We start from the raw sequence: 71,747 nt of genomic DNA, 5'->3' as shown, positions 1-71,747 counted from the left end.
AATATTTTTATAATATATAAAAAAATTTATTTTGATTAGTACAAAAGTGCTTAGAGCACTTTTTAAAAAAGCCAAACGCTCTCAAATTTGAATTTGAAGGTGCTCCTCGTTTTGTTCAATTTGAAAGCAAGTCCCTTGACTGTTTTTTTCGTTAGCTCTTTAGCTTTTTATAGTTATGCTCCTTAGTCCTGACCATTAGATATGATCAACACCGTTAAAAATTAGTCAAACATGTTTGACGAAGCTCTGCTCTTTCCTTCTCCGTCGTTCTACCGACCCCCTTCCAACCGCCACATGGAAACCTTCCCTTCCTAATACTCGTATCATTTTGCCATAAAATGTTTAGCTTTGTTTAGAAATCTAATTCAAAAATTATAAGGATACTTAAATTATTTTTTTATTTTATAAAATATAATTTAGATTTGTTTAATTATTTACTATAATTTTAATCTCTTTCTCATCTCCCTTTTTTTTAATTATTTCTCATCCTTTTTTATTATTCATTTTCTCCCACATACCCACTCTATAAGTAAGAGTGCTTCAAAAAATGAAATTGTATTTTTTTTTTTACATATTGGTTGTGTCTAACTCATTTTAAACAATTTTTTGAGTTGCGTGTTTGATACTTGTATTTTAATTAGGAGGGAGTGGAATCTAACATTCTTATTCTTTTTTTTTAGGTGCATTCATCATTCTCATTTCATTTCTCAGATACATTTATTGTGGTAATCTTATTTTTCTGGTACACTTAACATATTAATATCATAATTCTTTTGGGTACATCCACCACTTTAAAAAATTTGGATGTTAGAAGTACCCAAATATAAGATAAAAATTGTGAATGCAACATAAATAAGATTATTGTGATTGACGCACATGAAAAATAAGATTCTGTACTGGATGTACCTTTATCCTCGATAGAGCTTTATCTTGTAAAATGTTAAAATCCAAATAACTGAATTGTGTGCTTTAAAAAAACTATTAAAATTAGTTAAATATAATAAATATATAAGAAATGGCCTTTTTTCTCAAATATAGCGTCGTTTATGGGTGGGTGGGTGAGAGTGGAAAAAAAATAAAAAATGTATAAAAAAAGATATTGAGAGAGTATATTAATTACGAATAAAATAAGTAAAAATATATTTAATGATCAGACAAATTCAAAAATTTCCATCTTATTATAGTAAGGATGGAGAGAGGCAATGATATAACATATAATTAATATGAGTAAAAATAAAAAAAGTGATTAAAATTTTAAATACCGTCGAACCGTATTTTACAAAGAGAAGTGAGTAACTTCAAAAACTGTATTTACTATTTTGTATATAGCAACAGGAGCTTCCATTTGTCAAGGATCAAGAACTTTCTATGTAAACTCAAGCTCTGTCCTCCTTGTCAGAAACACAACTATTAAAATCACGAATTTAAAATATCAATTAAATGTAATTAAAACATAATAAATATATAAACCATATGTACTCCTCCGGTCCTAATTATAAGACCCAATTGACTTATTTGAAGAGATTAAGGAAGTAAGTTAAGTTGGTTATTTATAATAAATAAGTGTTGTCATTTCTAAAATATCCTTGCTAATTAGGTATATTGACTAAAACTATCATTATTAGAATGATTATCTTGGAAAAAACTGCATAAATATAAGAGAAAAAATAGATTGGGTCTTATAATTAGGACCAAATAAAAAGTCAAATTGGGTCTTATAATAAGGACCGGAGGAGTACCTTTTTATAATTATACTCTTATTTATAAGTCGGATACATAAAAAATAGTGAGCAAAAATCTATTAAAAAATAATAAGTAGTCTTAGTTTACAATTTTAGATGAAAAATATTTGTTTCTGATATTTGACATGTAAAAAGGCAAATTGTTTCTTATTTTAAAATTTACATAGACGGGGGGTGAGAATTTAGTTTTTAGTGGCCCAGTAGTGGGTCAGCCCAGTAAGGGTGCATTAGGGTTAGGTGGAATATATCAATATAAAAGGAGGATATGGGGAGGGAAAGATAAGGAGGACACGGCTGATGTTGAGGGGAAAAGCCACGGTCATGGGCGGCTGGGAAAGAGATGAGCCCGAGAATATCTCTTCTTCACGGCTTCTTTTTCCTATGCCTCCCATGCCCTTGATTTTCCCTTTTCTCTCCTCTCCATATCGTTCTTCCTCTGCTGCAGGTATACACACACACGCACACATATTACAGAAATACTACTGCATCTTTCTTAGTTTTCAGTTGTTTGATCTGATCTCTCTTTTTCTGCCTCTATATTTTTGCTAGTGAGTTAGGGATCTCTTATTTTCCCCCACTCCGATCACTTCATGAGCTTTTTATTAGATCTCAGCGTTTGTTCTTATCACCTTTTAATCCCTTTTGCCTCGGCCATGGAGAATTAATTTTTACATACAGGTTTTGTTTTGTGGAAAGTAAAGCGGTTTTTTTAATTAAAAAAAAAAAGTTATGATGAAGCATCTAGTCCTTTGTAATCTAATCTTTTTTCACCACCATTTATAACCAAATCAACCAGTGAACTTGGATTAATTTTTCTTAAACTCCATGAATACAAGGGTAACCTAATATTTGCTCCTGCATAGTTCTTCTCAAGTGGGTGATACTCGATTTGCTGACAAACCCAACGTTAAAATGGTTAATACTTCCTCGCGCATGATATAAGAAGTAACAAGAAGTTGATTAGAAGAAAATTTTACTCTAAATTATAAGAAATTAAAAGACTCACAGGGTAATTAATGATTATTTTTGAATGAGAGTTTTAGATGTGAGAGAAATGTAAAGAACTTTTCATTCACATTACTTACTAATAGTAAATTAAGTTTTATCAATTTTAAACCAATTTAACTACTCAATGGAAAACCATTAAGGTACGTTTACTTTCTTTAATTTTTATTTAAGTACCTGTGCATTTTTTTAATTAAATTTATAAGAGTTAAATGATTTAATTGAGAAAAAAACATATATCAAATTAAAAACTGAGAGAAAGTAAAAATAGACTAGGGGAAGAAAAGAGGAGGGGAAAATCAATAATCTGATTCTAATTTGATTTGGAGAATAAAACCTAAAACTATTTATAAAAATGATTAAAATAAAATAGAAGTAATAATATTAATTTTAATAATAAAAAATGTTAAAGTAGTAATAAATTCAAATAAATGATAAACTCAAATGTTATTTCATTTGTAAGAAAACTTAATTAATCAATCATTATTTCTTATCCTGTATTTCATTAATAACATTTCTTTATTGGTAAGAAAACTGAACTTATAAGGCTATTATGGACCGGAAGGACTATTGCGGAAGGTTATGCTAAATGCATGAAAAATCCCACCTGCTCAAACCAAACCTGTTGGATTCACGAATTTTGAGTCGGTGGAAAATAAGTAACAGCGAATTTCCTAAAATTTATAATTGAAAAGTTAACATGGAAAATTTTTAATTTGAATCTCATTTATTGAAATTTATAGCATACGTATTATTATTTTTGATTATAAATATAAAAACTAATTAACTAATTTAAATAGATTAAAAAATAAATTAAATTAGTTATTTATAGTAAATAAATATTATCTTTTTTAAAATATTTTTACTGATCAGGTTTATTAGTTAGAATTATAATTATTAAAAGGACTATATTAAAAAAAATAAATATAAAAAATAAAATAAATTAAGATTTTATATTTATAATTAAAATAAAATCTAAATAAAATTTTATATTAAGAATCACAAATATTATTTCTTACGGTAACAAAACGGGTTTGAACCATATTTGATTGTTTAAAATGAAAAATAGAGACATACGTCATTCATGACGAAAAAGTACAAGCACGGGGGAAATTCGAATCAATACATCCCATCTGTAAGGAAAATTAGCTGACTTCAGTTGGTAACAGTTAATGAAGAGAAAAAAAAATTAAAAATTAATTTTGCAAAAGTAGATTGAAACGAAGGAGGATTACGTAAGATTCTTTTTTTAAAAAGTAATTATTAAAGTATGAATAACAATTTAAACAGTATATAATGACAAATTTACAGGACATGATAATTTTTAATACTTGTTTTATAATTTTTTTTCCCTAGAATCTCTTTGTAATTCTCTCATGAAACAAACCATTATTGGCTCAAGAGAAATCTTTTTTATAGAGAACCATACTTTTTCATAATTTTACTTAATATTTTTGTTTTAGGATCCCATAAATCTTAACTCTAATAACAGTTTAATAGGTTTTAATAATATTAAATTTATAAAAAATAAAAAAAATAGAGACACAACAACAACTCACACACTACGGGATGAAAACGTTTCATAAATTATAATCTTATTAGGGAGGTTATAGTTTTCATTAAATTATTAAATTATAAGGACAAACGTTTTAAATCAAAAATAACTTAAAAGATCAAAACTTATTATTTAAAATTTGAAAGATTTGTCGTGGTTACGTGTAAAGTAATAAGTATTCCTGGTGAACACCACCCGCAGCATCGTGGATCTTGGGGCGATGTTAGTGGGTTTACTTTTGCTTTGTTTGATAAAGGGAATCCCCACTAGTGGGTGAAGCCAGCGAGAAGCGTGAATTAGGGTTAGGTGGGAATATAAAGAGGGGAATATGGGGAGTGAAACGTGGAGATGACGCGGCCGTTGTTGGAACGGGGAAAGTCACAGGCGTGGGTGGCTGGGAAAGAGATCATCAGAGAATCTCTCTCCTTCGCAGCTTCTCTTTCCTATGCCTCCCATGCCCCTGCCTTTCCCTTTCCCCTTCCCTCTTCTTCTTCTTCGTCAGGTGTGTATGTTACAGAAGCCTATCGCATCTTAATTACTTAGTTTTGAGTCGTTTGATCTCACTTTTTCTGCCATGAACCTCTATTTCGGAATCTTCTATTCTTGTTTATGAGTTAGGGATCTGTTGCTTTCTCCGATTTGTTAGATCTGAATGTTTGTTCGCTGGCGGCTCCTTCTCCTGTCACTGCGAATCGTCTGGTCCTTTATAAATATGAACCATATTTGTTGGGCGAAGCGTAATACTTGCTCCTGCAAAAATTTTCCCGACTGGATCATACTCAATCTGCTTTGAAACGGAAAGACCCAATGTTAAATTGTTAATATTGCCGAAGGTTTTGCTATGAACGGGAAGACTCAATTTGTTCATACTCTGCGTGAATGACGTGTTAAGCTAGTAAACAACATTAACGAGGTGAACTGTAATTCACCAAAAAAAAGAAGATAAAATATAATTTTATCTATGATTTTCTCCTTCTTGGTTTAATTTCTCAGATGTGCGAAAGTAAAAAGATTGTGGAAGTGACAAATAAGATCAGGAATACAACTGCATCTGCATCTTTACTTAGCCTTGAAAAAATAATGTGATTTTAGGAATGAGCAAGCTAATTTGTAATATGAACAATATATACGTTTATCTCCTCGCGATAGAACACGATTAAATTTATCTTGATTAAAAAATATATAATTTCGTGGCAAAAGGTGCAAGCAGGGGAGAACTGCAAATCAAGTCGACATTATCCCTTTCCACCTCTCTACTGTGAGGAGGGTGATCTAAACAATGGGATCGAGAAATCTGATCATGAGCCCTAACCGGAAAATGAGCTTATCCATTTTCCTCTCTCTACACAGGAAATTAAGGTTACCAACAGGACTCCCTTTGTCCGAATGAAGGAAGGAAAGCTTTTGTGGTGCTTGGACCTGTATGTAAGGAGGGTGAATCCGTGTGAATGCCAAGACGTTTAAAGTGAGGGGAAATAATCTGGTGTTTTCATTGTGTTTGTACAATTTCGTAAACCAACGCCATCCAGCATGGTGAACGACAATCAAGATCTATCTAGAACTTATAATGGATCTGACGATCTATTTTTTGCCAACGCAAAACTAGCTTCTTTTTTTGGCACAAGAGAGGGCCTTGCCCAAGAAAGATATTGTTTGGGATTCAATCCCCGCATGAACGCAAAACTGAATGAATCATTGGTCCAAGTAGCAATTAATCATTGGCCCATATCAAGGCTGTCCAACTAGCTTCACGAATTCGTTAAAGATTATTGTGAAAGACAAGGCCCAGAAAGCAAGGGCCCAAAAAGCTGTTCGTAGTGTTGGCATTTCGTGTTATGAGTGGAAAAATAAATGAAAATCGCTAGAAGGAGGGCTTGAACCTCCGACCTTGTGGTTAACAGCCACACGCTCTAACCAACTGAGCTATTCCAGCTTGTTGTCGTGGAGCGCTTCTTTGCCATAAGTGGTTTATCCATTTACCCCATGAAACATGCTATGCGTAGCTGTCTCATATCAGTTTTTTTTTCCCCCCAAGAAAAATTATATTGGAGGAATACATGTGATGTGGCTTAATACTATTATTAAAAAAAGAAAATCAATAATAAAGTTATACCCTTTTTCCCCCCAGTTAGTTGCATAATATTAAAGTCTCTTCTCGAATTATAATATGTTGTCTAGATCGCTGCCCTATCATCCTTTGGTTAGATATTGAAGTTCCATTACTGTGTCGGGCTACTTGTTAATATCGGAAATAAAAAAGAAATCCAAAAAGAAAAACATATAAGAAGAGACTTTTTTTCGGTCGAAAATAAAAAGAGAATAAATGTGCTATGCCACTAACCTTTGATCTGGATGATGCTGAATTGAGATATTCCACTCGCAACAAGTGCCTGACTTTTGTTATGCCACGAAGAACCACGAAGGTGAATTAAGAAATCTTTATTTACTTGGTAATTGCTACTTCCGGTTTTTAATATAATATCTAATTAATTAATTTAAAAAAAAAGTTACAAAATTACTTAGTTATAGCTTATGTAATATGATCTCTTCAAAATACTTATATGTATTATTAAATTATATATCAGATTATGAGTTGGACAAATTAGTTTAGAAAAAAATAATAAATATAATATTTTAAGATAATTTATTTAAATTTTTTTAATCTTTTCCAATTAATCAATTGAGTCTTATACCAACGATTGAAGGTAGCAAAATATAATTAACTAACTTTTCAGTTATGTGTAATTAGCCTTGATGCAGAGGAGACAAGTATGAAGTGCTTATATTATTAAGGGCTGAATTTTTATTTTTTTTTTTGACAGAGCTGGTTGATAGTGTATTTGTTATCACAGGAGAGTCAAAATATGGTTGTACGGTGTCATCAATGTTACAAGGAACACACCTGTGATGTGGATGATGAAGCAGATCAACCACCACAGGCAGCGCCGCAAGCAGCGGCGGACGACCTGTGATCGCGCTTCGACGCGGCGGCTTTGGCAGCGCGGTCGTCATTGGAGGCGCCATCTGAACAGAAGAAGATGACAGCAGAGAGAAGTGAGAGCGTAAATAAAGCAGCCCACAACACAAGAATTACTGCTCCGACTTCATCGCCGCCGTAGCTAACAGCACTTTCATGCTCTGTTAATTTCTTCAGATATTTCCATTCCTCCCCATCTAAGCAACAAAGTCCTTGCTTTTTCTTCCTCTTCCATCAGAAACACATCTTAAAGTAAAAGATCTGCTACGTACAATGTATTTTCTGGCCTCTTGTCCTCTTCGGGCCAAATTATTTGCTAGACATGTAAAAGTACTGTTTTTTTATGTTTATTTTTAAATTAAATCTTGATGGAATTATCGTTATTATTATTAATTAAAAAACATAAGACCATTATTTATGTGCAGTAATAGTTAAACATTATTTACTGGATCTAACTTGACTGAATGTTATCATGGGCCGAGCAAAATTTTCTGGCTACCATGGATACCTTTCTTCTATGATAATTTTCATGGAGCCTTATGCATGTGGCAATGCATTACAAATGAATTTATGTGAAGTATTAGAGCCATATTTTTTCTTGGTTATTAGAGGTTTAGGTTATATATGTATATATTTATCTAGATTTTAGCTAAAGTATAGGTATTCTCCTATTAGAGGTAATCTAATTCAAGGCACTTTAGGGCACTTAATATGGGTATCTTTTTCAGTGGGAATTTGAATCTTGATTCTCCACGTTATGAGAGGTTAGTTCTTTCTACTAGACCCAACCCCTGTTATTGATTTAGGCTTTGTTTGGTTCAACAGAAGAGAGGGGAGGGGAGGTTAATTAAAGGAAGGGGAGGGGAGGGGAAGGGAGGTCATGGTTTTGTTTGGTTGGAGGGAAGGAGAGGGAAGGGGAGATTTCTTGTTTGGTTCATAAAAAGAGGAGAGGGAAGGAAATTATAAATTGACAAATATGCCCTTATCTCTATATTTAGGCTGATATTTTTATTACAATATTTATGTCAAAATTATTATTTCTTAATTTATCAATTTCAAAAAAAAACCAATTACCTCATTTACATGTGATAAAAAAATGATACAACTAAAAAAAATTAGAAAATATGATAAAAAATTTAATATTCTATCTCATTAATTTTATAAATATATGTATTAATATATATATATGATATGTATATATCATATAATTATAACACGCACATTATGATATGTATATATTAATATATATGCATGTTATCTGAGATTATAATACACACATGTTATGATATGTATATATTAATACATATGATATGTATATATTATAATATTATAATCATCAAATATTATTAGTGGCTAAAAAGAGAAAGATGTGAAAAAAAGATTTTTAAAGATGGACAAATTTGGAATATTAAAAAGTTAGTATGGGTAGTTTGGTCAATATTAAACATAATATTTCTCTCCCCTCCAAAAAACCTCAAATTTAGAGGGGAGCATGGGGAGGAGAGGGGAGCACTAAAAGTCAAATTTCTTCCCTCTCCTCCCCTCTATTTTTCCCAACCAAACACACTTATCTTCTCTCCTTCCCTCCCCTCAAAAACCCTCCAACCAAAACCAAACAGAGTCTTAGATTTTAGGGAATATAGATGTGTACATATAGTGGGTGGGAAAAGAGGTCCAAATCTTATCCTTATTAAATGGAGTGATCCAAATAAAGAAGTGGCCCAAATATGTTCCCCGCATTGCTTCCTACATTTATTTCAATTAATTTGTTTTGCCTCCCCTCTTTTCTTCCCTTCTTTTTCATAAATCTTTTTTTTTTGTTGGAAATTTTTCATAAATCTTTTAATTTTTAGTATTAATTAATAATGAATAATATCACATGAACAACCAACAACCATTAGTCCTAGCAACAGGGATTTTGACTAGGGCTAAGCAAATTAAAACTGAAACAAAAAACTAAATAAAACTGAATTCAATTCTGTTTTTTTTCCCGGTTCAATTAATTTAATTCTTATCGAAAATTGAACTGAAAACCAAATGCTCACCTCTAAATTTTTGGGCCATTAACCATAAAGTCTTAAGTTCGAATCCATGTAAATGCAAAAAAAGCCTTTGAGAGAGCTATGTTATAAGAATAGTTCAGAGCTTAAAACAAAAACACATTGAAAGAAATGAAAAAATTTCAAATTTTGTAATTAAGAAATATTTACGAACCTTGATTACTCCCATTTTGCTTTAATACTTCACACAAACACATGCAAAGATTCAATCAATTACAACAATTTCAAAGCCTTGTTTGAAATTTACAGAGCTAATAATACAGGAACACGAAGCACACATACTTGATCGAAGTGAAGTAATGGGGAAATTAACAAATAAAATGAAATTTTCAATACAATTATATATGTCATTATATTAATTTATTTATACTTCTTTTCTTTGACAGGTCCTCTTGGAATCTTGTTGAGAACTGTAGAGTCCAGTGTGCTCATCAATCTTCTCAAGTCTTGGTTGCCTTTGCTTGCCAGATAATCCACCTCATACTCATATCTCTCGTACATCACAGGTAAGCTCACCATGCACAGCAACACTTCATTCCCCAAATCAAACAATACCAGAATAATAATCAGTAATTAATTAATTAATTAATTAATTAATGGGATTGAATGAGAATTTTATTTCTTTTTTAAAAAAATGATGCATAGATTATCAGTTTCAGCAGATCTTACAGAAGTACATCAGATTCAGAGTGGTGAAATAATTCCCAATGGCTGACATGATCCATAGACCCGCGATCGTCTGAACAAAAAAATTAGCACTCAAAATTAAACTTGATGTTAATTGATTACCAGTTATTTCTTTGGTCCCAAAATAATTAAGGATCAATCAAATTAAAGTATATATGAACGAAGATAGTTATGAATTGCATTTTAATTAATTTATGATTATATGTACCGCAAAGAAGAGGGAGAGATCTCTGCCAATGGAGATCTCATAGAATTTCCTCAAGAACCAATTGACTCTTGCACAGAAGTGTCTGACTGTGGATTCTGAGATTTGAAGATCATGAACACCAGGAGGACCCCTGCCAACAAAAAGAACATCAAAGATGTACAATTTGCCAAAAAGATTATTATTTTTATATTAATAACCATATGATAATAGATAATACTACAGCTATGTCAGATTTAAGTATTATCGGGTTTTATCTATAAAATAAAATCTATGACTTTAGTCAAAAAGGTATCAAGTTTCTTTCATTCGACCCAACATGAAATTAAAGAGCTGCGTACCAAGTGATGAGTCCGGCGGCGTTGTACCAGAGGAAGAGGATGAGCATGGCGGCGAGGAGGAGGTGACAGAGAAGGGTAACAAAGGGATATTCCAGTCCCTCAAAGAGGAACCAAATGAAAGTGAAAGCTCCCACAATTGCCCCTGTCTTCTTCTTGTCCTTCCATAGCATTATATCTGCCACTGCAGATTCATATTCATGCATGTCTTCTTCATTATTCTGCATCTTTCCAATATTACGTGTCTCTAATTCTTCATATGTGTAAGCAAAATTCTTTTGCAATTGAACATATTATTCATACGAAGGAACTAAAATATCTTATATTTCTTGTTGTGTACGGTTGCTTCAAATGTATTTTGTGAAATGTCACGTTATATAAAATAATAATAATAGATTATTTGGTAATTATAGTGTGAATTAAATATCATGTACACGAGGTTTGGAGTTTTAAATAATTAACATGAAGAAATTAAGACCGATGCAATTAATGAAAACATGCTTCCAACGCTACAAAAATTCAATATTTCCTTCTCACACGCTAAATTTTCCCAAAGTTTATAAACATGCAAATTGATTAATTAAAAAATGTTAAAAAAAAGACAACAAAAAAGAGAGGCATATATATGTGTGTGTGTGTGTAAAGCTAGAAAGTGTCTTACAGCTTCCGCCACCAAGGGCGGCGTGCAGTGATCTGTCATAACCAAAAAACCTGCGCGGTTTAGAAGATTCATAAGAAGAAGAAGAACGGCCTCGCATGGTGAGATATGTGTGTGTATATATATATCCAAACTTGTATTAGATTGGCTCTCCGTTGTCTATGATGATCGATGATAATTCTCAGTGGTTCATTTGATATATAAATAGTTACAAGTCTGAGAGAGGAGGATTGAAATAATGTATATATTGTAGGGTTTGTTCTAAACTTGGGGACAAAGATATTAATATAATTCAATATCACAGAGATATTCTCATGCAGGAAAGGGATGCCTTTTGCATGCCCTTCAAGCTTTTTAGTTCCCTCCTTCTCAAACACCTTTCACCTACTTATCCTTTGTTTTCTTCTTCTTCTTGTTGGTGAAAAAGAAAGGTTCTTCTTCTTCTTCTTCTTCTTATTTTATTCTGTTCAAAAGCTATTCGTATGAACGATGAAATGGTTATAATTTATATATAATATTATTCTGACTAAATTGCACATGATTCCTATATATTTTCCTGTCAAAATTGACATTCACTCTCCTTAAAGTTTTAAATTTTCGTGTACATGGCTAAACAATTGTATGTGATTTGAAGTTTTCCGAGATACATTTTCGATGGATTAAACCCAGTTCGGTCAGGCCCAAAATAAGCTTTTTAAATTTTGGGACTCAATTTCTTGTTGGGGCTAAGTCTATGCTAACATGAATAGAAATTTTAATAAAAGTATATTTTTACCTTTTTGAATTATATATATAATTATAATTTGGTTATTTAATTTTATAAAGAATCTTTTCAATGTTTTAACCATTAGTCTCAAATAATAATTTTTTGTGACAATCATTGCCACTTTTAGGGATGTTTAACTTGTTTTGTCTCGGTCTCAATTAGTTCGAGATGAGACGGGATGAGACAAAAAAAAAATTGAGACAGGATGACTATGGATCAGGATAGGACAGTAACCAGGACTGGACAGGACGCGGGACAAGGTCATCCCGTATAGTCCTGTACATGAGTGTTTTTTAAAAAAAAATTATTTATTAATAATAATTATTATTTTTATGGTAATGTTCAGCTCTTGAGTTACAATATTATCTCAATAAAATCTCTTTTCTTAATAAAATAATTCATAAAACTATTATATAGTGTTTCTTTTATGGTATTTTCTTTTACAATATTATTTTTACATCTTTTTAATACTATATAAGCTTTTTACATGAGATTTTCTTATAATATTTTTATCTTTAGAAGCCCAATAAAAAATATTATAACATAGAAAAATTCATGAAAAAATTATAGTGTTTTTTTTTTTTTAAAAGGGGAGCAGGATGGGACACAGGACGAAAATCCCATGCTGTCTTTGTTCTTTGGGACAAGACCGGGACAAGCCTGTCTCAATCCCATCCCGTGAACAGCCCTAGTCCTTTTACAAAATTAAATTTAATACGTTAATATTTGTAAATATTTTGTCATTATTTAAAATTTTAATATCATATCTTTTTTTATGCAATTAATGGTGTTTGGATGGTAGGACTAAAAAGAAAATTTATAAAATTAAAAGATGGAAATAAAATTTTGCTTGAAGTTAAAGATTCAAAGATACTATTTTACCTTTGACCGGAAAAAAAACCTTTTACCTAAGATTTCAAATCTTGAAATCTTGAATAATAATGATAAATTAGTTTTGTTGATGATGACATCATTACACACAATTATCACTTAGGACAATTTTTTACCTCAATATCACCTATTAGTGCAATTCAAACTTCCAAATTCCATGCATTATCATAATTATATATAGAATCGAACGTTGTTACTCATGGTCCCCTCTACATTGTGCAATTAATTATTTTTTCATGTAGTTAATGATAATTATATGATACTGCATCATTTCGTAGATAAGAGAAGAACCATTATCCAATAATTTTATTTTAAAGTGACTTCTTTTATTTGTTATGCGTATGTATTATATTTATATGTATCAATCTCAATCATATCGAAGAGGAAACATGTAGCAAATTGCAGTTTAGACCCACTTTAAAAATGGAGGATCTACCTTAAATTGATATGGCCATAATGTGTAGTATATTTAATAAGAGGGGCCAAATACATTATTAAAATAGTTTACTTTATTTAAATGACAAATTGATATGGCCCTAATGTGTAATATATTTAATAAGAAGGGCCAAATACATTATTAAAATAGTTTACTTTATTTAAATAACAAATTGATTCCTTTAATTTACTTTTTTTCCAGAGAGCGCAAGTTGTGAATAGTTGGATTCTTCCTAAATGCTATTACCTTTTCTTCCAAATTCAAAATGGCAGAATCTTATGTTTTCGTTGAATAAAAAGAAAATAATTATCATAAAAATGATGTAAAAATAAAATATTATAATTTACTTAGACACATTATGCTTAACACATACATTACATTCTTTTACACTTTTAGTCATTAAAATAGAGCTACAAATTACGAAAACATAAATTAAAAAATTAACTGAACTACATAACTGTGGAATATGAATAGATAAAAAATTTATTTTATACATTTTAAATTTTCAAAAAACAATGATATATAATGGATAAAGTTTTAGTGAGAATGAGAATAACGTTCCAAAAGATTGAATTAACATTATTAAGTCCTGACAAAATTTTTTGAAATCTGAGTTATTAATAATAATCCAAACAATTGCAAATTCAGAAGTTTTAATTGGAGAAAGTTTTTCCATTAAAATTTTTATTACCAAGAAAGGCCTAATAAATTCTTGTATGCAGATAATGCCGATATTCTGCAAATTTTATAGGAATAATTAATATGCAAGTCCTTGTAGTTTCAACTGGTTTTTAATCAGGTCCTTATAATTTTTTTTCTTTTTATCAGGTCCTTATACTTTCACATATTTTTAATCAGGTCCTTATAATATTTTTTCTTTTTATCAGGTCCTTATTGTTTTACTTTGTTTTGTAATTAGGTCCTTGTAGTTTTTATTCTTTATTTTATAAATAATAAAATTTTAAAAATAATAAATTATTGTAACAATCTTATGTTAATATTCTTTTAAATTTTTAGTCAAACAAATATATTATTTATTTTCAATTCTAATTTTTATAATTATAAGATTCAAATTACAATAATAAATTTTTCTAAAATTAAAATATAATTATAAATAATTTATATTTAAGTACAATTATTATTCTGATTATTTATTAATTACTAAATGATTATATTAATTATTTTGTCTAATTATGTAATTATTAATTTAAAAATGAAATTAATTTTTAAAAATAAAGTTAATAAATAATTTTTTAAAAACTTCAAAGGACCTAATTAAAAAATAAATGAAACTATAAGAACCTAATAAAAAGAAAAAAAATAAAAGGACCTAATTAAAAACACACAAAAGTAAAAGGACCTGATAAAAAGAAAAAAAATTATAAGGACCCAATTAAAAATCAAATGAAATTATAAGGACCCGGAGATTAATTATCTCAATTTTATACATACTATGTTTAGAAATTAGATTTGAGTTACTCTCACCAATAAAATTTTGAATAGGAAACTTTACTCCAAGTTTAGTTTCAAAAGTAACTCTTAATTTTGACTAAATACATATTTACAACTTTTTAAAAAAATAAAAATAAAAATCAAACTATCATTATTTCGCTCCTTTTTGACCTGATCAATTCACTGTTTTGAGACTTAATTCTTCCTAAGTTTGTGAAATCATTTTAATGAGTTAGGGCAAAACAGTAAGCATAATGATTGGGAGGGCTCATGAATTTTGACCAAAGGTAAAACAAGTCTTTTTCACATTTCGCATCGCCGAAAGTCGCTAATTAAGCGTGACATTCTACAGCAACTTTGATTAGCCCTTTTTTTCCCACTTGCAAGATTCAAGATTGTGACTTGAGAGTTAATAATTATAGCATTACCTTCCAAATTTTATCTTATTGGCCAAAAAAAATTATCTTAGTTCATTCCATTCAAGGACCACATTAGTGATGATGATAATTCTAAATTTATTGACAAATAGATTTTAAGACTTTGACATTTTATATATAAAAATACTTATGTGTTTCTGATGATCTCTGTTTCATTGGTGGACTCCAGTTGAGGTTAATCATTTTCCAACATATAGGAAATAATATTGGTTTTGATTAATAAATTGGTATATTAGTGAAATGATGGAGGCAAAGCAATGCGTCCCCACTCTAATAAAAGCAGACCAAATAGCCAATTAAGGCAACAAAGTGCTCCGCAAAACCATGTTATGAGCCATCCATGCCTCCCTCTTTTTCAGCCTGTTGGGTTAATGTAGTCTTGGGAAGAGGACTAATGATAAAATTTTCAAAAAAAAAAAGGAATTACAAATTCGGAAATCTAAATTACGCATATTCCTACTTGCAACACTCTGAATTGATATTTACAACTTATTTTTCTGAATAATTTTTTTCGGTAATCTAAGTGCTATTAATTTGATCTTTTGGGACTTAGGGAATGTTTGAATAAAAACCAAACCATGGTTTCAGAAGTACTTTTACGGTTTACGAAGTAAATATATGGAGGAATTTGCTTCGTACTTTTACGGAAAAGTGCTTCTAAAATCATGGTTTGGAGGTTGCCAAACACCCGCTTAAAATGTCATTCTCCTCACAGTTATAATATCAAGGCAGACACTAGAAACCTTGACATGAATAAGCTAGGGATTTCTATTTGTTCGTCTTTTTGTCTATCTAGAGATCTCTTGTTAGTAGAGTACCTACTGACAAAGAATAAGTTATTCACAAGCATGCCGGGCTACAGCAACATTCACAAAGTAATTTCCATGTTGCTGCAAGCCCCATTGTCCTCCCACTGTCTATAAATAGTGAAGAAACCCACCACACCTTTCAGCAACCAACACATTTCCATTCACCACAGATCCATCTGAGTCTCACATTCATTCAACTCTGACACTCACTTTTCTTATTATTCTCAGAAAATAATGAAGATCCCATATGTGACACTCTGGGTGATGCTTGTTCTGCTTTCTGCAGAAACAGAGGTTTCACTGGCAGTGACCTGCAATGCCCTTCAGCTCAGTGCATGTGCGAGTGCCATCACTTCCTCAACCCCTCCCACGTCTCTGTGCTGCACCAAACTCAGAGAACAGAGGCCATGTCTTTGTGGGTACATGAAGGACCCTAACCTCCAGAAGCTCGTCAACTCTCCTAATGCCAGAAAAGTTGCTGATGCTTGTTCCTCTCCATTCCCCACTTGTCGATGAAACCTTCCTTTTTCTTCGTTCCTTAGCTTATTCTCTTTCAACACTCCACAGTACATCTTGAAAAGAGCTATTAATTAGATTGTTCAGAGTATGATCCTACACAGTTTCTGGGTTCTGTTTTGATTGAAGTCTGGCCGGTCGTATTGTGTTTTGTCTGTCTTTTTTGCGTCGATACTAGATGTTCTGAGGTGTTATAAGTACGGTGTAGTATCTCATACACTTCAAATGTTCGTTAAAATGTCAGGTAAATCAGTTGTAGATGAGCCTCCTATCTCGTATTTGCTGCTCATATCTTATTCTGAGAGAAAGGAGCACTTTGTTACAACTATGATGTAGTATCTTAAAATGTTCGTTCAAGTGTCAAGTTTCTTCAACAGTCTATCTTACAGTGATAGTTTGCAGCTTATGTTTATTTTGATTTTTGAGAGAAAGGAGCACTTTTTTTTAAAAAAAATAAAAGGATCAATTATATGAAAAAAAGAGAATTATACAACTAAAGTCGACATTAAAGGAATTGGGCAAAAAGAAACGAGTAAAACATCATTTGTGTAAAAAGAGTAACTAAAAAAAGACTGAAATAGTATGTTAACGTCCTATGTCAGGATGCCATTGGAACTAGAAGCACTTAATTGCATTTGCTTTGGGAAGAAATGGAAGAATTTTTTAAGAATCCTATTAAATCCTTTTTTTTTTGTTGAAAGATGGTCAGAATTTCATCTTGATTTGAATCTTATTGAGAGGCCTACTATATAATTAGAGATTGTTTGAGAAAAAGCCTTATACCTTTACATTAATACCACGTTTAATTTAAGAAAAATAAAATTTTTTTGGACTAAAATATCCCTTTGAGATGACATAATTGCTCATCAATTAATACTAACTGAAGCAATTGGTGGTAAGACCATTTCATTGACATTGTATTGTTCTTCGGTCATTTTAGTTAGAGCTGTCAAAATAGACTGAGCTTATCTGTTTAAGCCCTTTTAAGTAAAGAGTCGGGCTTATATTTTAGGAGGTTCAAGAAAAAATTTGACTTAAAAGGGCTAGTCCTTAAGTCCTATAAGACACAGAAATAAAAAGGCCAGCTCGTGAGAGCCGAGGGTTAGTCCTTTTAAACTCATATTTTTTTTTTATCATTAAGATATTTATACAATTATGGATTAGTTTTTTATGGATAAGTCTGAATTAAAAAATTATTTAGAAAACCCAATACTTAATCTATATAATTGGAAACAATTAGATGTCTTGAACTGGTAGAAGGATAATTAAAATCAATTTCCAATTCTTTCAAAGATTGCAGTTGATATTCTTAACATTTCAATCATTACAGTGGGTAGTGAATTTTCCTTTACCATCAGTTCACATGTCTTAACAAAGTATAGAAATTCTCTTATTTTAACAAAAGTTTAGGCTCTCATTTGTATTCATAACTACTACATAATTTTACTTTAGATAATGTGATGAAAACAAAAAATCTGATATTTTGTTCACTAAAGAAAAGCCCACCTCTTGTGAAGAACAATCAAATATTGTTGATCTTGATGATTGTGACGAAGATGAAGATAATAATCATATTGATATTGTTAATCTTTAGTTGCTCAGTTTTTATATTTTTGCTTTCCCTATTTTATTTGTTTTTTTTTTAAGTTTGGATAATAATTCATTAGTATTTGATGTTTGTCTCTGCACATCATTCGTTTATTTTACTGATTATAATTTGAGCAAAAATTTTCAGAATTTTTATTGTTTTATTTTTTATTTCAAAATAATTAAAAAGAGTTTAATTTTAAAAAATAACATAAAAATGCCAGCTTTTTTAGACCCTAAACCTACACATCTGAGAATCGAACTTTAATAATATGATAATTGTAAAGAAAAGGTCCGCGCCTTAGCCCTTCAAGACCTAGCCCTTCAGGGCCTTGCAGCTCTAGTTTTAGTGTCTTGGTTGCAAGCAAAAATGCAAAACGTATAATTATACAAAATATTGTTAATAAAGGGGGCATATAAAATAAATTCTTTTAAAAAACTTATTAGGATTTAGCAATAAAAACTACTACCATAAAGAAATGGAGAAACAGCAGATAAACATGTTCAAGGTTTTGATATTTCCCCTCTTATTATCGTAGATTAATTTATTCAAAAAATTAAAATATTAAACAGAAAGTAATCTAGTATGCTTTCTGTTGATGTAACTTTAGCTTTCAAGATGTTATTGATAAGAGTAGATTCAAAATTTCAAAAGTACGAAAGTTGCATGAAAGGGTTTGGATTAGTTTTTTAGAAATGATTTTACGGAATTTAAAATATAAGATATTTTTTTGACTTACGTAAAAACACTTTTTTAAGATACTTTAAAGGGATCCCAAACAACAATTTTATCCTACTAACAACAATTTTATTAGTATCAAAACTACTCAAAAACAAGTTCTACAGGTAATTCAACATATTTGGGGCAATTCAGCCAGATCTAACAAGCTTTTTCTGTCAAAATTCCCCCACAAATTAAAGCTAGACCCTAAAAAGAGTTGATCAGGAAATAAGGGGAAAGAACATCCCCTTCTCTTAACTTCATAAAGATAGTTCCAAAAGACCCAGAAACAATGGATATGGAGGACTACATATATATATATATATATATAATCCAGCAGCACTTGTAAAGCTTCTCAAACTCTGCACATGCACAACCATTAACACACCCCAGAGGAACCTTAATACAGATGCCTGTCTAAAGCTTCACTGCTTCACTGCTTTTATTACCAAAGCAGGAAATCATAAACGACAGAGTCTAGCATTTTCTTTTTACGCTTTTTTCTTCCTGTCATTTTAGTGAGAAACTCCAAATTTCATTTGAATCTAGCATTTGAAAATGGGGCAAGCTAGGACTGCCACTTGACAACAAAAGTAAGATCCAAGTTCACAGCATCACCGGCAGAAAAACAGAAAATCGGGGTGATTGACCTGAAGCGCTCTTAACTGATCATGAGCAGCCTGCAAGAGAGCACTAGCTAATTGGCAATCATATCCACCGTTTGGAGTCCACATAGATGCTTTGAACTTGTATGAAGCAAGACCAAACACAGGTAAAGACATTTTGGGGATGCCATCCATCCCACTGGGACATGTCATTATGGGGGCCTGCACACTTTGTGAACCTGAAAAATGTTTGTTCAACCTCATAAATGCAACTGAATGGGGGGGGGAAAAGGAACAATTTGTTTGTCATAGATACTAATAAAGCTGTTCATTCATTAACCTCCAACAATCTACAGCAATCACACAATAATTCACCTCCGTAAATGATTATGATGAACTCAGAAGTGCACGAGATCAAAGAGAGGAACATTGACCCAGACAAAGCACATCTATACGGAAGTTTAGGACAGCGGCATATCTCAAATAATGGAATATCTTGAAAGAAGTCCAATTTTAGAACAACTGACAGTAATATAATGTCTTTTCCACGAAAAATCTAATTTAAAGAATCGCCATAATCGTAAAGAGAAGATGATCTACAGGTGTATGCAATGATACCTTAAAAAATTGAACAGTTGAGTGAAAACAGCAAATGTCAGGTTCTCCAAGGTTTCAACAGAGGACGTGAAGTTCAAACATTAAAGATAGAATAAAGGTATGCAAACATCTGTAGAGAGGATAAGATAGACACCATACGCTAATATCAAGTCAAATTCCTAAGAATTATCTCAACCAAAGGGTGATATCATTCTAGGTTTATTCATAAGATGTTGCATTATTTTACGGGTATTATTTAAACATTGCATTTGATGCATCTGTAAATTAATATATGAAATTTCATCATGCTAAGGATAATTCAACAATCTAATTAAACGCAACATTATACTTCTCAGATTTCATTACAGAGCACAACTTCAGTGCACGAGAAATGAAGTGAGAATTACATCCTACCTTCCACAGGTGTATGAAGAGAATGAAACGTCAAAAAGCAAGCATCAAGATCCTTCAGTGTTGGTCCAGTCGGTATTCTGTAAATAGGATACCTACAAGTAGAATAGGAAATTGAGTTGCTTGTACATCTGTAAACTTCTCAACGAAGCACAATGGTAAAGAAATAGTACCATGCTACAGAAATCCAACTAGAAGATAGTATATCACAACTTCTAAGCCTCGAAAGCTCAGGGAAACGAAAAGCAAGATCTGATATCTTGTCGGCCAAAGGTTCACGGCTATAAGGAGGGTTCCGTTCAAGATACTCAAAAATTAAGTGGCCTTGAGAATTGATAGCCTCACCATCATCACTAGAAAAGCCATCCTGAGGGTTATTTTGGTGGTCTCTCAAGGATAATCTGTCCATCTGATGAGATACCTCATCTGAAGAATGTTGAAGATTTCTCTGGTCCCTCAAGTATTTCAATCCTCTTTCAGGTTCACCATCACTGCTACCGTCACTACTTGAGTCCCTGAAATCAGTGTCACTATCCTCCCCCAGTCGCCTGTTAAAAAGTGAAACATTCACATTGTTGTTCTATACAATAAAAATGAAGAACTTTTAGCTGTGGTGACAATCCCATAGTATCGAATAGTAGGAACCAGTGAACCACATTACTAATAAGAACGTAGAGGGGGAAGAGAGAGACAGAGACAAAGAGAGTCAGAAAAGGAGCTTTAAACATTGGCCAATTTGGTTGATTTCTATGCTATGATCAAAAGCATTTGATACAGCAACAATTTATATTAAAAGGTGTATTAGATTATTCTACAAACATAATCAATGATCAATTTGCTATCAAAATTGGCAACATAATTACAGAGTTTTGCTGGTTCATGTCCATTCACACTGCTTCACACACTCTACTCACATAGAATACCATAATAAAGAATTCAATTTCCATTTTAAAGAGAATAAGTATAAACAAGCTGGTGATACAGCTATGAGGAAGAAATAATAAAATGAAAACAACATAAATATGCATAAAGCGTAGGAAGGGAATGCAATAAAACAGAAGGCAACTAAAGGAAAAATAGAAAATGTTTCTTAAGATATACAATATGCCTGACGATCATGCCATTGGCACTGCCATCATAATATAGAAGGGAACATCATGTATCAGCACTTTGGATGAAAGGGAAAATTTAGAAGAATGACAAACAAATGACAACCAAGCATTCAATGATGCAGTCTAACTTTATATGCAAAGGATAAATAAGTATTCATATGATTTCAACAAGGTTTTCAGTTACCAGATTACCTTGACTTTGCAGATGACTTCACAGAATCCACATAAATTTGAATTCCAGAAAGATAGGGAACATAATACTGAACAACACTATCTTTATCATTGAGTACAAGGGACACTCCTGCACCATACGCACTCCACTCCCTGAAAGATTCCCACAAATCACCAAGAACAAAATACGGTTGAAACTCTCCGTCACATGTCTTGAAACTTTTCATAGCCGTCTGCAGTATCGAGATAACAGTTATAAAAGATGTCAACAAATAAAGTGATGTAGCAATTGACAAATTACCAGAAACTTTGATTCCTCCTAAAATATTTCTCTGGAGTTTATTCCCCATTCCTTTAGTTCATCCAAAACTACATAAAGCCTTTTTTTTTTTTTAATTATTTCACATTGATTCGTATGTTTCAAACAAATGCTTAATTGGAGCATGATAAATCAATGAAAGGCAATTTTATCACTTGTATCAATAACTTTCTAGTGACCAACCAATGAAAGAACAAGACAAACAAATACAACCCACCCAACCTAGAAGATCAAACTGAGTACCAGTAAGAATTGTAACCTTAGATGGATACTGAGCAAACACAGACGGCGTGATCGCCTGCAGGAACCGCTCTAAATTACTCAGTGGCTTCATCACAGGTTCACAAGTGGCTGACTTTTTGGCTTCATCAGATTCTATACGGTTCTCGGGTCGACTAGCAGTCAAGTCGCTGTGAGCTCTGCGTAGCCCATCATTTTCCATAGTAGGCCGACGCGCGTTTGCCGGATTATAAAACCGATCTTCTCCACGGGAGAGGCCAAATTGTAATCCGGCACCCAAAATTTGTATACACAATAAAAAAGTAGCACAGGAATGCAATTCCTAGAAGGACCCAGAAAAAAGAAAGGCAAAAAAAGTACTCTTTTCTGGTATCCGACCACGCCAAAGTATATGTACAGTCAACGATATTACGACAATCTTCTTCGAGATTGAGAAGTTCGCATCAGTGGCTATTAATCAGAGGAATGAAGCAAATGAACAAGAAAATGAGGGTTTTTGATGAAGGGTTTGAAGGTTCTGTGAATCGGCGAGCAGATGAAAACGTGATGAGAAATTGAATTAAATAAATGACCGAACGTGATGGAGGCAGAAAATGGATCTGGTTGGAGATTGCAGGGAAGGCAGGTGGGGTCGACAGAAGGGCAAAAGCGTAAATAGATTAGAAGGCGAAAAGGATTGATGCGCATGGCCCAGAAGATGAAGAAGCAGTTGAGAAAACACAGAAGAATGTGATGGGCAAAGCAGGCTCTGACTAAATGAATGGGCAACGAAGAACAAATTAGAAAACGATTCCTCTAAAAAAGAAAGATTTTTTTTTTTTCAAAGAACGCTTGGTAATGAGCAGTTCATTGATTTTTGTCTTTGTCGAATAGTTCATTCTTAGGCAGGTCAATTTGAAATTTGGACAAAATTTCCAGAGCAACGGTAGCTACACAATTTTGTTTTGTATCATTTAATTGATTATATTTTAATTCAATGTTTAATTTTAGCTTTAATATAAAGTATGCAAAATAATGGGCGGATATTAATAACATTGCAAACTAAAAATGAGAAGCAGGTTGCAAATTTATAATTTTTAAGGTTGCTAATTCAATAAAAAGTAACAAAAAATGACATCAATGATCATATAGGATTGCTATAAAATTCGGAGCATTGCAACTTATCTTGATTTCATAAATCACGTGCTTTTTTTAAATTTTTAATTTAGTCTCTTAATTAAATCTTTAATTTTGCTTTATTAATATTATTAATCCTTGCATAGACATTAGTCACTAAAAATACTAATAAAACAAAGTTATAAGAGCTAATGCTATTAAAAAAAGGAAAATTAAATGATTTAATAAAGAAAAAAAATACATAAGTATCAAATTAAAAATTAAGAAAAAGTATAAGTATCTCTAATATGATTTTCACTGGGAATATAATTCCTTGGTTAGTGTTTGTCATTGTGAGGTGGGCACTGGACAGTGAGTTCTCATTTTCCTCCTGTATTGTCAATTTGGTTAGTGTTTGTGGATAGTTTTTCTCTGGATGTGTTTTTCAGGACTTCAACAACCAAACTGGTTGTTTTCAAATCGGGTGAACAGGGAATGCTCACTTCTCAAAAGGCAAGGTTTGGGGATGAGATGCCATGTTTCCTTTTTTTCCTTTTTTTGTCTTAATTTTATTTTTGTTGTTGTTTAGATTAAATTGTATGTGAGACTTCAAAATATTTTTTCAATAACACCTAATATCACTAGTTAATTAATTTCTAATACATCTAGATAGAGTATTTTTTTCAATAACATTCAATATCATAATTAATTTTTGGTGCATCCAAAGTATTTTTTTTTTGGCTGGTGGATGCTACTGAAAAAATATTTCTGAATACTGGATATACAAAAAATTAATTTAAAATATTGAATGTTATTAGGAAAAAAAACTTGAGAATGATATATGTACTAAAAAATAATTAATTTATAATATGTGCTATTGAAAAAATATTTTGGAATATGAGATGCATTAAAAATTAATGAATTTATGATACTGGATGTACTAAATATTTAAAATGCTGAGTATGTTAAACATTAATCAGTTTAGGATACTGAATGCTGCTAAAAAGTTACAGGATGTTGGATATAACTTAATTCAGATAAATAAAAATTAAAAATTCTTTTTTTTTATAAAAAAAAAAAGGGTCTTTAAGGAATGAGCATATCTTGCCCATATATTGGCTGTGTTAAAGGTGAGACTTTTGGGTTGGTTCTTTTAATTCCCACAACTTACAATCGCATTGATGTTTATGATAACGTTTCTCCATCTAGAAACTTTGATGAAGGGGTTTTGACATTTTTGGTGGCATCTTCCTCTACTTTTTGGTCCTTTATTAGGGTTAGGTTTTGTAGTTTCTTTCAGGATTAGGCTTTATCTTAATGGAAATGCTATTTTCCATGTTGCTGGGTTTTCAAGATAATATGAAAGTAATTTAGCTCAAAAGTTTCAAAATTCAATAGAAAGCCGAACGGTTAGTTCGTAGATGACTCAAATGAGAGGTCTAGTAATTAGTTTTATTAGTTATGCACAATTTTGAGATAAACACATTAGTTATTCTCAATACTTTGTAAAATGGCATATAAAATAAAGTATAAATTTTTTCCAAAATGATGCCTTGCAATGGGCCATAGGGTTAGTATAAAATAAGTCTCAGTTTCTAATATGGCTAATCACGAATCGATGCCTAAGGTCAACTGGGTTTATCTAAAAATTATAATCATAATTGAACTACAAACTAAATATTATACTCCTCCGGTCCTAATTATAAGACCCAATTGACTTATTTGAGGAGATTAAGGAATTAAGTTAAGTTGGTTATTTATAATAAATAAGTGTTGTTATTCCTAAAATATCCTTGCTAATTAAGTATAGTGGCTAAAACTATCATTATTAGAAGAATTATCTTGGAAAAAAATACATAAATATAAGAGAGAAAATGGATTGGGTCTTATAATTAGGACCAAATAAAAAGTCAAATTGAGTCTTATAATAAGGACCGGAGGAGTATTAAGCATTGGAGTTGGCAATATATATATATATATATATATATATATGTATAATATGATATAAGAGTAATAGTCAAAGAGTACTCCAATATATTGTCTATTTTTTGTTGGTCGTGATCCTTTTTGATCTTTGATATTTGATATTATGAGATTAAATTTAAATACATTTGATCTTTTATTTTTATATCAAGTTTTAATTTGTTTCCTTAAATTTCAAAAGAAATGTTTTTAATTATTCACCTATACAATCGTTGGTATGATGCTTTTTAATAACAATCATAATTATTTTAAAAATTAAACTTAATAAGTTAATATTTGATAACGTTTTGTTAGCAAAAAGAAATAATATTTGAAAATATTTCATTAACACTTAAGACCTTAGCATCATCATTTTTATCAATGATTTTAAGATTAAAGAATCAAAAACGTGCTACACTTTAACCAATTTAAATACTCTCTTTAGTTCTTTTTATAAAATCTTTTTAATTAAATTGCACAATTTGAAAAACTAGTTAAAATTAGTTAAAAATAGTAAATACATAAAAATTAATTTTTTCAAGTATTTTATTATTTAAAAGGGGGCAAATAAGAGAAAAATGCTGGTGATGGGATAAATTATGAAAGAGAATATGGTACTTAAAAATGAGGATAGAAAATAGAAAACTAGTTTAAAAAAAGTAAAAAAAAATTAATTAATACTTATATCAACTTGTTTATATCCATTATCTCAATTTTTTTACACATAATCATGTGTCTTTTGTTTTTTAAATGAGTTTATCATAATAAATATAAAAAATTTTATGTAAATATTTTCAAAAGAACTTTAAAGAATGTAATAAGCTACCAACGCATGGGGAAAGGACACATTGATAAATTTAGATTTTTTTTTTGGCCAAATAAATTTAGATCAGATGTTAAGGGCGTTGAATCTCGAAATTGCACAGTTGGATCTAATTATTATTATTAATTCCATTAAGTCTCAACCAAAGAAAAAAGGACTATTGAGTTTGGTATTGTGATAAAGAAGTTGAACAGGCTCATAGGAAAGCCATAAGTTCCATTTTCAACCTATTATTATACGTCGATTAATTAAGATAATTTAAAAGTATTTGTTATCACATTTTTTATTTTACAAAAAGACATGATATTTTTTTAATTTGCTTTTGTGATAATTTTTAAAAAGGTATTTGTACGTCCATGACCAAAAAAATTTATGTGAAAGAACAAAGAAGTTTATAAGTTTATTAGAGTTTTCATAATGCCGTATATATCTGCATTACAAAATAGGAAAAATTAATTCTTTTAGTCCCTATAGTTTTTACTTATTTATAACTCATTTCTTATACTTTGACTCTATACAATTCAATCCTTATAATTTTGACTCGTTTGTAACTCAGTCCCTAAAATTTGACTCGCTGTAATTTGGTCCTTATACTTTTAACTATGTTATAATTTAGTCCCTCTTTTTATTAGATGTACAATTTTATTTTTAAAAAAATACAAGGACTAAATTATAAAATGGGTAAAATTATAAATATCTAATTATAGCGAGTCAAACTTTAGAGATTGAATTACAATTGAGTCAAAACTATATGTACTGAGGTTGTATCAAATCAAAGTATAGGGATTGAGTTATAAACATGTCAAAACTGTGGGGACCAAAAAATAAATTTTCCCTACAAAATATTAAAACTCTAATTTGGACAAAAACGTGAAAAATAAATATAAATATAAATTCGCTGCTAAAGTTGGTCAATGTTTGATCAGTTTATCTTAGATCTGTTTTGAAAAATCCATCTGCTTAAACCATAATAAATTCATCCGTTTCCAGTCAAATTCATTGATTTTTTTATATCCCATTTTTTAATCAGTGAAAAATAAAAAATACTTAAAATTAGTATTTAATATGTTTCACTTGAATTATTCTTTTTTTTGTCCTGAGCTGGCATGTGTTTATTGTGCATCTGAAGCCAAACCAAGTCAACAAAGTTGTCTCCTCATCACGTGTATTAAAAATTCTTGGTGATATACATTAGATTACACGTAGGTTGGTGATATACTACTATTAAATACATATCTAACCTAAATTGCCTAAATTAAGTTTTAATAATTTAGGTTTGCTTTTTTATTTTTAAAATCTAAGTCGTTTTAGTATATTTTGAATTATCGATCATGTATGTTCGCTACGCCTGCGCAGGTACACATAACTAGAAAATATGTCAGAAAATAAATAAAATTCATTATAATTATAACCCTACAAAATTTTTGAGAGTCTTGTGACTTGTTTGCATGCATGAAAATGCATGAAGTACTAAGAAATAATTAAAAATTTAGGAACTTGCCAGTTCAACCTGTTTTATGAAACTAGATGGATTTTATTTTATGTATCATCATATAAAATATAACAAATATTTTACAGAATATAACTTATTATATAAATTTTATATTTGATATGGAGTAATACTGAAATTAATATTGATTTCAGCTTAAAAAATATTTGTTTAACCATATATTTATCATATATTCCTCATCTCCAAATTACTCCATGAAAAAGTGTTCTAGAGTTTTTCTCCTAATTCTCAAAATTGTACACTACGACGACGGTTTGCTAGGCATATATACATGATGTAAAGTAAATTAAAACTATGTTAGAATCATGCGATTATATATTCAAAGAAGGAGATAATAATAAAAATAATACTACCTTTGGTCCTTAATATAAGATCATGTTTGACTTTTATTTTGGTCTTAAATATAAAACCCCAATCCACTTTATCTCTCATTTTTACTCAATTTTTTCCAAGATAATCCTTCTAATAATTATAGTTCTAGTTAATACACTTGATTAGCAAGAATATTTTAGGAAAGACAACACCTATTTAGGACAAATAACTAACTCAACTTACTTCCTTAATCTCCTCAAATTATTCAACTGGCTCTTATAATTAGGACCGGAGGTAGTAATAAACCTGCATGTAATTTATTTTTATATTTTTCGACATTTTTTTAAATATATTATATTCAATCCCTTTTATAAACATGAAAAAATTAAACTACTGGCTTAGTGCGTGGATTCTAAATTAGATGTGACATAGTGACCCTCCATTGTTTTTGAAGGACAAAATTGAAACTTATTCAGCAGCAGGAGAATCTGAAAAATAAAAATCCATAAAGAACCCCAGATTAGTGGTAAATTCACCCAATTCTCTGGATCACAGTAAACAATTGGCCACTTCAAACTGTCCATTGAATTGTGTGCATCCAACTTTCGGCCCAATTTAATTATTTTTCTTTTTCTTTTTAAATTTAATAATCTACAAAATAGTCAATTAGTGAATACTAGTATACTAATGAGTGCCCACAGAAAAGCAGAGAACCTTCACACTTTTTAATGTTTTTTTACAAGCAGAGAACCTTCTTGCTTGGCACAATCATGATAGCACATTACAATTCAATCCGATTACAAATTAAATATTGGTACAAATCAAATAGCTCAAATAAGTTAGCCACGGCTGATCATAATAAAAACACAATAGATATTTTATTTTAGTCATTTTGCAATGAACTATCAATATAAACACTAGATAAATATAGTGGCAAAACATTTAAGTAATAATTTAATTGGCGACTAATAACTTTAAAAATTGATATATTTTTATGGAAGTTGCGAATGCGAGTATAATCATAAATTTATTAAACTAGAAAATAGTATTTATCCGGTCATTAATATATGACCCAATTGTTAAGTTATTTTTTGTCTTAAATCTTAGACCTATATATCATATTTATTAATTTTTTCTAAGTTATCCCTATTGATATTCTCTCAATCATAATCAATTAAAAGAAGGAGGTTAAGGAAGATAATTATGAATTTTAGAAAAAATATGTTATATTTTTTATAATCAATTAACTTATCTAATTTTTCTAATTTAATCAAAGTATTTAAATAGGTCTTATATTAAGAACCAGAAGAATATATTATATTTGACGCTGCATTTGATATCAAATTATCAATGGAAAAACATGAGACTAAAGTTTTTAGAAAGGCATAACTCACTATAGCTTAGTGGCATGTAATGAGGTTGAGGATTGGATCGTACCTATGACCTTTGGCTAACAGGGACTTTTTTTTGGACCTGGAAACAAACAAAACTGGAAGGCACCTCGGTCACAATAATGCAGCAGAAAAATGGAAGGATAAGTGGTGATGTTCCGAAGATGATGCTTCGTTATTTATTTGATTATTTTGTTTTAGATTTAGGGATGTGTGGAATTCAATTATGAATTGGCATATTCAAACCATAAAAGGATTGGTTGACACTTGAGCATCAATCTAGAATCGATTCTTTATAACCCTTCATGCCCAGGATGCTATTCCTTCCCCCATTATTGGGAGAATTCTCCAAAGAAAGACAAAGTCTATTTATATGGGAACTTTTTGTAAAAAGCTTTTATCATACTTTATTCATGGAAGCACCAAAATGTTCTCTCACTTGGATCAATAATAATTCGTTTCTTGAGGTTCAAATAATTGTCACTCTGATGAAGGAAATAATCTACTTTCTTCCACTTTGTTTATGGGTTAAAATTTCCAGAAATTTATCTAATTAGTAATCTAGTACCTTTAGGAGTTTAGTGTTAATTCAAGCAATGTGACAACAAAGACATCAAAGACAAACAAAGTATAGTCAGAGCTAAAACATGCAGTCCACAAGACAAGCCATGTTCTCCACCAAGGATATATTTACACGCTGGCTTCCCCACCAGCCAACAAAACCTTCATGATTAGCTTGATTTTTTCCAACAATTTAAGTGTTAGACTTAACTAAAATTTCTTCTTCTTCTTCCCCCCCCCCCCTTCACTTCAAACAAACTGACCCTTAAATCCTTTCAATAGGTGGAACGTTCTTGCAGTACCACCATATGGGAGCAGTAAACCAAGTATACGACCATTTCTCTATGTCTCCCCGAAAGCTAAAAGGCTCACCATCTTCATTTCCGAGTTTGAAATTACCCCAATCTCTACCAACATTCTTGACTAATCCTAGACGAGTTGATATATCTTTCAAATGGTTCGAATCCCACTCATTCCACCAAGGTGCAGCCTGATCGTTGGTAAAATATATGCTGTTGCTAATCCCAACTCCAAGTTCCTCAATGGAGAATGATGATGAACAACATTTTCCTATGAATAGCATCCGATCCTTCAAATCCTCAACCTTCTTCCAAGATGATTGACAAAGATCCAACGAAAATACCTCAAATTTTTGTGTCTCAAGCACTAGATCTTGTTTTGGGTGAAAATATCTACAAACAAGCAAAACCTCCCCACAAGATTCCACAAGATATCTTAAAATGCGATGCTCATCATTCCTCTCCAATATTACAACATTCAACTGCATCATATCTAGCATTTTCATTTCATGAAAATGTATTTCTAGTTCAGGCAATGTTCCAAAATGAACATCACCTTTACTAGCGCTAGAGCAGATACTTTTAGTATCAATTTGCCATATGTTATAACTTCCATCTAAGAGAAAAAAACTTCCTTTACAAAATACAGCATCTTCAAATGGTTCACCCGTCATTTTATGTTTAAGCCATGATTGTATTCGTGGCATATAAAAAGCCAGCTCCCTATGCTGGCTATGTAGAAGCATACACATAAAGTCATTCTCAAAGGGACGCCCAGATAGCACTATCTTGTGGTAAAAGTTCCATATTGGAGGCAGAGTAATTTGGCTTCTTGTAAAAGGATTCAACAACATAATTTCAAGAATGAAACTGTTCATCTCTTTTACCATAATTAGCCACTCCTGAAATGATCCCCAACAATACTTGTCATATGCTTCTGACAACTTCAATTCCCAAACACGGTCATCTAGTATGCTAATACAAGTTCTATCTTCTTTACATTGCTCACCTGACACTAGAAGCCAAGGAATTCCATGGGTTTGCCAACCAGGAAGGTCTTCACCAAGAAAAGCATTCCAGCTTCTGCAAGTTTTACTAAGGGATAAGCGATCAACTAAACACAGTTTGTCAACAATCATTTCATTAATATCTTGAGGGAGGCTTGACCAGTCCGCTTGGTAGTTCCCCTTCAATATTCTTTTTTTGTGTCTTCTTTTCCTCTTTTTGGCCATACTTTTTCTCTTAATGAATTCCAACAGAAATGGAGGCATCCTGCTTGATATTAAAGAGTCAATAAGGCATCAAGTTTGAAATGAATAGATTAAGGTCAGATTAGGTTTTTATTCACTAACAAGCCAAGAGATTTATGACTGTTCTATCATATGATCAAACAAGCCCATAAACATTCATACTATCATAATATATTGAGGATTTTGGAATCCATCCCCCACTCATCCCTTGCAACTGTCCAAGTGGTATGTATAAAGCAATAGCATCTAAGTAATCTGAGTAATAACTGAGGTAAAATGTTCGGCCAACAAAAAAAGGTAAAATAATCCAGCCAGTTATAGAGTACATTTAACTTGGGGAGAATGATTCAGTGGACGGGTCACACATGACAAAGCAATGACCATGGAAGAAATATTGCTCTCAAGTCAAAATTCAACATATTGCAAACACCAAAATATGTAAAGATACATGAAACTATCCACTGAGGCACCCTCAGATTTTCAAAATACCAATAAATAAGTGAATTCAAAATTATAAGCAAAATTGAGCCAACAATAATTAGGGGATCAATAATCTTGGTCTGTTAACTAAATGTACATACAATTATGTGTCAAATGAGTATATAGGTAAGTTGGATTCATCACCAGGTCAAAAAGGAACTCTCCAAAGTACATTCAGCTCAGCAAGTAGCTAAGGTCTAAGAAGGTTGGTCATATTCTAAATATTAAAAGATCACTATTCATTATCATAACTATTCATCAATAAGTTCCAAGTCCCTTGAAGAATAAAATTGGTAATAGCTTTTTAAATACAAACCTGTTCTAACTAGCTAGCTAGACTCTGTGAAGTCACAACATATTTGGCAGAATTTAATCTAGATCAGACCGCTCCAAGACAGAACTGGCCTCTGAAACCCAATTGAGACTCCGAACTGATGTTAAATTGTTAATAACTAGAGACAACCCAGTGCACGAAGCTCCCACTATACATGGGTCTGGCCCCCTGGGGAGGGTTGGGGCCTCTTGGATCTATCGTATGCACCTTTACGCTACATTTTTTATTTCACGAGGCTGTGTTTTCATGACTCAACCCCGTGACCACAAGGTCACAAGGTGACAACTTCAACGCTGCATCAAGCTCTCCCTCTCCAGCTCTTTTTGCTTTCTTTTCCAATTATAAATTTAGAAAGCATGTTTTACCCTGAACCAGTTACTTTCCAAGTTGTAATCCTTTTTTTCAAGATTGACGAAATCCCCACTACATGCATTCTGGATTACTTGCAAAGCATATGACAAACTGGTTAGCATTAGAACATATTTGAAGGTAAATTATTGCCAAAATTCCTAAAACCAAGGAACTCTTCTGGGAGAGTTCTTTATTGTCAAAAACTCCTTTCCCAGGATTGAAAACTCAGAAAACAACAATTACATAACAAGGGCGACAACCAAGATATAATTACTCACAACGAAAACGCATACTACCCATAAAACAGTAAGTATTCCTGTAACACTGCACCCACTCGCTTGTGCTCTACATTGTCAAGGAACTGCTTTTACAAATACCCAAACCGATTTTCAAGGGGAAATCATTAGCGCGGAGACTAGGAAAAATGCTGATTATCAGATACCTTTTACATGAAAAACCTCCTATGTTCTGATTTGCACAGTCGCCGGAACCAAAATGCAGTGATCGGAGCGAAGCCTCACGTGCAGAAACGGGAAAAGCCGCTTTTTCTCCGTGACCGCAATGGCGTCCGCGAGTCAAAGAGTGGAAGTGGGGAGGGATGATTTGATAACCAGTGCTTGTGGGCTCAATGGCGGTTTAGATCCAGGTCAAAAGACTTGGCCCAATCCAAACATCTCAATTCCCAATATTGAGAAAAAGGCCGGGAAAGCTTAAATTTTTATTTCGATACAAATTTGAAAGAAAAATATTAAAGAGGAAGGAGATGCGGCGGTAAATATTAGAGAGAATCAATTCAAAATTTCTCCCTTTTTTTTATAAATTATATAAATTATCTTCTGAATATGATTTGCACACTTTTCCCAAGCATTTTTCCAATAAAATGAAATACTACCTTCGGTTCTAAATATAAAACATTATTTTTGTAAACGAGGTTTTATAATAAGGATCAGAGATAGTAATTAATATAAAAACTAATTGATTAATTTGAGTAGATTAATAAAATTAGTTAAGTTAGTTATTTATAATAAATAATTGTTGTCTTTCTTTGAATATTTTTGTTAATCAAGTATATTGGTTAGAACTATTATTATTGTAAATATTATCTTAAAAAATAGATAAATATAAAAAATAAAGTAGATTGAGATCTTATATTTAGAATCAAAATAAAATTCAAATGAAATTTTATGTTAAGAACCGGAGGTAGAATTACTACAGAAAAATATGTTACAAGACCATATAATTTCATAAGGAGGAAAAGAGAACCGGTCTAGAATGACCAAAATTATAGTCTGAATGATGATAGGAGGAGTGAGATTTCCATCGAGCATTCACCTGCAATATGATAATGCTGAATTTTGAGCAATATTGGTTGCTATAAATAATACTACCTCTGATTTTTAATATGAGAGGTAGATAACTAATTTGAAGAGGTTAAAAAAATTAATTTAATTATTTATAATAAATGTGTGATGACTTTCCTAAATTATTCTTATTTAATTATATACATTAAAACTACATTTGGATGAAAATATCTTCCAATCGATAGGTATATTTTGAAAAACACGCTATAAATTTGGAAAACAAAATCAATTGAGATTTTACAATTAGGACTATCAATTAGTTCTTATATTTAATACTAGAGGTAGTATATACTCACTTTGTGTTGGTTAATATTGATTTGAATTTTCGATAAATTTATGTTTTAAAAAAATAGAAGGACTCAATGGTTTCTATCGTATCTTGAAAGAAATTTATCATTAACCCAACTTGCACCTTAAAATAAAAATATGAAAGAACGAATTAATCCCAAAAAAATGTTCCATAATTATAAGTATGAACGAAATCTTATAATTTCATTTCCTTTCCCTCCATTTTCAAAAAACTATCATCGTTATACTATAGTTTACCAAGAATATATTACTACCTCTGGTCCTAATTATAAATATGAATGAGATCTTATAATTAGAACCGGAGATAGTAATCAACAAGGTGGACTTTCATGATAATTTAATGTAAAGCTTACATATGAAAGACGAAGGAGGGAGAAATGTGGTGCATAGTGGAGGCAAGTCGACAAAGGAGGGTTTGAATTTTGAAGTGTCGGGTGACCTGACGGTCTTCTTGGATCTATACACGTAGCAATTATAACGTACTAAGAGGGATTAGGGAATGGAGGCTTGGACTTGATCACATTTCTGTGGGTAGTCCTATGACTCCTAAACGTTTTCTTCTTCACCCATGTTACTATCATGGAGGTCCCCAATATCGTCTGGTTGAATATTGAAACTACATATATCGTGTAGAACAAGGCTCATCAACCAAAGTGCTTGAGAACAAACTTGTGCGGTTGGGTTGGATCAATACAATAATCACACGTCTTTTTCATTTTAATTTGCCACTGACAACATGATTTCGGTTCCATCGTTTTTCTTTGCTTGTTAGAAGGGTTTGAAATTTTTCCTTTCAAACCATGGGTGTGGAAATATGAGTTCTGTTGTGTGCTACAGATCAAAACAGTATATTCAACGATTTTTTTTGTTCTCATTTGGTGAGATGTAAATTATATTCTAAGTCTATACGTAATTTTTAAATTCTTAACAGTCAAATAAATAGTTATTTATTTAGTGATGGCTTATTAATATAGTTCCTAAAATTTAATCACATTTTTGTTTTGATCCCTGAAATTTGAAATATTGTTCCAGAGATAAAAAAATTTTAGATGGATTAAAATTAAGTTGTATTACAGAAACTAAAATTAAAATTAAATTAAATTTCAGGAGTAAAAATAGGATTAACCTCTTAGGGATTCAAGAACAAAAAAGGGTCAAGTTTGTGATGTTGGGTTATTACATTAATTTACTTGACCGCTGTTAAATAAGTATAGAATGTTAAGTATAAAAAATATTTCAAAATACTGGATGTACCCAAAAAATACTTTAAAGTATTGGATGCACCACAAAATATTTTAAGGTACCAGATATACTTGAAAAAATATTTCGAGATACTGGACACATATTGACCCTAGTTTTAAATATAAAAGTTAAATAACTAATTTACAAAAAAATTAAAAAATTAATTATTTATAATAATATGTTAGTTTTATTAAAATATTTCATAAATTATATATATTTTTTTAAAGAAAAGCCAAATTTTCGACCGGTTTCAAACGAAACCCCATGCCCCCCTAGGGGGATAACTAGCGAGGTGCACGTGATCCATAATTCATGCCACGCCCATAAAAAATAAAAAGAAAGAAGAAAGAAAAAGTCAATATTGCATGTGGGATAAGTTGTTAAATTGTGATTGGTGTAAAAGTATTTTGTTGTCACAATTTATTTCCAACTTTCTCACGGTCAGTACAGTAACAGGTAACTACCTCTGACCCCACCCTAGTGGCTTCTGGGCAACAAAATTATCAATCACTGTTACCTCGTCTCCAGTTCCCTCCGCTGTCGCCGCTTTTGGTCTCACCCGCATTTCGCCGTGCCCGCCTGCCCGGCCAGCTTCTTGCTTTCCGTTACTCCATTTAAAATTATGTTCTCACATAAAATTATATTTATTTAGGCCTAATAATATTCTCATTGTTTACGGGGAGTATCACTTTTGAGGACTAAATATTTATTACTTTAATTCACTCATAAATTTGTGCCATTTCAATAAAAACATTTTAAATTATAAATATGCCTTGGGTGAATAGTAAATGCTTATTATTTTATAATGTTATGAGTAAATAAGTGATAAATTTGATATTATTTTAATAATTAATATCTCCGTTTGGCGCTTTAATATAACTCTTCTTTGTTTTTGTGGTGATCATATTTTCATTTACTAATTCATTGCTGATTACTAGTATAGTCTATCTTTTAAATTTATTTGATTGATTTGGGGCATCAAATCATCTACTTGTAAGAGGTTTAAAAAAAGAAAAAAAAAGAAGAAACACGCGGAGAACTTTTTTTTTTTTTTTTGGGTTGTTGCACGTTTTCAATTTTGTCCACTGAAAGCCGAAAAGCAAGTTTTCAGACCAAAAAAAAAAATTCCGAAAAGCAAGTGAAGTGGGGAAAAAGGGGATATATTTTCAGGGAAATAGAAAAAGAGTTCAGGAAAAAAAGAAGTGGGGATGGGATTTTGCCAACGTACGTTGAATGATCCATGCGCATTTTTCAACTTTTTGCCGACTTAACTTGCTTCCTGTAACAACTTTCCAGAATGGGAAAAAAAAAAACAACTAACAGATCATACATTTAGGATTGGAAAGATAGCGTGTCAATATTAAAATATATACTATAATCTTAGGTTTGATTTCATTATTTACAAATATTTATATTCTAACCATGGCCCCCTTATAATGCCTCATTGTTAAGAAGGAGTGTTTCCAGGCTCATATGTATGACCAAAAATCTTTGTGCTAGCATGAGTGGTGAAGGAACAACATGTTCCGCGATGATACAATCTACTCCTTCGGTTCTTAATATAAGACCTATTTAACTAATTTGATTAGATTAAGAAAATTAGGTAAGTTAGTTAATTATAAGAAATGTAAGTTGTTTTTTGTAAAATACCATAATCATCTTTCTTAATTACCTCTCTTTCTCTTCTATTTGATTATGGTTGAGGGAGTATCTATAGGGATAATTTAAATAACATTGATAAATATGATAAATAGATCTTATATATAGAACCAAAACCAACTCAACAATTGAGTTCTATATTAAGGGCCAGAGGAGTATTTTGTTACCTCGTTTTGTGTCATTTCTTGCTTTATATCATGTCATATCTTATGGAAACTTCAGTTTTAATCATGTCATATATCTTAGATTAACTCTATAACATGTAAGTATCGACGTTTAATTTCATCGTGAATTTCTTCTAAAAGCTTGAGCTGGTAACAACTTCTTTTTGTCCCCCTCCCCCCAAAATTCAAAGATAATTATTAAGAATTTAGCTCTAATATTAAAGAGATTGATATTCTAACATGACCCTAAAATTGAATAATTAATGAAGTCTTAGCTGATCTCTCCGAGCCCGGATTTCCTGTTTCTACTGGATTTCATTTCACTAACTTGCTAGATAATACCTAGTCCTCGTGACAGCTATTTTTATTTTTGTTTTAGTTTTAAATATAAGATTTTAATTCATTTTGTCTCTTATATTTATTTTTTTTAAATAATCATTATAATAGTTACACATGTTAAACAGTTCTAATTATTTTAGGAAAGATAATATATATTTATTATAAATAATTAATTTAACAAAATTTTTAATATACTTAAATTAGTTAGACAATTGTTTTTTTTAATTTTAATTCAGGATTTTTTAAAAAAAATTTTTCCTATTTTTTTTTTTGGTCCAAATAAAAAATTTTTTCCTAAAGGTTCGACTTATGGGGCAGTAACGGCAAACACAGTCAACGCACCAATCACAAATCGCTGTTAGCGCACGAAGATGTCAGATCAGAGCCCATGACTTTAATTCACAGGTCAAACCCCCCGCTATCATCACCGTGATTTCTCTTTTGCCCATCTTCTTCATCTTTATCATTCCATCCTCAGCTCTCTTCCTCTTAGCCCTCCTCCTCCTTCATTCCCTTTCAATATTCCCAAATCCCTAATGAACCCAATGGTTCTCTTCGTCATCCTCCTCTTCTGTGTTCTAGTCAGAACCACCCTCTGTTATGTGAATCCCCACTTCCAAGCTTGCGAGCCCCAAACCTGTGGGAACGGCCCAAACATAACCTACCCTTTCCATATCAATGGTAAACAAGAGAGCTTCTGCGGGTTCCCTGGTTTCGGCCTTTTCTGTGCTTCCAATGGCTTCCCAACGCTGAATCGCTCCAATACTTTCTACATAGTCGATGAAATTTCCTACCACAATCTCTCTCTCCATGTCTTCAATCCTAAATTCCGAATCTCCAATTCCACCAAATGTCTCTCTCCCTCCGACAACCTCACTCTCGGCTTCAGGTACACTGTGGCTCCGAACCAGAAGGAGCTGCTGCTGTTCTTCGATTGCGACTTGCCGTCACTGCCGCAGGCGATGAAACAAAACGTATTGGGGTGTTCTGAAGGGAACAGAACGAGGTCGGTGCTGGGCATGGCGGTGGATGACGCAGCTGAGAAGTTGAAGTATGCGAAGGATAATTGCAGGGATGGGCCGACGACGAGGACGGTGGTGGAGAATGTGGAAGGAGGGATAAGAGAGGCTCTGGGAAGAGGATTGTTGTTGAAGCTACAGAATTGGACGGCGAGTAAGTGCGAGAAATGCCGGAGCAGTGGAGGGAGGTGTGGCTTCCTCGACGGTGATGCGTATGACTTCAAGTGCTTCTGCCGCGACCGCGACCATCGTCGCCGATGTCGTCATGGTTTGCCTCTTTCTCTAATTCTCTCTGTTTATTTGTCTTCAATGCTCATTGCAATATGTAGTAGTGTTGTTTTCGATTATCAGTACAGTCCTTTCTTGATCAATCATAGCATACAACTAATATGTTGGTCCCAAATTAAAAAGCATTAGGCATTTTTATCCTAATGGATGTCCAAATCCAACCAAACACCGGCAGTCCAAAGATGGATGGGAACTTTTAGAGTTCGAAGAATTAAATGCGGAAATGGGAGTGATCAATTATTCAATAAAAAACTACCGGAAGCGAGTGATTTGAGAACTAGAATTAATGATTGGTTCGACCTGTTGAACCTAGCTAGAATCAGTTTGGAAGGTGTTTGGATACCCTTCTGCAAATGGAGATAAACTTCTCCACATATTTATCTTGTAGATTGTAAAATCACTTCTGAAATTATGATTTGGTTTCTATCCAAACACCATCTCAGTGTTTATTAGTCTGAATATAAGGGAGAATCAGTTGAACTAATTCCTCTCTCGAATTCGAAAACCAATAGAAGTGGGTGATTAGGAAATAAAAATGTGATTTGGGTTGGGGTTGAATGTTCGTGATTTAAGAATAAAAGAACACATTCACAGTTGTTACAAGTCAAAATGGAGATAAATAGAGAGTATTGCAAATGGAGAGCATCCACCATCTGTATGATGCCATTGATGGTAATGATGAAACGCTAGTAGTGTTTTTTAATTATTTTTTATTTTTGTTTTTAAGCAGGGAAAAATGAGGGAAAAAAAAAAGAAGAAGCTGAAGAGTGTTAGATGTCAAATAAAAAATGTTAACAAAAATTAGTTTTCATTTGTAAATTAGTGTTGTCAATACTAAATAAAATGTTGTTACAAAAACTAATTTAGGATTTAGTAAATTTTCAAAAAAAAAAATTTTGGGTCATTGTGCCGGTTAAGCATGGTGATGGTGTCATGGAACTGAAACATGGAGATTGAAACATGCATGGTGTTGAGAAATTCTTGTGTGCTTTAGTCATTTGAAAATTGAATGGTTTAATCTACAGTAGTTTTTAAACGCAGCCTTGATTTTTCACTCGTCTCATAATATTTTAAAATTTCCATTGATTAAAAAAAAATTAGGACATGAAAAGAATAAGATGGAATATGCTATGTAAATAGTTGTGGTCAACGGGTCTTGCAACTTGCATGAACATTTTAGAGCACGAGTTTTGAAATCTGAATTCATCATGATATGTGCCAACTTGCTTAGATTATAGTAAGATTTATGCTTGAGTATAGGAATAATATTAGTTTAAATTATCTTAATGACACTCACATTCATATTTAGCTGTTAGGTGACGTAATTTGCTTCATCTTGCAAATCCTACTTATAATTATCTATGCTTATATATTTTGTTTACTCATATTATTATTATTATTATTTAAACGAGTGTCGAGTGTCAATATTAAACAGTTATATCTTGACGTTGTGACAATAAAAGATGTGGGTAATTTTGCATAATCAATTGGATGATTGAGTAAATATATGTTGGCTCTTTTGACCCTTTCAAACTAAAGAGAGGACAGTCAATTGTTGACTTCTACGTTAATACAGTATATCATTATTCAGCTGTTGATTCTTTTAAAAGTAATAAAAAACTATTGGTAGATATATGTGCGGGAGTGGAGTGTCATTAAAATTGTATTTGATTTATAAAACTTAATACTCTTCCGATCCTTAATATAAGACCCATTTTACTAATTTGATTAGATTACAGAAGTTAGGTAAGTTAGTTAATTATAAGAAAAGTGACACATTTTTCTTAAAACACTATAATAATCTTTTTTAATACCTCTTTTCTCTCTTCTACTTGATTATAGTTGAAAGGGTATCGATAGGGGTAATTTAGAGAACATTGAAAAATATAAGAAATGGGTCTTATATTTAGGACCAAAACCAACTCAAGAATTATGTCTTATATTAAGGACCGAAGGAGTAATCATTTTACATAAATCCATAAAGTAAATTAAAATTAATTATTTTTTAAAAAATATTATAATTACTTTCAATAAAAGTCGTTAATGAGAGGAACTTAGTTAATTAGTTAGAAATTTTTATAATTAGTTATAGATATTGGGTAAAAAAAAATTAATACTTCAAATCAAACCTGTTATATTATAAAACATGACGCGGGTTTTTATAATAAAAATTCATGTGGTGTTCCTGTTGCCTGGCGTACAGTTTGAGTGATTAGATTTTTCACTTCAACAAATCTATCTATCCATGTTTTAGTGGGCAGTGGTTGGCAAGATCCAATTTTAAATTTTATTTTTGTTGCCTTAAAATGATTTAAAAAATTAGCACCTTCTAACTGTTGCCTATGATTAGTGTAGGAATTCGAACTGCATAATTTTCAAAACAAAACAAGTTGTTATGAACTTCATATTTTATACTGAGCATATATTGAACATTGAATTAATGGTGATGATATTGATAAATTTGACATCGTTATGATGGCATTTGAACAATGTAGCCATAAGAATAATAGGAGACTGATATTTTTATTTATGAACAGTTCATCTTAATGGATTCATTTAACTTCAGGTGCAGAAAAAGCGACTTTGAAGCTGGGACTGGCATTAGGTAATTTACCTCCTTCCTAACTTATAATTTACTTTCCATTAGTTTAAGGTCAACTTTGATACAATGCTGCCATTACTAAAAGAAATAGAAGGGCAGAGGAAGATGGTATGAGACTAAGAGTTTGTTTGGGTGCCTCCCAAAACTATGGTTTGGGAAGCAAAACCATGGTTTAGGTGGGATGTCACCCAAACAGCATCAATTTTGGGCCAATAATTTGAAACTAGGGCTGTGCAAAAAACCCGATGGTCCAGGTAGCCCGGTCCAATCTAATAAAAGCCCGGTCCAGTGTAATAAAAGCCCGGTCCAGTCTAACCCCAAAAAAAACAGTCCAAACAAAAAATCAGACTAGACCAGACCGGACTGGTCATCGGGTCAGATAGGGTTTCGGGCTGACTCTGTAGACCAAATGGTCTGGTTTGGTCTGACCCATGTTTTAAAAAATTTATAAATATGTATTTTTATTTTACCTGAATTAAATTCTTCCTTATTTTTTTTCCTTTCCCATGCGCCTCCCTCTCTCTCCCCCATCATTGTCTTTTTCCTTCTTTTCCCCTTTTCTCTTTCACTCTTTCCAATGCACTTCCTCCCTCCCGTCATTTTCTTTTTCCCTCCTTTTCCCCATTTGCCTCTTTGTCCCCTCCTCCATCGTCTTCCTTTCCTTACGTTGGCCCTTCTCTTTTCTTCTCTACCATGGCATATCCTTATTACTTCATCACTTTTCTTTAACCCTTTCTTCTCTCCTTCAGTCACAGCCTCTCTCAGATCTATCATTTTTTTTCTAGACAAGTGAGAAGAAGAAAACCCAGAAGTTGATCATATTTGTTGGTTTCATCTTGCTTCAAACAAGCCTTCATCCGTGGAATAAATCAGCACTACCACTGTCTACAACATCCAACAAAGTCGCTGACTTGCCGTCCTCCCCCCTTTTTCTGTTTCTTCTACATACTTACTACTATATCTCCTTGTTATTTTTCTACATAAATGAGATTTATGCAGGCTTTAGTTTGCGATTATTGTGTTTATGCTATAGAAAATTAAATCAGGGTGAAGTTTTGGTTCTGATAGAAGGGGGAATTTTGACTCCGATAAACGGGAAGGGGAAAAAAAAAGAAATTGTGATTTTGGATAGACTGGACCAATCCAGGTAGCCTGCCAGACCAAGTCTGGTCCAGCCCGATGTCAGGTTAATGCTGACCAAACCAGACCACAGGCTGATTTGTTCAGCTTGATACCTTAACCAGACCAGACCTCGGGTTGATGTTAAACCCGGTCTGGTTTGGTCCATGTACAGCCCTATCTGAAACCATGGTTTGGGACAAAACCATGTTTTTAGAACCCAAAACCATGACTTCAGGAGAAGTGAATCCATTTTGCTTTTAGCTCAAATTGGAGAGTATGATTGTGCTTATCAGAATAGATCTCAACAATAATATGACTTTAACATCCCTCAATTATTTTTTTATAAACATATTTAATTTTATATCTTATAAATATATATACATATTAATTATTTATTAATTACATTATCTTATGTAATATTAATTATGTTGGTTAAAAATATATTATTAACAATTTTATTCCTTCAAATTAAAATATATCATAAAATATATCTTTTATGTAATTATCATATTAACTTATGTTTTTTAGTAATTTGTATCTATAAAAAGTGCTTCTGATAACAACTATCCAAATACTTTCACTTTTTAAAATCATTTTTTTACAAAATATATTCTTCACAAAATCTATTCTCCTCAGAATCTATTTTCCAGAAGTTATTTTCCAAACCATGGTTTGGTTTCATCTAAACACCTCCAAGGCTTGCATAAAAATCTCACTTTTACGATCTGTGATATAAGGAAAATGGAGGAAAGAAGAGTGGAGAAAATTTTTTAACAAGTTCGATTTAAAAAACTGAAGAAGGGGGATTATGAGGTGTCCGTGTATTTTGTGCAGTTCGAGTTTGAAGTAATTAAAAAAGAAAATCAAGGGGTGAAAATGGCCAAATGACATGAATACAAGTTGAGTCTTCAAAATTATGAGCACTATTTCAGTGTAAAATAGAAGTCTAATACTCTTAAGACAAAAATTGACATTTAAATATTTATATAAAATAGTGCTTATTTTTCAAAATTTATAAACTTTTCAGAAAAAGAAGAAGAAAAATAATTAAAATATATAATCACTCAGGACAACAAAATTGGCATTACATTTTTTTTTTCTTGGGTTTGTTTACCATTGAAGGAGGCATGCTTCTCCCAATGGCTGCAAAACATACCAAGATAAGCAATTCATTCTCTATCTTATACCCCCCCCCCCCCCCAAAAAAAAAAACACACCTCTTATCCATGCCCAACAATGAACACGGTTTTAAAGCTTAAATGCTTATCCTTCTTCCATGAGCTCCTTCATCACACAGTTTTCCTTTCTGAGAAACATAACAGAGCTTTCTTGCTTACAACGAAAATACAGAGAGTCTGAGGAAAGAATCCCCATAAATAGTATGATTTGTGTGGATATATGTTGTTATATTGATATTGATCAGGGATTGTTGTTTTGGTACAGGTTTAGGGATTGGAGTCCCAGGGATGATAACAATGGGGATGATTGCGTGGTGGTGGTGGAGGAGGAGAAAATATGGCGATTCGGATTCAATAAGCAGATACGCCACTCATTCTCACATAGACGGTAGCAATGTCTACTTCGGAATCCCTGTTTTCTCCTATTCCGAGCTCGAAGCAGCCACCGACCATTTCGATCCTTCCACAGAGCTCGGAGATGGAGGCTTTGGCACTGTTTATTACGGTAACTCTCCCTCCCTCCCATATTATTTTTTTAAGTCCTCACCATTAAGACACAATCAGGAATACTTATTCTGATGGACATTCGAAGGAATTAGTTCCTTTTTGCTAGAACAAACAACCACTAATGGTTCTTCTAATGCTACTTTACTTGTTTAGTTTGATTTAGTTACTTGTGTGTGTCAATTAGGTAAGCTTGAAGACGGGCGAGAAGTTGCTGTAAAACGCTTATACGAGCAAAACTACAAACAAGTAGAACAGTTCATGAATGAAGTGAGGATCCTCACTCGTTTACACCACAAAAACCTTGTCACCCTCTATGGCTGCACCTCCCGCCGCAGCCGGGAACTCCTCCTCGTCTACGAGTTCATCCCAAACCGCACCGTCGCTCATCACCTCCACCTCCACAGAGATCCCAAAAAGCCCACCGCTTTACCATGGTCCACTCGCATGAAAATCGCTGTCCAAACCGCCAGAGCATTGGTCTACCTCCATGCCTCTGACATCATTCACCGCGACATCAAAACCAACAACATTCTCCTTGACGAAGGATTCAATGTTAAGGTTGCCGATTTTGGACTCTCAAGGTTGTTCCCCAACAATGTCACTCACGTTTCCACTGCTCCACAAGGGACGCCGGGTTATCTCGATCCCGAATATCATAGTTGCTATCAGCTTACCAGCAAAAGTGATGTTTATAGCTTCGGAGTTGTGCTCATCGAGCTCATAACATCCATGGAGGCGGTCGACATGAGCCGGGACTCGGACTCCATAAACTTGTCGAGCTTAGCAGTGAGGAAGATTCAGAGGAGTGAGCTGAGCGAGCTGGTGGATCCTTCTCTTGGGTTTGAGCGTGATGGGGAGGTGAAGAGGATGGTAATATTGGTGGCTCAGGTGGCTTTTCAGTGTTTACAGACTAATAAGGAACTGAGACCTTCCATGGAGGAAGTTCTGGAGATGTTGGAGAGGATTCAAAGTGGGAGTGATCGGGTACAGGAGCACCCACGATTGCCACCGGAATCACCCAAATGGGATGAGGTGAGGTTGTTGAAGAACGCAAATCCACCGCCTTATTCTCCCAACAGTGTTGTTGATAAATGGGCAAGCGAAGCTACGACGCCCTATGTCAGTGCTTGAGCAAGTGTTCATAATAGGTTCTCTGTTCTCTGTATGATACCAATACTGTGAGTATATGTGTGTGTGTATTTCCTTGGGGTATATATGTGTTCAAAGGCGAGCAAGTTAAATTTTGTTTCTTTGGGCATTTTTTTTCTTTGGGCATTTCTTTGGTCTCACCCGCATTTCGCGGGTCCGACTGCCCGGCGAGCTTCTTGCTTTCCGTTACTCAATTTAAAATTATGTTCTCACATAATTATTTATGTAGGCCTAATAATATTCTCATTGTTTATTGGGAGTATCACTTTTAAGGATTAAATATTTATTACTTTAGTTCACTCATAAATTTGTGCCATTTCAATAAAAACATTATTTTAATAATTAATATCTCGGTTTGGCGCTTTAATATAACTCTTCTTTGGTTTTGTGGTGATCATATTTTCATTTACTGAATCATTGCTGATTATAGTCTATCTTTTAAATTTATCTAATTGATTTGGGGCATCAAATCATCTACTTGTAAGAGGTTAAAAAAAAACAAAAGAAAAAACACGCTGAGAACTCTTCTTCTTTTTTTTTTTGGGTTGTTGCACGTTTTCAATTTTGTCCACTGAAAGCCGAAAAGGAAGTTTTCAGGCCAAAAAAAAATCCGAAAAGCAAGTGAAGTGGGGAAAAAGGGGATATATTTTCAGGGAAATAGACAGAGTTCAGGCAAAAAAGAAGTGGGGATGGGATTTTGCCAACGTACGTTGAATGATCCATGCGCATCTTTCAACTTTTTGCCGACTTGGCCTGCTTCCTGTGACAACTTTCCAGAATGGAAAAAAAAAAGAAGAAGAAAGAAACTAATAAATCATATATTGCCTCCATTCTTTAATATAAGATCTTATTTAATTTTTATTTTAGTCCTAAATATAAGATCCCAATTTATTTTGTCTCTCATATTTATATATATTTTTTCAGGATAGTCATTTTAATAATAATAATCCTAACCAACACATTTAATTAGTAAGAATATTTTAGAAAAGACAATACCTATTTATTATAAATAACTAGTTTAATTTCTTTTTTTTAATTTTTTTAAAATAGTAAACTAGTTTTTGTAATTAGGACTGGAGGTAGTATTTAGGATTAGAAAGATAGCGTGTCAATATTAAAATATATACAATCTTACGTTTGATTTCATTGTTTACAAATATTTATATTCTAACCATGGCCCTCTTGATAATGCTTCATTGTTAAAAAGGAGTGTTTCCAGACTCATCGTATGTATGACCAAGAATCTTTGTGCAAGTATGAGCGGTGAAGGAACAACATGTTCCACGATGATACAATCTATTTTGTTACTTCGTTTTATGCCATTTCTTGCTTTATATCATGTCATATCTTATAGAAACTTCAGTTTTAATCATGTCATATATCTTAGATTAACTTCATAACATGTAAGTATGGATATTTAATTTCATCGTGAATCATCAATCAATTATCAATTATATTCTTGAAAACTTGTAATACTTAATTCTTTTTAAAAACGGGTCGGATATAACATTAAGACATCCAAGTATATTTAATTGATGAGATTTCAATAATACTTTGATTGAGATTTATGTATATTGAATTAAATGAGGAGTATTATTATTAAATGAGATTTCAATTTGAGGGTCAAATGAAGGAATTAATAATTAATTATAAGTTTGAATAATATCTTAATTGGGATTTGAATATATTGAATTAAATAGAAAATATCATAATTAAATAGTATGTCAATTGGGCTTAAATAGAGAAATAAATAAATAATTTTAAATTTTTATATTGTCTTCTTAATTTTTGAATTTCTAATTCAAATCTCATTTAAATGAATAAAAAAAATTACACTTCTATAAAAAGTGAATATAATTTTGAACTGCCTTAAATAATACAATTTATTATCATTTAAAATTTAATCAAATATTTTGATCCGTGCATCGTACGGGAAGAAATCTCTAGTTTGTTCTAAAAGCTTGAGCTAGTAACAACTTCTTTTTGTCCCCCACAAAAAAAAATCAAATATAATCATTAAGAATCTAGCTCTAATATTAAAGAGATTGATATTCTCCCGGTCAAAAAGAGATTGATCCTGGTCAAAAAGAGATTGATATTTCTAACATGACCCTAAAATTGAATAATTAATGAAGTCTTAACTGATCTTACCGAGCCTGAATTTCTTGTTTCTACTGGATTTCATTTCACTAACCTGCTAGATAATACTCGGTACTCAGTATGAAAGCTATTTTTATTTTTAATTTAATTTTAAATATAAAATCTCAATGTATTTTGTTTCTCATATTTATTTTATTTTTTTAAAATAATCATTATAATAGTTATATATGTTACACAGTTCTAACTATTTTAGAAAACATAATATATAATAATTACAAATAATTAATTTAAATTTTTTTAATATATTTAAATTAGTTAACTAGTTTTATATAAAAGATCAGAGGTAATAGTTTTTTTTTTTAAAAAAAGTTTTTGATTCAGGATTTTTTTTAAAAAAAAAATTTTCCGACGGGTTCAACTTATGAGGCAGTAACGGCGAACGCAGTCAACACACCAATCACAAATCGCTGTTAGCGCACGAAGATGTCAGATCAGAGCCCAAGACTTTCATTCACAGGTCATACCCCCCGCTACCATCACCATGATTTCCCTTTTGCCCATCTTCTTCATCTTTATCGTTCCCTCGTCACTCTTCTTCTTCGCCCTCCTCCTCCTTCATTCCCTCTCAATATTCCCAAATCCCTAATGAACCCAACGGTTCTCTTCTTCATCCTCTTCTTCTCTGTTCTAACCAGAACCACCCTCTGTTATGTGAATCCCAACTTCCAAGCTTGCGAGCCCCAAACCTGTGGGAACGGCCCAAGTATAATCTACCCCTTCCGTATCAAAGATAAACAAGATAGCTTCTGCGGGTTCCCTGGTTTCGACCTTCTCTGTGCTTCCAATGGCTTCCCAGCGCTCAATCTCTCCAATACTTTCTACATAGTCGATGAAATTTCCTACCCCAATCTCTCTCTCCGAGTCTTCAATCCAAACTTCCGAATCTCCAATTTCACCACATGTCTCTCTCCCTCCGACAACCTCACTCTCGACTTCAGATACGCTGTGGCTCCGAACCAGAAGGAGGTGCTTCTGTTCTTCGATTGCGACTTGCCGTCGCTGCCGGAGGAGATGAAACAAAACGTATTGGGGTGTTCTGAGGGGAACAGAGCGAGGTCGGTGCTGGGCATGGCGGTGGATGACGCAGCTAAGAAGTTGAAGTATGCGAAGGATAATTGCAGGGGTGGGCCGACGACGAGGACGGTGGTGGGCAATGTGGAAGGAGGGATAAGAGAGGCTCTGGGAAGAGGATTGTTGTTGAAGCCAACGAATTGGACGGCGAGTAAGTGCGAGGCATGCCAGAGCAGTGGAGGAAGGTGTGGCTTCCTCTACAGAGATGCGTTTGACTTCAAGTGCTTCTGCCGCGACGGCGACCATTTTCGCAGTTGTCGTCATGGTTTGCCTCTTTCCCTCTCTCTGTTTCTTCCTTCGCTACCATTTATTTGTCTTCAATGCTCGTTGCTGCACTTAGTTGATGAAAAGCCTTTGATCTTACAACATGTAGTAGTGTTTGTTTTTGATTTATCAGTACAGTTCTTTCTTGCTCAATCATAGCATACAACTAGTATTGTGATCCCAAATGAAAAAGCATTAGACATTTTTATCCCAATAGATGTTGAAATCCAACCAAACACCAGCAATCCAACGATAGATAGGAACTTTTGGAGTGATTTGAGAACTAGACTCAATTGAACCTAGCTAGAATCAGTTCAGTGTTCATCAGTCTGAATATAAGGGGGAATCGGTTGAACTAATCCCTTCCTCGAATTAAAAACCAATAGAAGTGGGTAACTAGGAAATAAAAAGGTGATGTGGGTCGGGGTTGAGTGTTCGTGATTTAAGAAGAAAAGAACACATTCACAATTGTTACAAGTTAAAATAGAGATAAACAGAGAGTATTGCAAATGGACAGCATCCACCGTCTATATGATGCCATTAATGATAATGATAAATTGCTTGTAATGTTTTTTTTAATTATTTTATTTTATTTTATTTTGGTTTTTCAGCAGATAAAATGAGAAAAAAAAGGGGTAGAAATTATTAAAGGCCAAATAGAGAATGGTAACAAAAATTTATTGTTATTTGTAAATTCAATATTGTTAACACCTAATAAAGTATTGTTATCAAATTTGATTTGGGATTTAGTAATTTTTAACTTCTTTTCTTGTCATTTTTAATTTCCTTTTAAGCAAGGAATAAAAAACCGAATCGGATATTAAATAGATTGAGGTAGTGGTTCAAGAGTCAATTAATCAGACCAAGGTTAAATCAGGATCAAACTGGTCATATTAAAATAAAATAATTTAATTGAAAATAAAAAAATACAACAACATTAATAATCACTAATAACAAAATACAACAAAATATAACAATAATTTTATTGTAATAATAACAAAGTATAATAATATTAAGAATTTTGATATTTACAATTCATCAAATAAATCAAATTAATAATTATTGATACCAAAATTATCACTAAAATTCATTCAAATTTATAGTGACTAAGATATTAGGAACTAATTAAGAAAAAATAAGATTAATAGTAACATAATCATTCAAAGTCATTCATCAATGATTTTCACGGGTTCACATCAGTTTAACCTTTTCGATACTGGTTCAACTATTGACTGGTTCAATATCTAAACCAAACCGAACCACTGGCTGGTTTACCGGTTTTTCGGTTGAACTGACCAGTTCGGTTCAGTTTTTTATTCTATGCTTTTAAGCATCATTTATGTTGAAGAAACATGCATGCAGAGGGAAAATGTTCATTGTGCCAGTCAAGAACGGTGACGGTGTCATGGAACTGAAACATAGAGATTGAAACACGCATGGTGTTGAGAAACTCTTGTGTGCTTTAGTTATTTGAAAATTGAATGGTTTGATCTACAGTAGTTTTTAAACAGCCTTAATTTTTCACACGTCTCATAATATTTTAAATTTTCCCTTGATAAAAAAAAAAATTAGGACATGAAAAGAATAACATGGAATATGCTATATAAATAGGTGTGGTCAACGGGTCTTGCAACTTGCATGAACATTTTAGAGCACAAGTTTTGAAATCTGAATTCATCATGATATGTGCCAACTTGCTTAGATTATTGTAAGATTTATGCTTGAGTATAGGAATAATATTAGTTTAAATTATTTTAATGATACTCACATTCATGTTTAGCTGTTAGGTGACGTAATTTGCTTCATCTTTCAAATCCTACTTATAATTATCTGTGCTTATATATATATTTTTGTTGTTACTCATATTTTTATTTCTATTTCCAGTTTTAATTATAAGATATAGTTGACTAATTTAAGGAGATTAAGGAAATAAGTTAAATTAGTTATTTGTAATAAATATGTGTTGTTTTTCCTAAAATATCCTTACTAATAAACTATATTGGCTAGCACTATCATTATTAGAGGGACTATCTTAAAAAAATATATATATAAATGTGAAAGACAAAGTGGAGCAGGATTTTATATTTAGAATCAAAATAAAAATCAAATAAGATTTTAGATTAAGAACTGAAGGTAGTACTATTTAAACAAGTTTCGATTGTCAATATTAAACAGTTATATCTTGATGTTGTGACAATAAAGGATGTGGGTAATTTTGCATAATCAATTGGATGATTGAGTAAATATATGTTGGCTCTTTTGACCCTTTCAAACTAAAGAGAGGACAATCAATTGTTGACTTCTACGTTAATACAGTATATCATTATTCGGCTGTTGATTCTTTTGAAAGTAATAAAAAACTATTGGTAGAGATATGTGTGGAAGCGGATATACGACCAAAAAAAAAAATTATAATAAAGTTAGATAATCCAAAAGAGAATTTTAAATTATGCTTTTATATAACGGGACGTTTTGCCATTTAAAACCACTGATGAGTTTAATTAAGGACGCTTCTTGTTGGCACTTCTTGGCACTGAGTGTCATTAAAATTATATTTGATTTATAAAACTTAATAATAATTTCACATAAGTCAATAAAGTAAATTAAAATTAATTATTTTTTTAAGATATTAAAATTACTTTCAATAAAAGTCGTTAATTAGAGGAACTTAGTTAATTAGTTATAGATATCAGGTAAAAAAAATTAATACTTCAAATAAAACCTGTTATACTATAAAACATGACGCGGGTTTTTTATAATAAAAATTCGGAGTAGATTTGTTGAAGTGAAAAATCTAATCACTCAATCTAATTAGTGGCACTGGTTGGCAAGATCCATATTTTAAATTTTATTTTTGTTGCATTAAAATATTTAAAAAATTAGCACCGTCTAAAACTGTTGCCGATGATTAGTATAAGAATTCAAACTGCATAATTCTCAAAACAAAACAACTTGTTATGAACTTCATGTTTTATATTGAGCAAACATTGGATTAATGTTGATGATATTGATAAATTTGACATTTTTTTGATGGCAGTTTGAAGATTGTAGCTATAAGAATAAGAAGAACTAGTTTTTGTACTTGTTACCTTGATAAGTACCCTAAACTCATTAGATTTGAGACCGTCTATATCTGATTTGAATAGTTTATATTTAAAATTTTTAATTAATTATTTTAAATAGGAAAAACTATTTTTTTGAAAGAATGATAGTTAAAAGATTATCTTTATTTTAGATTCTATACATATTAAAATAATTATTTTAAATAAATAAAAGTAAAAAAAGAAATCAAATTTAGACTATCCAAATAAAATATGGATAATTCACATGCGATGAGTTTAGAGTGCTCATCAAAGTGATAAGCATCAAAACTGGTTCATAAGAATAATAGGAGGTTGATATTTTTATTTATGAACAGTTCATCTTAATGGATTCATTTAACTTCAGGTGCAGAAAAAGGGACTTTGAAGCTGAGACTGGCATTAGGTAATTTACCTCCTTCCTAACTTATAATTTACTTTCCATTAGTTTAAGGTCAACTTTGATACAATGCTGCCATTATTAGTAGAAACAGAAGGGCAGAGGAAGATGGTAAGAGACCAAGGCTTACATAAAAATTTCACTTTTACGATCTGTGTGATATGAGGAAAATCGAGGAAAGAAGAGTAGAGAATTTTTTAACAAGTTCGATTTGAAAAATTGAAGAGGTGGGATTACAAGATGTCTGTGTATTTTGTGCAATTCAAGTTTGGTATGAAGTAATTAAAAAGGAACATGAAGGAGTCAAGATGGCCAAATGACATGAATACAAGTTGAGTCTTCAAAATTATGAGCACTATTTCAGTGCAAAATAGATGTCTAATACTCTTGAGAAAAAATTGACATTTAAGTATTTATATAAAATAGTGTTTATTTTTAAAAATTTATAATTTTTTCAGAAAAAAGAAGAAAAATAATTAAAATATACAATCACTCAGGACAACAAAATTAGCATTACATATTTTTGTTTGTTTGTCTACTAGTATGCAAGTAATTTTCGTTGGCCCAATTGAAGGAGGCATGCTTCTCCCAGTGGGTGCAAAATATACCAAGACAAGCAATTCTTTCTCCATCTTTTTCGTTTTTTCTTTGTTTTTTTTTTAATACCTCTTATCCATACGAAGCCATGAACATGGCTTTAAAGCTTAAATGCTTGTCCTTCTTTCGTGAGCTCCTTCATAACATAGCTTTCCTTTCTGAGTAACATAACAGAGCTTTCTTGCTTGCAACGAAAATACAGAGAGTCCGAGGAAAGAATCCCCATAAATAGTATGATTTGTGTGTATATATGTTGTTATATTGACATTGATCAGGGGTAGGTGTATTGATACAGGTTTAGGGATTGGAGTCCCTGGGGTGATAACAATGGGGATGATTGCGTGGTGGTGGTGGAGGAGGAGAAAATATGGCGATTCGGATTCAATAAGCAGATACGCCACTCATTCTCACATAGACGGTAGCAATGTCTACTTCGGAATCCCTGTTTTCTCGTATTCCGAGCTCGAAGCAGCCACCAACCATTTCGACCCTTCCACAGAACTCGGAGATGGAGGCTTCGGCACTGTTTATTATGGTAACTCTCCCTCCCTCCCATATTATTTTTTTAAGTCCTCACCATTAAGACACAATCAGGAATACTTATTCTGATGGACATTCGAAGGAATTAGTTCCTTTTTGCTAGAACCAACAACCACTAATGGTTCTTCTAATGCTACTTTGCTTGTTTAGTTAGATTTAGTTACTTGTGTGTGTCAATTAGGTAAGCTTGAAGACGGGCGAGAAGTTGCTGTAAAACGCTTATACGAGCAAAACTACAAACAAGTAGAACAGTTCATGAATGAAGTGAGGATCCTCACTCGTTTACACCACAAAAACCTTGTCACCCTCTATGGCTGCACCTCCCGCCGCAGCCAGGAACTCCTCCTCGTCTACGAGTTCATCCCAAACCGCACCGTCGCTCATCACCTCCACCTCCACAGAGATCCCAAAAAGCCCACCGTTTTACCATGGTCCACTCGCATGAAAATCGCTGTCCAAACCGCCAGAGCACTGGTCTACCTCCATGCCTCTGAAATCATTCACCGTGACATCAAAACCAACAACATTCTCCTCGACGAAGGATTCAATGTTAAGGTTGCCGATTTTGGACTCTCAAGGTTGTTCCCCAACAATGTCACTCACGTTTCCACTGCTCCACAAGGGACACCGGGGTATCTCGATCCCGAATATCATAGTTGCTATCAGCTCACCAGCAAAAGTGATGTTTATAGCTTTGGAGTTGTGCTCATTGAGCTCATAACATCCATGGAGGCGATCGACATGAGCCGGGACTCGGACTCCATAAACTTGTCGAGCTTAGCAGTGAGGAAGATTCAGAGGAGTGAGCTGAGCGAGCTGGTGGATCCTTCTCTTGGGTTTGAGAGTGATGGGGGGGTGAAGAGGATGGTGATATTGGTGGCTCAGTTGGCGTTTCAGTGTTTACAGACTAATAAGGAATTGAGACCTTCCATGGAGGAAGCTCTGGAGATGTTGGAGAGGATTCAAAGTGGGAGTGATCGGGTACAGGAGCACCCACGATTGCCACCGGAATCAGCAAAATGGGATGAGGTTGGGTTGTTGAAGAACGCAAATCCACCGCCTTATTCTCCCAACAGTGTTGCTGATAAATGGGGAAGCGAAACCACGACGCCCAATGTCAGTGCTTGAGCAAGTGTTCATAATAGGTTCTCTGTTCTCTGTATAATACTAATACTGCGAGTATGTGTGTGTAATTTTTTCTTTTTGTCCTTGGAGTATATATGTGCTCAAAAGCGAGCAAGTAAAATTTTTTTTCTTTGGGCATTTCTGGGATGTCACTCACAATGAATTTATGGAGCAAAATTCATTCAAATTTAATCATATGAATTTATGGGCATTTCTTTGGTCTCACCCGCATTTCGCCGTGCCCCCCTGCCCGGCCAGCTTCTTGCTTTCCGTCACTCAATTTAAAATTATGTTCTCACATAATTATATTTATTTAGGCCTAATAATATTCTCATTTTTTATGGGGAGTATCACTTTTAAGGATTAAATATTTCTTACTTTAATTCACTCATAAATTTGTGCCATTTCAATAAAAACATTTTAAATTATAAAAATGCCTTGGGTGAATAGTAAATGCTTATTATTTTATAATGTTATGAGTAAATAAGTGATAAATTTGATATTATTTTAATAATTAATATCTCCGTTTGGCGCTTTAATATAACTCTTCTTTGTTTTTGTGGTGATCATATTTTCATTTACTAATTCATTGCTGATTACTAGTATAGTCTATCTTTTAAATTTATTTGATTGATTTGGGGCATCAAATCATCTACTTGTAAGAGGTTTAAAAAAGGAAAAAAAAAAAGAGAAGAAACACGCGGAGAACTTTTTTTTTTTTTGGGTTGTTGCACGTTTTCAATTTTGTCCACTGAAAGCCGAAAAGCAAGTTTTCAGGCCAAAAAAAAGAAAATTCCGAAAAGCAAGTGAAGTGGGGAAAAAGGGGATATATTTTCAGGGAAATAGAAAAAGAGTTCAGGAAAAAAAGAAGTGGGGATGGGATTTTGCCAACGTACGTTGAATGATCCATGCGCATTTTTCAACTTTTTGCCGACTTAACTTGCTTCCTGTAACAACTTTCCAGAATGGGAAAAAAAAAAACAACTAACAGATCATACATTTAGAATTGGAAAGATAGCGTGTCAATATTAAAATATATATATCTTAGGTTTGGTTTCATTATTTACAAATATTTATATTCTAACCATGGCCCCCTTATAATGCCTCATTGTTAAGAAGGAGTGTTTCCAGGCTCATATGTATGACCAAAAATCTTTGTGCAAGAATGAGTGGTGAAGGAACAACATGTTCCGCGATGATACAATTTACTCCTTCGGTTCTTAATATAAGATCTATTTAACTAATCATGTCATATATCTTAGATTAACTTCATAACATGTAAGTATTGATGTTTAATTTCATCGTGAATTTCTTCTAAAAGCTTGAGCTGGTAACAACTTCTTTTTGTCCCCCTCCCCCCAAATTCAAATATAATTATTAAGAATTTAGCTCAAAAAGAGATTGATATTCCTAACACGACCCTAAAATTGAATAATTAATGAAGTCTTAGCTGATCTCTCCGAGCCCGGATTTCCTGTTTCTACTGGATTTCATTTCACTAACTTGCTAGATAATACCTAGTCCTCATGACAGCTATTTTTATTTTTGTTTTAGTTTTAAATATAAGACTTTAATCTATTTTGTCTCTCATATTTATTTTTTTAAATAATCATTATAATAGTTACACATGTTAAACAGTTTTAATTATTTTAGCAAGATAATATATATTTATTATAAATAATTAATTTAACAAAATTTTTTTAATATACTTAAATTAGTTAGGCAACGGTTTTTTTTTTTAATTCAGGATTTTTTTAAAAGAGGTTCGACTTATGAGTTATGAGGCGGTAACGGCAAACACAGTCAACGCACCAATCACAAATCGCTGTTAGTGCACAAAGATGTCAGATCAGAGCCCAAGACTTTAATTCAGAGGTCAAACCCCCCGCTATCATCAACGTGATTTCTCTTTGGGAAAATTACACTCAGGTCCCACAGAACACAATTAATATAAAAAAGGTCCCTCAAAATCGCGAAATAATTCTGAAGTCCCCAGGGACCTGTGTGTAATTAATTCGAATTGTGAAATTACGTAGTTACCCCTATTAATTTGAACCTATTTACAATCTCAACAGTGGCTGTTAACAACCCGAGAAGAGGTGGTTAACAACCTCAACAACGCCACTGGCATTCCACAGAATGAGTTGTCATGAGCACTGTCAAGGTTGTCACTCACGTCTTCTCGGGTTGTTAACAGACACTGTTGAGATTGTAAACGAATTGTTGCAATAAAATTAGAACCTATTTATAACATCAACAGTGGCTGTTAACAACTCGAGAAGAGGTAGTTAACAACCTCAACAACGCCCCTGACATTCCATAGAGTGAGTTGTCATGAACACTGCCGAGGTTGTCAATCACGTCTTCTCGGGTTGTTAACAGCCACTGCTGAGATTGTAAACGAATTGTTGCAATAAAATTAACAGGGGTAAGTAGGTAATTTTACAATTGGAATTAATTACACACAGGTCCCTGGGGACTTCAGAATCATTTCGCGATTTCGTGGGACCTTTTTGATATTAATTATGCTCTGTGGAACCTGAGTGTAATTTTCCCTTTCTCTTTTGCCCATCTTCTTTATCTTTATCATTCCATCCTCATCTCTCTTCTTCTTTGCCCCCCTCCTCATTCATTCCCTCTCAATATTCCCAAATCCCTAATGAACCCAACGGTTCTCTTCTTCATCATCCTCTTCTCTGTTCTAATCAGAACCACCCTCTGTTATGTGAATCCCCACTTCCAAGCTTGCGAGCCCCAATCCTGTGGGAACGGCCCAACCATAACCTACCCCTTCCATATCGGAGGTAACCAAAAGAGCTTGTGCGGATTCCCTGGTTTCGGCCTTCTCTGTGCTTCCAATGGCTTCCCAACGCTCAATCTCTCCAATACTTTCTACATAGTCGATGAAATTTCCTACCATAATCTCTCTCTCCGAGTCTTCAATCCTAACTTCCTAATCTCCAATTCCACCAAATGTCTCTCTCCCTCCGACAACCTCACTCTCGACTTCAGATACGCTGTGGCTCCGAACCAGGAGGAGGTGCTGCTGTTCTTCGATTGCGACTTGCCGTCGCTGCCGGAGGAGATGAAACAAAACGTATTGGGGTGTTCTGAAGGGAACAGAACGAGGTCGGTGCTGGGCATGGCGGTGGATGACGCAGATAAGAAGTTGAAGTATGCGAAGGATAATTGCAGGGGTGGGCCGACGATGAGGATGGCGGTGGAGAATGTGGAAGAAGGGATAAGAGAGGCTTTGGGAAGAGGATTGTGGTTAAAGCCAAAGAATTGGACTGCGAGTCAGTGCGAGGCATGCCAGACAAGTGGAGGGAGGTGTGGCTTGCTCTACGGAGATGCGTTTGAATTCCGGTGCTTCTGCCGCGACCGCGACCATTTTCGCAGATGTCGTCCTGGTTTGCCTCTTTTCCTCTCTCTGTTTCTTCCTTCCCTACCATTTATTTGTCTTCAATGCTCATTGCTGCATTTAGTTGATGAAAAACCTTTGATCTTGCAACATTTAGTAGTGTTTGTTTTCGATTTATCAGTACAGTTCTTTCTTGCTCAATCATAGCATTCAACTAGTATTGTGATCCCAAATGAAAAGGCATTAGACATTTTTATCCCATTAGATGCTGAAATCCAACCAAATACCAGCAATCCAAAGATAGATAGGAACTTTTGGAGTGATTTGAGAACTAGACTTAATGGTTGGTTCGACCTGTTGAACCTAGCTAGAATCAGTTCAGTGTTCATCAGTCTGAATATGAGGGAGAATCGGTTGAACTAATCCCTCCCTCGAATTCAAAAACCAATGGAAGTGGGTGACTAGGAAATAAAAATGTGATTTGGGTTGGGGTTGAACGTTCGTGGTTTAAGAAGAAAAGAACACATTCACAATTGTTACAAGTTAAAATGGAGATAAACGGAGAGTACTGCAAATGGAGAGCATCCACCGTCAATACGATGCCATTGATGATAATGATGAAACGCTTGTAGTGTTTTTTTTTTTTTTAAAGTTATTTTATTTTATTTTTTGGTTTTTAAGCAGTGAAAATGACAAAAAAAAGTGAAAATTACTAGATGCTAAATAAGAAACGTTAACAAAAATTTATTGTCATTTATAAATTTAGTCTTGTTAACACTAATAAAATGTTATTATCAACCTGATTTGAAATTTAGTAATTTTCATCTTTTTTTCTTGTCATTTTCCTTTTTAAGCAGAATTTATGTTGAAGAAACATGCATGCAGAGGGAAAATGTTCATCGTGCCAGTCAAGCACGGTGACGGTGTCATGGAACTGAAACATGGAGATTGAAACATGCATGGTGTTGAGAAATTCTTGTGCGCTTTAGTTATTTGAAAATTGAATGGTTTGATCTACAGTAGTTTTTAAACGCAGCCTTAATTTTTCACACGTCGCATAATATTTTAAATTTCCCATTGATAAACAAAAATTAGGACATGAAAAGAATAACATGGAATATGCTACTCTATATAAATAGTTGTGGTCAACGGGTCTTGCAACTTGCATGAACATTTTAGAGCACAAGTTTTGAAATCTGAATTCATCATGATATGCGCCAACTTGCTTAGATTATAGTAAGATTTATGATTGAGTATGGGAATAATATTAGTTTAAATTATTTTAATGATACTCACATTCATGTTTAGCTGTTAGGTGACGTAATTTGCTTCATCTTTTAAATCCTACTTATAATTATCTATGCTTATATATTTTGTTTGTCTTTACTCATTATTATTATTATTATTATTATTATTATTTAAACAAGTGTCGATTGTCAATGCTAAACAGTTATATCTTGATGTTGTGACAACAAAAGATGTGGGTAATTTTGCATAATCAATTGGATGATTGATTAAATATATGTTGGCTCTTTTGACCCTTTCAAACTGAGAAGAGGATAGTCAATTGTTGACTTCCACGATAATACTATCTCCATTTTTAATATAAGAGTTTTTTTAATTGTTATTTTGATCCTAAATATAAGATCCCAATCTACTTTATCTCTCATATTTATTTATTTTCAAGATAGTCCTTCTAAAAATGGTAGTTTTGACTAATAAACTTGATTAGCAAAAATATTTTAGGAAAGACAATATCTATTTATTATAAATAACTAATTTAACTTGTTTTTCTAATCTACTCAAATTAGTCAACTAGCTCTTATATTTAGGATAGGAAGTATATCATTATTCAATTGTTGATTCTTTTAAAAGTGGATATACGACCAATAATTTTTAAAAAAGACTATATCAAATTCTTTAAAACAACTATTGGTAGAGTTATGTGTGTAACTGAATATACGACCAAAAGAAATGATGTTTTTATAATGGGACGTTTTGCCATTTAAAACCACTGATGGGTTTGATTAAAGACGCTTCTTGTTGGCACTTCTGGCCAATAACTGAGTGTCATTAGAATAATATTTGATTTATAAAACTTAATAATAATTTTACATAAATCAATAAAGTAAATTAAAATTAATTATTTTTTTAAAATATTAAAATTACTTTCAACAGAAGTCATTAATTAGAGGAAGTTAGTTAATTAGTTAGAAATTTTTATAATTAGTTATAGATATTGGGAAAAAATTAATACTTTAAATCAAACCTGTCGTATTATAAAACATGACGCCTGTTTCTATAATAAAAATTCGGAGTAGATTTTTTCTAATTAGTATTTGTAAATTCATGTAGTGTTCCTATGTCGTGGCATAGAGTTTGAGTGATTAGATTTTTCACTTCAACAAATCTATCTATTCATGTTTTAGTGGCACTGGTTGGCAAGATCCATATTTTAAATTTTATTTTTGTTGCATTAAAATGATTTAAAAATTAGCACCGTCTAAAACTGTTGCCGATGATTAGTATAAGAATTCAAACTGCATAATTTTCAAAACAAAACAACTTGTTATGAACTTCATATTTTATATTGAGCATATATTGAACATTGGATTAATGTTGATGATATTGATAAATTTGACATTTTTTTATAGCAGTTTGAAGATTGTAGCCATAAGAATAAGAGGAACTAGTTTTTGCACTCATCATCTTGATGAGTACCCTAAACTCATTAGATTTGAGACTGTTTATATCTCTGATTTGAATAGTTTACATTTAAAATTTTAATTAATTATTTTAAATAGAAAGAACTATTTTTTGAAAGAATGACAGTTAAAAAATTATCTTTATTTTGGATTCTATATATATTAAAATAATTATTTTGAATAAAAAAATAAAAAAAAATCAAATCTAAACCATCTAAATGATATGGATAATCCAAATGTGCTGAGTTTAGAGTGCTCATCAAAGCGATAAGTACAAAACTAGTTCATAAGAATAATAGGAGACTGATATTTTTACTTATGAACAGTTCATCTTAATGGATTCATTTAACTTCAGGTGCAGACAAAGGGACTTTGACGCTGGGACTGGCATTAGGTAATTTACCTCCTTCCTAACTTATAATTTACTTTCCATTAGTTTAAGGTCAAGTTTGATAGAATGCTGCCATTATTAGAAGAAACAGAAGGGCAGAGGAAGATGGTAAGAGACCAAGGCTTACATAAAAATCTCACTTTTACGATCTGTGTGAGATACGGAAAATCGAGGAAAGAAGAGTAGAGAATTTTTTAACAAGTTCAATTTAAAAAAATTAAAGAGGTGGGATTATAAGATGTCTGTGTATTTTGTGCAATTCAAGTTTGGTATGAAGTAATTAAAAAGGAACATGAAGGAGTCAAAATGGCCAAATGACATGAATACAAGTTGAGTCTTCAAAATTATGAGCACTATTTCAGTGTAAAATAGAAGTCTAATACTCTTAAGAAAAAAATTGACATTTAAATATTTATATAAAATAGTGCTTATTTTTCGAAATTTATAAACTTTTCAGAAAAAGAAGAAGACAAATAGTTAAAATATATAATCACCCAGGACAACAAAATTGGCATTACATTTTTTATGGTTGGTTTGCCATTGAAGGAGGCATACTTCTCCCAATGGCTGCAAAACATACCAAGATAAGCAATTCATTCTCTCTCTTATCCCCCCCCTTTAACAGAGCTTTCTTGCTTGCAACGAAAATACAGAGTCCGAGGAAAGAATCCCCATAAATAGTATGATTTGTGTGGATATGTGCTGTTATATTGATATTGATCGGGGATTGTTGTATTGATACAGGTTTAGGGATTGGAGTCCCAGGGATGATAACAATGGGGATGATTGTGTGGTGGTGGTGGAGGAGAAGAAAATATGGCGATTCGGATTCAATAAGCAGATACTCCACTCATTCTCACATAGACAGTAGCAATGTCTACTTCGGAATCCCTGTTTTCTCTTATTCCGAGCTCGAAGCAGCCACCAACCATTTCGACCCTTCCACAGAGCTCGGAGATGGAGGCTTCGGCACTGTTTATTACGGTAACCCTTCCTCCCTCCCATATTATTTTTTTTAAGTGCTCGCCATTAAGACACGATCAGGCACTAGCACTAACTATGAATACTTATTCTGATGGAAATTCGAAGGAATTAGTTCCTTTTTGCTGGATCTAACAACCACTAATTGTTCTTCTGATACTACTTTACTTGTTTAGTGTGATTCAATTACTTGTTTGTTTCAATTAGGTAAGCTTGAAGACGGACGAGAAGTTGCTGTAAAACGCTTATACGAGCAAAATTACAAACAAGTAGAACAGTTCATGAATGAAGTGAGGATCCTCACTCGTTTACACCACAAAAACCTTGTCACCCTCTATGGCTGCACCTCCCGCCGCAGCCGGGAACTCCTCCTCGTCTACGAGTTCATCCCAAACCGCACCGTCGCTCATCACCTCCACCTCCACAGAGATCCCAAAAAGCCCACAGTTTTACCATGGTCCACTCGCATGAAAATCGCTGTCCAAACCGCCAGAGCATTGGTCTACCTCCATGCCTCTGAAATCATTCACCGCGACATCAAAACCAACAACATTCTCCTTGACGAAGGATTCAATGTTAAGGTTGCAGATTTTGGACTCTCAAGGTTGTTCCCCAACAATGTCACTCACGTTTCCACTGCTCCACAAGGGACGCCGGGTTATCTCGATCCCGAATATCATAGTTGCTATCAGCTCACCAGCAAAAGTGATGTTTATAGCTTCGGAGTTGTGCTCATCGAGCTCATAACATCCATGGAGGCGGTCGACATGAGCCGAGACTCGGACTCCATAAACTTGTCGAGCTTAGCAGTGAGGAAGATTCAGAGGAGTGAGCTGAGCGAGCTGGTGGATCCTTCTCTTCGGTTTGAGAGTGATGGGGAGGTGAAGAGGATGGTGATATTGGTGGCTCAGTTGGCGTTTCAGTGTTTACAGACTAATAAGGAATTGAGACCTTCCATGGAGGAAGTTCTGGAGATGTTGGAGGGGATTCAAAGTGGGAGTGATCGGGTACAGGAGCACCCACGATTGCCACCGGAATCACCCAAATGGGATGAGCTTGGCTTGTTGAAGAACGCAAATCCACCGCCTTATTCTCCCAACAGTGTTGCTGATAAATGGGTAAGCGAAACTACGACGCCCAATGTCAGTGCTTGAGCAAGTGTTCATAATAGGTTCTCTGTTCTCTGTATAATACCAATACGGTGAGTATATATGTCTGTTTGTTTTTTTCTTTTTTTCGACCTTGAAGTATATATGTGTGTTCAAAAGCGAGCAAGTTAAATTTTTTTTGGGGGCATTTCTGGGGTGTCACTCACAAGTCACAATGAATTTATGGAGCAAAATTCATTCAAATTTAATACTCTTCCGGTCCTTAATATAAGACCCATTTAACTAATTTGATTAGATTAAGGAAGTTAGGTAAGTTAGTTAATTATAAGAAAAGTAACACATTTTTCCTAAAACACCATAATCATCTTTCTTAATACTCCCTCTTCCTCTTTTACTTTATTATGGTTGAGGGAGTATCCATAGGGGTAATTTAGGAAAAATTAATAAATATGAGAAATGTGTCTTACATTTAGGATCAAAACTAACTCAATAATTGGGTCCTATATTAAGGACCGGAGGAGTATTATGGATCTGCATACTATCTCTTCATTTTATCTCTTATATTTATTTATTTATTTTTTAAAGTAATCCTTATAGTGGTCCAACCAATATACTTGATTAGTAATGATATTTTATGAAAGGTAACACTTATAACTAACTTAGCTAATTTTTTTAATCAACTCAAATTAATTAACTAGTTTTTGTATTAAGGATCAAAAGTAGTACTCCTCCAGTCTTTAATATAAGACTCATTTAACTAATTTGATTAGATTAAGAAAGTTAGGTATGTTAGTTAATTATAAGAAATGTGATGTTTTTCCTAAAATACCATAATCATCTTTCTTAATACCTCATATTTTTTTTCTACTTGATTATGGTTGATGGAGTATCCATAGGGGTAATTTAGAGAAAATTGATAAATATGAGAAATAGGTCTTATATTTAGGACTAAAATTAACTCAATAATTGGGTCTTATATTAACGACCGGAGGAGTATTTTATTTGTTTAGCGAGGTACTTACTGAAATTGGAAATGCGGCTTAGGTAACAGATTGCGGATTAGGTGGGTTGGGAATCTCACATCTTGGCCATTCGTATTTGCCCCTCCGGTTTTTAACGGAGGACATAATTATGAAGTTGATGTTGATATTATATATTCACATACTTGTCAATTTTTTTTAAAAAATTAATCCTATTAATATTCTCTCAACAATAATCAAATATGAGAGGGAGGGAGGGAACTAAAAAAGATGTTTAGAGTGTTTCAGAAAAAACATACTCTTCTAATCCTATTTATAAAACACTTCCAATACATTTTATACAAACTAAGAAGAACATTAAACTGTATTAACTCTTTTTGAAAATATAACAACTTTTTAATTTTACTCATATTTAATATATATACTTTTTTTTAAATTATCTTCATTATAATAAACAAAGAACAAAATAATAATTTATATTAAAAAAATTAATAAGGTGACTTATAAATAGGAATGAAGAAAAATCTTATTTTTTCTCCTCTATAAATATGACCAAATGAATACTATATTAACTAATTTAATTAATATTTTAATATTTTAGAATTAGTTATCGAGTTTTTATATTAAAAAAATCAGAAATAGTAATAAATTTTTTATTAGTAAATCTACATAAAGATATGATAAAATCTGAAATCACTGAACAATAATCTCTTTGTGTGATTATAATCGGACACAAAATAATTCTCTACATTTTATAAAATCTCTGTATAATAAATAATTTGTTTTTTCAAAAGTCTAAATGATCTGTTTTTTTTGGGCCAAACAAAAAGTCTAAACGATCTAAACATGACCTTTTTAAGCTAAAAATTGTCATTATTTTCCTTTTAAAACAAACTGAGCAGGACTGTTTGGCTGAACATGATTTTAAAAATGGGATTAATTTCGCCTTGATTCATACCAAAACCCTTTTTTTTTTTTTAAGGTGATTTTGGGGTATCCAATCATCCCCAGCCACTTGTTTGGTCCCTCGCCCGGTCGTGGGCGGATTTCAGACATCCTGCTGCTTTTTCCTTTTCTTTTGTCATTCTGCTGCTGACATGTAAGAGTGAAGATGCCGGGAGATCAATCGAGGAAGAAGAAAGCTACTCAACATGTACGTTCCACACTTCGGTTTATTGTTTTATTGCTTTTACTTTTTCTCCTGCTTTCAGAACCATGTTTATCTTTTCAAGGCCTTTGGAATTTACTGAACCTTGTTCGTCAGCAGTGTCTGCTGGTGTCAATTTCACATTAATAGGTTGGGGCACACAAGGTGTTTGAACTTATGCCTGAGATGCAAGATTCTGAAATATCACAATCTTGAATTTTACGACTTGCCATAGTCATGTGCGGACACCTTTGGACGCGTTTTCTCTTTGACCCATTCCATGCCAACTAAATTCACTGTGTGAACCCTCTTACTACTAGAATCATGATCACCTAAATATCAAGCAATGAGATACTAGTATATGATCTGGCTTTGTTGCTGCTTCACATAATTTAATCTCTTTACTTCTGTGTTTTATTTCTCCTTTCTACAAATTCATGACACGTGTCCTCCTTTTACCCACTTCATGTCTGTGTAGTGTGGTCTTTTCAGCGGATTCTTTTTGGAGTTAGAGAAGGCCATGCGGGCACAACTTCTATACCAGACGCACTGGGCCTCGTTGTTCCACATCCAGTGGCAATATCTTTGTCATCCTTTGGCCGGTTTGACAAAGCCATAAAGGAAGAAAAGAAGTTACATCTTGAATTAATTGTTTGAACCGCAGCTTTCAAAATGTGTGATTTTTGGAGGGTCCAGGATTCAATAGGCCAACCTGGAAAGTTTTATCCCATCTTCTTTGGTGGAATGATCAACGTAACTTTTAACAAAGCTTAACCTACCTCTTATTTTCTTTCAGGTCTCTTTCACAAAGTCTTGAATGAATGGTTATTTACCAAGTCAACCTGCGCCATCAAACAGTTCAAGGGGGAACTGGGGATTATATACTGGGGAGAAGGTGGAAATATAATCCAAGCTTAATTAGTGTATGAGGCTCTTGTTGGAGGCCTTTATTGTTTTGCTCAAAAGTTAATGAATTATGGCTCTGGTTTTTGAGTTTCGTTTCCTCTTGATTTCTCACCTTTTACTTCTGTCAGTTAAGTATGGAAATGCGAGGCATGTTAAGTGTCCTAGGTCTTTTAATTGCAGAGAACTTGGAAGCCTCCAGTTCCCTTTCACCAGTCCAGAATTCCCGGACTGTGGCTTAATGGTTGTTCGTAACTGTGATGTTCAAATAAACCGATTGAACTAGAGAAGAATGGATCAAGATCATCCTTGCAGCTTAACGGTGTCCTTCTGCCGCAAATATGATTACGGTTTTCGATCAGGATCTACACAATCGTTTGCAATCCAATGGTTCTTGTGAAGCCTTCAACAACAATATCTCAATTCCTGCAAGCTCTCCTTTGATTTCTTTTGATATTAAATACAACATAACCCTGTTTAAATGCGACCACCAACTCAATGTCAGCACCCCCTCTGGTTTTATTAAACATCCCTGTGCAAACTTCGATATCTATCATTACCGCCTACTCTCTCATCTTCAACCTCAGCAAAAAAGCCATTTCTCAGCATGTTCAAATCTTGTGCTTCCAAAAAAAGACCTGCCCGATAGCAGTGACCTTCAATCGTTCTTATCTGCTCAAATGACTCTGGAGCTACGAATATCTGATGCTTGTGATCAGTGTCAGTCACAACAGCAGCGGCCAGTGTCAACTTGACAGAAACAATAACTTTTGCTGCATCAAAGGTACACTCCGAAAACAATCCTTGGGTTCTGAATATTTTTAGAGGTTCCAGTATGACCTAATTAATTTAATATTTTCCATGACATGGTTCTGACTATTTGTGTCTTTAACTTACCAGTATGTACTTCTTGCTTCCGAATTTTAAGTGATTTTCTTTGTAATCCATGGCAAAAGCTGATCTTTTTTGCCTAACTTCATCTTATATTTGATATTCTTATTCCTTAATGGGACAATTCGAGATCTTCAGTTATGAGATTATGCTTTTCTGCTCCCCTCTAATTCTTGCGACTCCTTTCCTTACTTTCCTCGCCTAACTCCAATGACATCTTAAAGTTTTTGGCTCTCAACTATGCTGTCCTTTACTTTGTGATCCTTTTGGTTTTTACGTCAAATATGTGTCTTCTTTTGGTTGCAGCTGCACCTGATAAGAGTAAAATTTGGAAGCTGGCACTGGGACTTGGGCTAGGTAATGCACAATGTTGTCTTGTATTATTCTGTATGGCTTTGTTAGTTGTTTAATTCTGATCAGTATATGTTGTTCTCCTGATTGTCATAACTATGCTTCTTCTTCTTCTTTTTTTGGTCTCCCTTTTTTCCCAAAAGATGTTGAATTGGAAATACAAAAGTTGGTCAGTCATTCATCCTTTTAATGACATGCACACTCTCAACTAATTCTTCATTGATTTTTCATTGCTTACTCCCAATTTAAAAACTATCATACTAAAAGTGGAACTCCACACTTGCAGGTTTTTTTATTGGACTTCTAGGCATTTTGATAAGTTGGCAGCTACTAAGGCGGTGTTACAAAGAAAATATTCATCTTCAGATGTCCAGGTGCAATTAACAAGAAATAATACAATTGATCCCTACTCAAATGCAGACCCAGAAAGAGGCAGAACCTACTTCGGGGTACCCCTCTTCTCTTACAAGGAGCTTGAAAAAGCAACAAATAACTTCGATCACTCAAGAGAATTGGGAAATGGAGGCTTTGGGTCTGTTTACTATGGTAATTCACTCGTGATTTTCTTTCTCTAAAACATATAGAATATTAGCTTGTCTTCTTTAGGGAGGCGAAGGTTCTTCCGAGTTTTTGGCTATATTATCTTATTGGAGAAAGGATGAGATATCATGTATGAGGAGGAAACAGAAAGTTTAGAGGTTTTTTAGAATCTTCTCCATAGGCCCTTTTCAAAAGAGAAGCTTGTATGAAAAACAGCAATTTTTTTGTGGTGACCAAAGCTATTTTGTGGTCTGCATGGTTTCTCTAATTAAGGGCATAGGTTCTGGTCCAAGAAAAATTAAGGGCATTGGATGCATGTGATAAGATCATTTGTAATAGTTGAGGGTACAACTATAGGTGTAATTCCACTTAGTACTTCAAGTTTGGTTTTTCTTATGTCCACTAAATCAATATGCCTGCTCAGCTCCGAAGGAAAAGATGCAATAGAATAAATGAGTTGTACATGATTACATCCTTTCAGAAACATCTTCCATCTTGTTCATTACTTGTGCTTTGATTCTAAATGACCAGGAAAACTCCAAGATGGACGTGAAGTTGCAGTTAAGCGCCTATATGACCACAACTATCGGAGAGTAGAACAATTCATGAATGAAATTGAGACACTAACTCGCTTGCGCCATCGAAACCTTGTGTCCCTTTATGGCTGCACATCACACCATAGCCTTGAACTCCTCCTTGTGTATGAATACATTCCAAACAAAACAGTTTCTTGTCATCTCCATGGTGAATTAGCTAATTTTGGATTACTACCATGGCCTGTAAGAATGAAAATTGCCATAGAAACAGCAACTGCATTAGCTTTTCTCCATGCTTCTGACACCATTCATCGGGATGTCAAAACTAACAATATCCTTCTTGACGACAACTTCTCAGTCAAGGTTGCAGATTTTGGATTATCAAGGTTGTTTCCTGATGATGTTACCCATGTTTCCACTGCCCCACAAGGGACTCCTGGTTATGTTGACCCAGACTATCACCAATGCTACCAGCTTACTAGCAAAAGTGATGTGTATAGCTTTGGGGTGGTGCTTATCGAACTGATATCATCTATGCCAGCAGTTGATATGAGCAGGCCTAGAGATGAGATAAATCTAGCAAATCTAGCTGTAAATAAGATTCAAAGAAGTGCATTTGGGGAGCTGGTGGATCCTTGTCTCGGTTTTGAGTCAGACAAAGAGGTGAGGAGGATGATAGTTTCAGTGGCGGAGTTGGCTTTTCAGTGTTTACAAAGGGATAAGGAGTTGAGACCTTCTATGGATGTGGTTTTGGAGATTCTGAAGAGAATTGAGAGTAGGAATGAGGAGTTTGATCATCTCGAAGAAGTGGATAGTCACTGCGCTGTGTCGGTATATTACACAGCGGTCCTATCCATCCACAATCACCACCTTCACCGGACCGTGTTGAGACTGGATTGCTGAAAAGTATGAAGTCCTTGTCTTCACCTAAAGCTGTTACTGACAAATGGCATAGTGAGGCAACTACAACTCATGGGAGTGTTTAATATCAACTTTCAGGTTCTATTGGACATTAACCTGTGCTCCATATCACAGTGATGACAAAGGTTGAGGGTTGTAAGTATAAATGAAAAATTCGAAGGTAGATTCTATCCCTAAGAGATAACTAGATCAAGAAAACTGTACCCAAATTTCTGGTTAAAAAAAAAAAACTGTACCAAAAAAAAATGTAAATGTGTTATATATATTATAATATTTATTTGGGACGTCTGTGTATATATATCATTGCCTTTAGTTTTTTTTTTAATTTTTTTTAATGTGAACATCGAATTTTCGCCCTTCATTAAATAAATACTTTGTCCTAGTGTTATAGATCAGCCTAAAAAATTTGGTCATGAAATGAGATGGTTTCGTGTTGGGCTAAAGAGGAAAATAACAAATCAAAATAGCCTAGACGGAAGTAAGCCTTTTATATAAATGGCTCAAGGGCTTATTGTTTTTTTTTTTTTGATCAAACGCTCAAGGGCTTATTGTGTATTTGCTTTAGAGTTGGAAAATTGAATTTGGTTAGAATTTATTTTGTTACAGCGTGATTTAGGAAATGTTTGGGTTGAAATCAAATCATTATATTTTAATAGTGATTTTATGATATATAAAATAAGTATATGAGAGCAGTTTTGTCTCTATTTGCAAGAAAATTTTTTTAAAATACTTTTTACTTAACCAAACACCCCTTAATTTATATTTGGATGCGTAATTATTAAAAAAAAGAGAGTTTACAATATAACTTAACATAATGAATATTAATTGATTAATGAACTTACATATATTATTTATATAATAAATAAAAATGTATATAAATATAAAACAAGCAAGAAGGGGTTAGAAATCGCAGGTGGCGAGAGAAAGAACAAAGAAAAATCTTAAAACAATACTTCTTGAATTTTAAAATTTCAAATCATTTTTGTTTATTATATTTTAATAGCAATCGACTACACTTAAAAAGCAAGTGACAACATATTTTTATATTAATTTTTGATTTGGTATTTTAAAATTTAAAAAGTATTTTTTTAAAAGATTTTCTCAGAAGAATTAACGAACGAAGAAGAGAAAAAAAAGAGCAACAAATGGGTACTAGTGGTTGGTGAAATATTTATTGCATGTAGCATGATTTTTTTTTTTTAAATACAAAAGTTGGTCTTTTTTCTCTTTCGTGGTTTGTAGGGCAAAGTCGGTGGATGTTTTGATCACTTCCAAAAAATCATTTTTATAAGACAATTCCTATCTCATTTATTTCATAGTGTAAAATTATTTAAAATCACTTAAAATACTAGTTACGTTTGGGTATGTTCTTAACTTGAATCCGATATTAAAGAACTGGGTATGGCTTGAGGGGTAATTTTATAAGTTGAGCTATTCTTATTTGAGGGATGATGACTTATTTACAATTTCACATAAGATTAGAGATCAAGGTTTAATCCAACATAATCTGACACCAAGCTTATTATAGGTAGATGGGTTGTGTTGGTTGTTAGAATCCAAGCAAAAGCCAACAGGAATACAAGATAATAATGGTGGGATCCAATTTTTGAACTACTGAGATTACTGATATACTGTCACTGCTACAACAGGGCAACGTGTTTTTAGCATTGCTTAAATCTTTTTAGTATCATCAATTTCTTTATCTTTGGTTGTCTGTATATTCTCTTCTTTTTACAGATTCCAAAAGCCTGTCCTCCTGTGATACACCTCACGTCTATGTAGTGTGGTCCTTGTAGCTGATTTTTGGAGTTAAATATAGACGTGCAAGCACAGTAATCATATTTACTTGACTTCCATCTTCAATACCAAACGCACTGAGCCTACTATTCCGACTTCCGAACGGCCATATCTTCGTCGTCCATTCCATTGGTCGGTTGACAAAGTCACAAAGGACGGAAAAAAGTTTCATTTCGAATTTGATTGCTTGAACAGTAAACTTGGAGGATCGTATGAAAACTTTGATGGGTCCAAGATTCAATAGGCCAACTTGAGATGGAAATTTGTCTTAGCTTCCTTCTTACAATGATCAA

The 71,747-nt window shown here is 33.0% G+C and overlaps 6 protein-coding genes, 1 non-coding gene and 1 pseudogene across 7 annotated transcripts; 4 read left to right on the top strand and 4 right to left on the bottom strand.

The window, feature by feature from the left end:
• Positions 1-6,161: 6,161 nt before the first annotated feature.
• TRNAN-GUU (transfer RNA asparagine (anticodon GUU)) lies at positions 6,162-6,235 on the bottom strand. Its single transcript has one exon. It is a non-coding gene; the product is annotated as a tRNA-Asn (tRNA).
• Positions 6,236-9,654: 3,419 nt separating this feature from the next.
• LOC114717205 (reticulon-like protein B14) lies at positions 9,655-11,327 on the bottom strand. Its single transcript, XM_028902303.1, has 5 exons — positions 11,231-11,327; positions 10,573-10,753; positions 10,235-10,364; positions 10,009-10,078; positions 9,655-9,869 (listed from the first exon to the last, which is right to left on the bottom strand). Exons 1-5 carry the CDS (start codon positions 11,325-11,327, stop codon positions 9,700-9,702), a joined length of 648 nt encoding a protein of 215 aa, XP_028758136.1. The 3' UTR covers positions 9,655-9,699.
• Positions 11,328-18,907: 7,580 nt separating this feature from the next.
• LOC114717199 (uncharacterized) lies at positions 18,908-22,571 on the bottom strand. The gene is made up of 5 exons (XM_028902297.1): positions 22,317-22,571; positions 21,760-21,971; positions 20,629-21,003; positions 20,459-20,550; positions 18,908-19,686 (listed from the first exon to the last, which is right to left on the bottom strand). The coding sequence occupies exons 1-5, from the start codon at positions 22,497-22,499 to the stop codon at positions 19,457-19,459; spliced, it is 1,092 nt and encodes a 363-aa protein (XP_028758130.1). The 5' UTR covers positions 22,500-22,571; the 3' UTR covers positions 18,908-19,456.
• Positions 22,572-30,141: 7,570 nt separating this feature from the next.
• On the bottom strand, positions 30,142-33,174 carry LOC114717202 (uncharacterized). Its single transcript, XM_028902301.1, has 2 exons — positions 33,108-33,174; positions 30,142-31,522 (listed from the first exon to the last, which is right to left on the bottom strand). Exon 2 carries the CDS (start codon positions 31,519-31,521, stop codon positions 30,217-30,219), a length of 1,305 nt encoding a protein of 434 aa, XP_028758134.1. The 5' UTR covers position 31,522; positions 33,108-33,174; the 3' UTR covers positions 30,142-30,216.
• Positions 33,175-38,160: 4,986 nt separating this feature from the next.
• On the top strand, positions 38,161-45,634 carry LOC114717201 (LEAF RUST 10 DISEASE-RESISTANCE LOCUS RECEPTOR-LIKE PROTEIN KINASE-like 1.2). The gene is made up of 4 exons (XM_028902300.1): positions 38,161-39,026; positions 41,619-41,651; positions 44,214-44,453; positions 44,640-45,634. Exons 1-4 carry the CDS (start codon positions 38,276-38,278, stop codon positions 45,584-45,586), a joined length of 1,971 nt encoding a protein of 656 aa, XP_028758133.1. The 5' UTR covers positions 38,161-38,275; the 3' UTR covers positions 45,587-45,634.
• A 2,553-nt stretch (positions 45,635-48,187) lies between these two features.
• On the top strand, positions 48,188-63,637 carry LOC114717200 (LEAF RUST 10 DISEASE-RESISTANCE LOCUS RECEPTOR-LIKE PROTEIN KINASE-like 1.2). Its single transcript, XM_028902299.1, has 4 exons — positions 48,188-49,100; positions 61,269-61,301; positions 62,043-62,282; positions 62,487-63,637. Exons 1-4 carry the CDS (start codon positions 48,188-48,190, stop codon positions 63,431-63,433), a joined length of 2,133 nt encoding a protein of 710 aa, XP_028758132.1. The 3' UTR covers positions 63,434-63,637.
• Positions 53,307-54,880, top strand: LOC114717203 (LEAF RUST 10 DISEASE-RESISTANCE LOCUS RECEPTOR-LIKE PROTEIN KINASE-like 1.1). The gene is made up of 2 exons (XM_028902302.1): positions 53,307-53,711; positions 53,898-54,880. Exons 1-2 carry the CDS (start codon positions 53,504-53,506, stop codon positions 54,842-54,844), a joined length of 1,155 nt encoding a protein of 384 aa, XP_028758135.1. The 5' UTR covers positions 53,307-53,503; the 3' UTR covers positions 54,845-54,880.
• Positions 63,638-66,352: 2,715 nt separating the features above from the next.
• LOC114717204 (LEAF RUST 10 DISEASE-RESISTANCE LOCUS RECEPTOR-LIKE PROTEIN KINASE-like 1.1) lies at positions 66,353-69,783 on the top strand (annotated as a pseudogene).
• The last annotated feature ends 1,964 nt before the right edge of the window (positions 69,784-71,747 follow it).

Source organism: Neltuma alba, unplaced genomic scaffold, assembly GCF_004799145.2.
Source record: "Neltuma alba isolate B1F8T4 unplaced genomic scaffold, ASM479914v2 tig00011716_pilon, whole genome shotgun sequence".
Classification (NCBI taxonomy): Eukaryota; Viridiplantae; Streptophyta; class Magnoliopsida; order Fabales; family Fabaceae; genus Neltuma; species Neltuma alba.
This window is presented reverse-complemented; position numbering and strand designations above follow the sequence as displayed.

Bases quoted from the DNA above. Each gene is read 5' to 3' on its own strand.
- LOC114717202 (XM_028902301.1), bottom strand. From the start codon at position 31,521: ATGCCTCCATTTCTGTTGGAATTCATTAAGAGAAAAAGTATGGCCAAA.
- LOC114717201 (XM_028902300.1), top strand. From the start codon at position 38,276: ATGAACCCAATGGTTCTCTTCGTCATCCTCCTCTTCTGTGTTCTAGTC. The intron at 39,027-41,618 runs GTTTGCCTCTTT...CTTCAGGTGCAG, and splicing joins TCGTCGCCGATGTCGTCATG to AAAAAGCGACTTTGAAGCTG. The intron at 41,652-44,213 runs GTAATTTACCTC...GTTTTGGTACAG, and splicing joins GAAGCTGGGACTGGCATTAG to GTTTAGGGATTGGAGTCCCA.
- LOC114717205 (XM_028902303.1), bottom strand. From the start codon at position 11,327: ATGCGAGGCCGTTCTTCTTCTTCTTATGAATCTTCTAAACCGCGCAGG. The intron at 10,754-11,230 runs GTAAGACACTTT...ATGAATCTGCAG, and splicing joins CGCCCTTGGTGGCGGAAGCT to TGGCAGATATAATGCTATGG. The intron at 10,079-10,234 runs GTACATATAATC...TTTTTTGTTCAG, and splicing joins ATCTCTCCCTCTTCTTTGCG to ACGATCGCGGGTCTATGGAT.
- LOC114717199 (XM_028902297.1), bottom strand. From the start codon at position 22,499: ATGGAAAATGATGGGCTACGCAGAGCTCACAGCGACTTGACTGCTAGT. The intron at 21,972-22,316 runs GTTACAATTCTT...TCGATACTGCAG, and splicing joins TTGCTCAGTATCCATCTAAG to ACGGCTATGAAAAGTTTCAA. The intron at 19,687-20,458 runs GTAGGATGTAAT...AACATTTTTCAG, and splicing joins TCTTCATACACCTGTGGAAG to GTTCACAAAGTGTGCAGGCC.
- LOC114717203 (XM_028902302.1), top strand. From the start codon at position 53,504: ATGGGGATGATTGCGTGGTGGTGGTGGAGGAGGAGAAAATATGGCGAT. The intron at 53,712-53,897 runs GTAACTCTCCCT...TGTGTCAATTAG, and splicing joins CTTCGGCACTGTTTATTATG to GTAAGCTTGAAGACGGGCGA.
- LOC114717200 (XM_028902299.1), top strand. From the start codon at position 48,188: ATGTCAGATCAGAGCCCAAGACTTTCATTCACAGGTCATACCCCCCGC. The intron at 61,302-62,042 runs GTAATTTACCTC...GTATTGATACAG, and splicing joins GACGCTGGGACTGGCATTAG to GTTTAGGGATTGGAGTCCCA. The intron at 62,283-62,486 runs GTAACCCTTCCT...TGTTTCAATTAG, and splicing joins CTTCGGCACTGTTTATTACG to GTAAGCTTGAAGACGGACGA.